This window comes from Anolis carolinensis, chromosome 1 (genome assembly GCF_035594765.1).
Source record: "Anolis carolinensis isolate JA03-04 chromosome 1, rAnoCar3.1.pri, whole genome shotgun sequence".
NCBI lineage: Eukaryota > Metazoa > Chordata > Lepidosauria > Squamata > Dactyloidae > Anolis > Anolis carolinensis.
In genome coordinates this window covers 236,145,174-236,198,541 of record NC_085841.1, presented here as the reverse complement: position 1 = coordinate 236,198,541, position 53,368 = coordinate 236,145,174, and the positions used below count along the sequence as shown (strand labels likewise).

The 53,368-nt window shown below is 40.6% G+C and overlaps 1 protein-coding gene across 2 annotated transcripts; it reads left to right on the top strand.

Annotated features, from left to right (window-relative positions):
* Positions 1-14,241: 14,241 nt before the first annotated feature.
* serping1 (serpin family G member 1) lies at positions 14,242-43,805 on the top strand. 2 transcript variants are annotated; one of them, XM_062967165.1, is made up of 10 exons: positions 14,242-14,372; positions 14,482-14,834; positions 24,464-24,547; positions 28,314-28,497; positions 28,578-28,835; positions 30,596-30,733; positions 33,049-33,252; positions 35,984-36,126; positions 40,919-41,138; positions 42,870-43,805. In XM_062967165.1, exons 2-10 carry the CDS (start codon positions 14,775-14,777, stop codon positions 43,112-43,114), a joined length of 1,536 nt encoding a protein of 511 aa, XP_062823235.1. In that variant the 5' UTR covers positions 14,242-14,372; positions 14,482-14,774; the 3' UTR covers positions 43,115-43,805. The 2 variants fall into 2 exon arrangements, with proteins under 2 accessions (XP_062823235.1, XP_008109235.1); XM_008111028.3 differs by lacking the exon at positions 24,464-24,547 and having other exon boundaries at positions 14,243-14,372.
* Positions 43,806-53,368: the final 9,563 nt, after the last annotated feature.

Below are 53,368 nucleotides of genomic sequence, written 5' to 3'. Positions count from 1 at the left end.
ACTTGAATAAAATTCAAATAAAACTAATACAATTAAGACATAAACACAGATTAAAAGCCCAATTAAAAACACACAAATGAAAGAGAGATGACAGCACCCAGCTGGCTAAAACCTCCTCACATAAGTGTCAAAGACCTGTCTGAATAAAGAGGTGTCTATCTCCCAGTGGAAGCTTTCCTTAGCAAAGAGTTCCGGGCCTTTGTTATTGGGGTTGCCAGACAGAAAACTGGAGAGGGCTCCTGTACTCCATGCAACTAAGTAAAAGCAACACCTGCTAAAATTTCCTTTTCTGATACAGGAGTCCTCTTAAACTTTCACTTTCACATAACTCTATCTGTCCCAATCAACTATGCCACTACTGAACCAAAAGAGACTGGCTAAGAAAAACACCATAATCAGAATCTAGAATACTTCTAGAACATGGCCATACAGCCTGGAAAACATACAACAAGCCTGTGATCCCGGCCATGAAAGTCTTCGACAACACATAATCAGAATCATTTCCTAAAGTACAGTAGAGTCTCATTTATCCAAGCTAAATGGGCCGGCAGAAGCTTGGATAAGCGAATATCTTGGATAATAAGGAAGGGTTAAGGAAAAGCCTATTAAACATCAAATTAGGTTATGATTTTACAAATTAAGCATCAAAACATCATGTTATACAACAAATTTGACAGAAAAAGTAGTTCAATACGCAGTAATGTTATGTTGTAATTACTGTATTTACGAATTTAGCACCAAAATATGATATATTGAAAACATTGACTACAAAAATTGCTTGGATAATCCAGAGGCTTGGATAAGCGAGGCTTGGATAAGTGAGACTCTACTGTAACCGAAACATTTTTTCAGTACATATGCTGCTTTCAAAACACAATACCTATTGCCTAACATTTTTGCTATATATACAGTACTATGTATATTATTTTTATTTTTATATTCCTTCATTTGATGAATGTAAGGGGAAAAACAGGTTTTGATTAAAAAATCAAGAATGGTGCTTAAGAGAAAAGCTGTAAAGAAAAATTTACATTTAGAGGCAGAGGAGTCGACTTTCCTCAATTGTGCAAGAACATTGCCATCAGACAATGCTCACACACAGATCCTTCATTGTCACCTAAGCAGTGGACTTAGAGATATTCCTGGAGTCAATCATCAAACTATTGAGTAATAACACTAATACTTTACACTGTATGGTTTGGCAGAGATGGACAAACTTGAAGGACCGGGCTATGGCGCAGGCTGGAAAGCAAGCCAGCTGCAACAAATCAACAAATCACTCTGACCAAGAGGTCATGAGTTCGAGGCCAGCCCGGTGCCTGCGTCTTGTCTCTGTCTCTGTTCTGTGTCAAGGAATGTTTGCCTTTATGTGTGCAATGTGATCCGCCCTGAGTCCTCTTCGGGGTGAGAAGGGCGGAATATAAATGCTGTAAATAAATAAATAATAAATAAATAAAATGCAACAATAAAATTTAAGCAAGATTGGCAACCTTTTCTTATCTGAGGACTCATCTACATGGAGTCGCAATAATCTGGACTGGCCGCAAGAATATCTGTGCTGCCTGGCTTCATTCTGCAGCAGTGATGAGACAGAGTCCAGACAGTCCAACTAGGCTGAAACTGGTTCAGCCCTGCTGGATGGTCCCCTTGTTGCTGCAGCAGGTGACAGCTAGGATCTCTCAGAATCCCCCTCCTTTTCTCTGTTAATGTGGCACCTTGGCCGATGTCAGAAAAGGTGCTTGATGACAGCCAGGAGTTCTTCATAAGTCTATGAAAGTCTGACACAGTGACAGGGGGCAACATGGGCCCAATCCATTCGCTTTTCCCTGCAACATGTAACACACTGGAAAGGAGGCAGTGGCATTTGGCCATGTGGACAGTGCACCTATTCAAATTAGAGTCAATCCAGTTGTCCACACAAAGCTTGGAGTTTAGGGCTCTTAAGACACCCCCATTGTATAGACTGGATGTCATTGACTCTGTATCTGGTGTATTCAAGACACCAGAACACCTCTAGGCCATGAATTCACAACCAAGATTGAGGAATGAAAACAGAGTGAAACCATCTGAAGCTCTGCGTGGGAAAAAAACCAAATATGATGAACTGGCTTGGGCTGGGGGGCCTGGAGGCTGTACGGGGGAAGTTTTTGGAGTTGAGGGCGTGGAGCTTTTTGGGTTTATTGAACTGAGAACTTGCCCACATTTTCTTCATTTGTAACTTTGCTGTATAGTAGTAACCTAGCATTAAAGACATTTCCAAGATTTCCTTGTGAGTGACTTTAATTGCTAACAAGGTTCTGCAATCACCACACTGGAAGTTCATGGACACCATGTGGACCTCCAGGAGCAACTCCTTGCCCAATGTGGTGTATAGGGCCAGTGTAGACAAGCCCTGAGAAATCAGCAGGGATAGTAATCAGTAATTACTTTTGAAGATGTGTAGATGATATTATAAATAGATGTAAGCTTATGTTATCTAATTATGAAAAATAAATAAAATGATAATAATTTATTGCTGTCATCTGAGGGGTTGGAAGGCATAACCTCCCCCCCCCCCACTCTCTCTTGTGTCTTTTAGTACCTTGTAGTGGCAGTTTTTATAATGGAGTATGTGATATGCTTGTATTGATTGTATCCTTCCAAAAGGGGGAGGGTTATCTATATATATAAAAGGGTAATGAAATTTCGGCCGAGGACAAAACAACAAAACTACACATCCCACAAACACTAAACTTGGCAGCACAACCCTTCATCCATGCCTCTACGTTCATACAACAAAAAGCTCCAGCTACTCCAGAAAACAGCCAGGCTTTGAGACTGCAAGGTTATTCACTGCTATTCCACCTGGCCAACAAAGGATTCCCATAAGCCACAGCAACGCGTGGCCGGACAAAGCTAGTATATTATAAAAATTGTTTATTTTGTGTGTGTTTAATAAAGATACTTCTCTAAAACCCGAACATTGCTACATTGCTTTACTCTGATTCTTTCACTCTTTCCTTTTCCTTTCCTTCCATCACCCACTTGACAAAGGATTTGTGCATCAGGGCTATAAACATACTGACCCATGGGTAATAAATAAACTATGCATATAATGAATGTTTACAATTTCTCGTGTTTTTATCCAGTCTAGCAGATTTGTTTTAAAACACCAGCAGACATGGCATGTCTGTTCTTCCTGCTATAAAGAGTCTGCAGGGGAAAATGTGATAAGGAATTCAAGTATAGTAGAGTCTCACTTATCCAAGCTAAACAAGACGGCAGATAAGCTAATATCTTGGATAATAAGGAGGGATTAAGGAAAAGTCTATTAAACATCAAATTAGGTTATGATTTTACAAATTAAGCACCAAAACATCATGTTATACAACAAATTTGACAGAAAAAGTAGTTCAATATGCAGTAATGTTATGTTGTAATTACTGTATTTACGAATTTAGCACCAAAATATCATGATATATTGAAATCATTGACTACAGAAATGCCCTGGATAATCCAGAACCTTGGATAAGCGAGTCTTGGATAAGTGAGACTCTACCTTACCTTCATCACACTAGAGAAAAAATCCACTTAAAATTCAGTTTCTGCCTCCTGCAGAATTCTGGGGTTTGTAGTTTATTGAGTCTGTTAAAGGCTCCTCCCTAAACTACAAACCCCAAAATTCTGCAGGAGGCAGAAACCAGATTTTAAGTGGATTTTTTTCTCTAGTGTGATGAGGCATTTACATGCATGTGAGGCGTTCCATAGAATTAAAACAAGATTCCTGCCTGGCTGAAATGTGTTTAGTAAAATCAGCTGGGAGTGTTTGACTATACAAATAGCACTTGCTGTGTTTCTTAAGAACTAGTTGGCTTCCAGATGGCTCCTCATAATGCCAGTCAAAAGACATTGAGCAGCTGTTTCATCTTTTCTCCCTGAGCTTTGGTGGCATTGGGGAAATGAAAGATAGCAGAGGCACTGGCAAAACACAGCAGGCTTTCAAGTGGATGATGCTGTCATGTGGATCTCACAGTAAATTTCCACAAATGGGGCAAGAACGTTGAGCAATAAAAGCCTCATATGGAAGAACACTTCCCTGTATTCCCAAAACACAGGTCCTAGTGGCCCAGTAGCAACCATCATACTCAAAGGAGCTGAGCTCTTATTACCTATTTCATATGGATCAGGTCCTAGAATCCTAAAGTCATCCTTCTCCAGATAGATACTCTACAAACATGGGTGTTGTAGCTGAACTGCTAGCAATCTATCACAAATGACCAGTTAACTAAGAAAGGGGATATAAGTGGGAAAGTGTTATACAAGTGTTGTTATGTGTTAGTCACAGACAGGACTGGCAGTTTCCAGAACACTGTGCACCAAATCATCCTGTCCTTAACCCATTTGTTCTGCTGAAGCTGTCTGACTCACTGTCTGACACTTTTAACAACCACAGAATAGGTGGTGAATGATGGGGCAACAACAATTTCCAAGACAAGGATGCTGCCTCCCTTCCAGAATGGAAATAAACTCAGGTATTTTCTTTTGTACATGGAAATCTATTTTACATGTACAGGAAGGTCCAAAATATTTCTTGCTTAATATTGATGCTGAGTTTAAGAAAACAAACAACATGCCCGACAGTAGCTGGCAGTGAACCCAGTTAGACAGGTTTAAGCAGGATAGGTGGTAATTCTGCTCCTGGAACGAAAAACATTGTCAAACTTGTTGATTTTGACGAACTGTACAATCACAGCTGACTTATTTTTTCAATATCTGTGTGTTATTCTCACATTACTTGCAAGAAGTTGCGTATGTCATCTAAGAAGGGAAATAGTTTAACAACCTCTGACACAATCAAATTATCCTCACTTCCATTGCAGCTATCCTAAATTGTTGTTATTTCTGACTTATGGTAAACCCTATCACGGGGTTTTCTTGGCAAGATCTGGTGTTGGCCTTTGCCTCCTTCTGAAACATACTGTGATTTGCCAAGGTTATCCAGCTGGTTATACTAGCTATAGCGGGGTATACTCCTTGAAGACATTGACTTTTCCCTGAAAGTCATGGAACTTGGGTCTTAAACATGTCATCCTCATACATTGAGGTAATAATATATTCCATGAGCATAGCAAAAATATGGTTGGGATTTAATTTTTGGAAAAGCAGAATCTCCATAGCCTTTTGGAGAAAAATGGCATTCACAGCCATTTGAAAATTATAATCTTTTGTAAAAGTATGATCTTCCAGAGAAGAGCCAAAAAAACTTATTTGAGTAAAATCTTCTCTTTAGTGGTATATAACCACATGTACTTATGCATGATATACAATATATTAAGCAAACAGAACAATATACAAAACAAATTACTAGTGGAGGTTTGAGGAAGGTTGCTATTTCCAACAAATTTTTACTAAAAATATAATTCGTTATTTATTGATTTGTCTTTTACAGGCGAGAGATTATTATGTATTCCCTGACAGTATTTCGATAAACCACCCTAAGATCTGGTGGTAATTGGTTTTACATTACTGTGATGGTAGCATAGTTTTCCTTAGAGGACAAAAATAATATGACACATTTTTCTAATTATATGGGCTGACTTTGGTTTTGGCTCTTTGCCCAATGTAGATCTGACTGAAAAAAGTTGATTTTGCCTCACTAGTGATGCCTCTAGGCTTAATTATGCTAATGTATTCTCTGTGGAAAAGACAGCTCAGAAACTTCCAATGGTATGAACAGAAGGTAGCAACAAAGAAGCTGTTGGGAACCAAACAAAAGGGTCATATAACAATTCTGTTCTCATTGAATTGTTTTCACCTTGGCTTCTGGTCAGTGCTGATTCTAACCTTTAAAGACTGCAATGGTCTGGGACTCATTCTCAGTCATGAACTTTGTCATGAGAATTCTCCAGTGTTGATTATATCAGTGTGGCTACCTCTTTGCAAAAAGGCATGGCATGGAAGGTGTCTGTCAGTCCAATTACTGTTTGCCCTGAAGCGGGGTTTCCATAGAAATCAAATAGCTGTAATACCTCATCCATGCTCAAAGTTTCACCCTTGCTGCCCCAGGTAGCAAAACACATACAAATATGTACAAATGTCATGGCAACTCCCAGCAGCCCTAGTTAGCACAGTCAATGGAACTCCAGCTAACCATCGAGAGGACTATACTTTGTCACCTCTGGCTATTCGCGTTTTCAACCCTAGCCCTAGAGTCCTGGGACATTTGTTTGAGTCTTGAGGCATCCAGTAATAAAGAGGGCCTGAAATAAAATTCTTCAGTTTTAATAACACGATTTTCACTACATGGGATCACTTCCTAAGTCCCATGAAACCCACCATAGTTGGAAGACTGGTTTACATGTTCACGTATCCAGCTTAATCATTTGGTTAACTTTCAAGGACAGTTGAAATGTCACAATTGCAAAAGTACCCACGCTAGGACGCTATCTACGGCAAACATGGCCTTATTTCTCTGAAATCAAAAGACAAAGGGTGGGCTGCATTTCTGAGATGCTTGTGCACAGATCAGAAGTTGAGTCAAAAAGACTGTGCTCACAAAAGATTCTGGCTGTCATCTGTTTGTTTTGCTTCTCCACACTCATGTGCACACCCCTAGCTATTGAAGCACAACGAAGCGGAAAGATTTGCCCATTAAATTTCTTCCAGTTATTTGCCTTTCAAAGACACAGTGCATTGCTGGTGAAGTAGTGAAACTACAACTCTCTGTAGTTTAGAATTTCTAAACTACAGTCAGCCCTCTGCACTTGCTGGGGTTGAGGCATGGGCACTGCAAAAATGTGGGAAACACAAAATACTATTTTTTCCTGAGAAGACACTTCTCTGGTTCCTCCAATGCAACCCTAAAGACAACTTCCACCTGAAGTTAACTATAGATTCCTATTGGAAATTTTACCAATATCTAGAGAAGTGGTCTCTCTAGGAATGTCGAGGTCCTCCGGTGCACACTGGAGGACATTCCTAAAAAGAATATATTAAATACATTCACAAATAATCAAATCCACAAAAGTCAATCCCACAAATATAGAAGGCCAACTGCAATCCAGTCCCAATATAACCCAGTTTTCAGTTTATCCAGCCTTTTCCCCATATGCATGTCCAAATGATTCAACTCATTTTTTGTGTGCAGCATACAGTGATAGTGCTTGTATAATCCAAGGTGCCATTCTGGCAAAGGACAGTTTTGCACTATAAAGATCAGTAATTTCAAAAGTAACTTCCCAGTGTGCAGTTTTCAGATGTATAGTCCTGAAACTTTAAGGGTCGTCTTAAATATTATGCCCTGATTTCTCATACTTTGACACCACAAGGGTTAAAGGAGTCTGTAGATTAAAGGCAGAGTAATTTGTTAAAGGGCAATTTATTGAGAATTATTAATGCATATATTACAGATGTCAAACTAAACTTTCCAAACATACACAAGAGAATATGAATAATATATTCAACCACTTTCCTTTTATCCATAGATTTTGGTATGGAGTCCTGGAATCCAATCCCAGCAGGTACCAATGGTCCATTATGCTGCCAATAAGTACCACTGAAACTTGTTTTGACCATCCTCCAGATCATTCAAGTAGTTAGCCTTACACTTCCAGAACATACTGTATTTGAACAACTACATGCTTGAGAAACATGTTTAAGGGAGGAATTACCAGCCTGCTACCCCAAGAACAAAAAAATAGCATGGGCTGTTTTCAGAGCTGCTATGTTGATGTTTTGTAACTGAGTCATCCATTTTTTTTTGTAGCGCACTAGATCCCCAGATATTTAATAGAGAAAAACTGTTCTATGTTATTTCCATCTAAACCCCACTTATCCTAAGGTGAGCATGTGCCAAAAATCTATTACCTTCAGTTAACCAAATTTTATTCTATAATATTCCATTTGACTGAAATAGTTGTTTATTCAGACTTCTCTTCACGTTTTCCTCTCTTCAGCCTATTTTATTCATAGATGTGCTTGTGTATGTGCCATCAGGTCACCTGTTGACTTCTGAAAACTCTATGAATTTCATAGGACTTTCTTAGACTGGCTCCTCACTGCCATATAATCCAGTTTCTGAATCCAGGTTATCTGCTTTGAAGTGGATTATATAAATCTACACTGCCATATAGTCCAGTTGAGAGCAAATAATCCAGATTCAGAAACTGGATTATATGGCAGTATAGATGGGACTCTAGGGAAGAAATATTCAGCTATGTTTTTGGCATTTTCTCCTTCTGAAATATAGCTTCCAGCGGGCATTTTTAACCAGCAGCTGTCCAGCTGTATGGGCCTCTGACTCCCAAAATCCCTGACCATTGAACAAGCTGGCTTGTGCTTCTGGGAATTGGAGATCCAAACAGCTAGAGCAGTGATTCCCAAAGAGGGCACTACCGCCCCCTGGTGGTCACTGCAGCAATCTAGGGGGCGGTGATGGCACCTATTAGGACATAGGGGCGGGGCCAGAGGAGGGGCGGGGCCTCTTCCCAAGTGCCGGAGACCGGGCTGAGCACCTAAGGCGCCTGTTAGGACACACAGGGGGTGGAGCTAGAGGAGTGGATGTGGCTTCTTCCCAAGAGCCGGAGACAGGGCTAAGAATCTATACCTTTCTTGAGGCGCTTGTTGGGACACAGAGGGCAGAGCTAGGGAAGGGGGTGGGGCCTCTTCCCAAGAGCCTGAGACAGGCCTGAGCCTCTGTACTTCTCCTGAGAGGCCTTTTAGGACTAAAGGGCGGGGCTAGGGGTGGGGGCGGGGCCTCTTCCCAAGAGCCCGAGACAGGCCTGAGCCTCTGTACTTCTCCTGAGAGGCCTTTTAGGACTAAAGGGCGGGGCTAGGGGTGGGGGCGGGGCCTCTTCCCAAGAGCCCGAGACAGGCCTGAGCCTCTGTACTTCTCCTGAGAGGCCTTTTAGGACTAAAGGGCAGGGCTAGGGGTGGGGGCGGGGCCTCTTCCCAAGAGCCCGAGACAGGGCTGAGCCTCTGTACTTCTCCTGAGAGGCCTTTTAGGACTAAAGGGCAGGGCTAGGGGTGGGGGCAGGGCCTCTTCCCAAGAGCCCGAGACAGGGCTGAGCCTCTGTATATCTCCCCTGAGGCGCTTGTTAGAACATGGGGGTGGGGTATAGAGGTTCAGCCCCATCAGGCACCTGGGAAGAGGACCCGCCCCCTCCTCTAGCCCCACCCCCTGTGTCCTGGCAGGCACCGCAGGACAGGGATAGAAGCTCAGCCCTGCCTCAGAGCTTGTAACTCCGCCCATCCCAGTCCTGTTCACCCATTTGTGGCCCCACCCACCTCCTCCTTCCCCTTCCAGCCCTGCATCTTGGACTAGGGAGAGGCTCAGCCCCTCCCTCTTGAGCAGGATCCACGGCCACCCCTCTAAGCCACGCCAGGGGGCACTGAGTAATATTTTTTTCTGGAAAGGGGGCGGTAGACCAAAGAAGTTTGGAACCACTGAGCTAGATGGTCACAGCTTGGTGATGTCTGGCATACAGCATCTGGTATTCACTGGCAGCTTCCCCTTCAAATGCTCACGAGGGTTGATTGCTATAAGTAGTAGATATGTATGGAATTAGAAAGGTCAAGAAAATAGGACATACCAAAATGTGTGAAAATTTAATGGAAAACCACTGTCTGTTTATTTCTTCTGACTTTTCAGTGATGTGATTGTGAATTGTAATATGTTACATACATATCCAATTAAAAATAAAAAAGAGGGCTGATGCTGCTTATCTTCCAAGATCACACAATATCTCGAACCCTTGGGGTATTTAGACCTTATTTCTTGATAATAGTACAGTATAATCAGCATACATTAGGTAAGGTTAGAGCTGTGGACCGCAGATAAGAGGATCCGTTCCTGGCAAGCATTATGCTAATAGCCTGAAGTTTCAGTCAGAGAGCATACTCAACAGGTGAGGACAAACAACAGAGGTTTATTCAATCCAGTCAGAAAAGATGTATGTACAGTTGATACCAACACATACAAGCATAAACATGAATACAAGCAGCATGCATTTTAAGTAATTTTACTTAAGATAAGATTTTGTATACCCTGTTTCCCCTAAAATAAGACATCCCCAGAAAATAAGACCTAGTGGAGGTTTTACTGAATTGCTAAATATAAGGCCTCCCCTGAAAGTAAGACCTAGCAAAGTTTTTGTTTGGAAGCATGCCTGCCAAACAGAACACCAGAATATGCAGGATCAGTAAATGTACGTACCATAGAGTGTTGTACATGGAAATAATGGTAGTAACAAGAAATTCGTGATAGGATTCACAGTTTGTCTGGTTATGCTAGTTTGTGATGACAACTACTGTACAGTATATAGTAAATTTTCATTATTATTATTTTGTTCAACAATAAATGTGAATTCTTCTTCATGGAAAAATAAGACATCCCCTGAAAATAAGACCTAATGCATCTTTGGGAGCAAAAATTAATGTAAGACACTGTCTTATTTTCGGGGAAACACGGTAGATAAGCTTAAAAATAAATGAGAAATAGAAAAATAGAAAAGAAAAAAATGATTTTTGAACTTCCACTCTTCTTCGCCAGTTTTCTATTATTTGTGTCCTTTAACACTATCTTTCCTCCTTGTCTCCTTTTGTTTACCATAAGTGCATCCTTTTCATGTTAGTTATATAACCAAAGTCCTTTTTTCTCTCTGCAAGTAAGTTTTAAATAATTGCCAATCTGTCATCTTCTGCAGCATGCATTTTAAAGCAAGTCAGTTTCCATTCATGCTCCCTGCTCCTTCTCCGGATTGGCTTAGAGAAGTGACCAGCCTGGGCCCACTCTCTGAGTGGCTGGGCTCCGCTGATATCACTGGTTCCAGGAGGGGATTCCTTATCAGCTGCCAGGGGGTGGCCATGGTTGGTTTCTGACAGCCTCATCTGCCATAATCTGGGAGGGAACGACCCCAGGAAGTTCCTGTGACCAGTTTTGGGTGATAAAGATGGGATTATGATTATCAAGTGTCTGGAGTCTCTTTTTTTTAGTGTCAGGAGCGATTTAAGAAAGGGTTAAAAAAATATCCAAGGAAGGACAGGAGATGCTGTGAGTTGGCTACCGGCATTCTTCTAGTTCAAAACAGCAATATAGCGGCAAAGGTGAAAAAAATATATAAACATCATATTAATGTCCTCTTGCCCTTGAGGAAACTAGAAATCACAGGGGTGGGGGTGCCAAGTGTGACAACATTAGGATTGCACTTTTACAGTTTGCTATTAAAGGAAAGGGAGCCCAAATGGTGCAGTGGGTTGAACCACTGAGCTGCTGAACTTGCTGACTGAAAAGTTGGCTATTTGAATCTGGGGAGTGGGGTGAGCTCCTCGTTGCTAGCCCTAGCTTCTGCCAACCTAGCAATTCAAAAACATGCAAATGTGAGTAGATCAATAGGTACTGCTGCAGTGCGAAGGTAATGGCGCTCTATGCAGTCATGCTGGCCACATGACCTTGAAGGTGTCTACGGACAACGCCGACTAGACTTAATGCCAGGGGAAAACATTTATCTTTTGTTCATTAGAATATTAGTATGGGTAATTTAACATAGTTTAACATAATTATAATCCTGTCTTATTCCTTCTGTAATACAAATTCACTTACATTTTAATAATAGTACAATAGAGTCTCACTTATCCAAGCCTCGCTTATCCAAGTTTCTGGATTATCCAAGCCATTTTTGTGGTCAATGTTTTCAATATACAGTAGAGTCTCACTTATCCAAGCCTCGCTTATCCAACGTTCTGGATTATCCAATGCATTTTTGTAGTCAATGTTTTCAATACATCGTGATATTTGGTGCTAAATTTGTAAATATAGTAATTACTACATAGCATTACTGTGTATTGAACTACTTTTTCTGTCAAATTTGTTGTATAACATGATGTTTTGGTGCTTAATTTGTAAAATCATAATCTAATTTGATGTTTGATAGGTTTTTCCTTAATCTCTCCTTATTACCCAACATATTCGCTTATCCAAGGTTCTGCCGGCCCATTGACGTTGGATAAGTGAGACTCTAGTCTATCGTGATATTTTGGTGCTAAATTCGTAAATACAGTAATTACAACAAAACATTCCTGTGTATTGAACTACTTTTTCTGTCAAATTTGTTGTATATCATGATGTTTTGGTGCCTAATTTGTAAAATCATAACCTAATTTGATGTTTAATAGGCTTTTCCTTAATCCCTCCTTATTATCCAAGATATTTGCTTATCCAAGGTTCTGCCGGCCCGTTTAGCTTGGGTAAGTGAGACTCTACTGTATTTAAAACATTTAAATAATGTTATATTATTGGTCTTAATGCTATAGGTAAGATGCTAATTAAAAGCTTTATTAATTCATTGTTTATTGCACTGTCTATTTGCATTTGTTTTCTGCAAGTCTATTTTCTTTTTTTTCTTCCTCTGGACAGCACTTTCAGTTTTTATAGAAAATCTTATTTCTGACACGTTATGCTGTACATTGTAGCTGAGCTCATATTATACAGTGCAATCTTTACTTAAGAGCATCCCAACTTAAGAGTGTTTTGAGTTAAGAGCTGTCACTTGACTGGTTTCACTTTGACATAAGAGCCGCATTCTGAGTTAAGAGCTAGCACCAGAGGAAGCGCTAGCGTGAGAGTACAGGGCTTTAGGGCTTCAAGGGAACAGCCTCCGTACCTCATGCCTCCATGCCTCGTGCTCTTGTCCACTTTGGGAGATTGCTGTCCACTTTGAGAAACTTTGGGTTAGTTGATTTTGTGTGGTTTTTATTCCTGGTATGTTTGGCTTCATGAAGAGAGAGAGGGAAGCTGGAATGAATACAGTATGAAGAAAACAATGCTTCTGATCTTCACTTTGTGCTTTCTGCTTCCTTGCCACAGCATTGTGCTTCTACCACCGTGTCACAAAGTGTGCTTCTGCCATTTTAAAGTTGATCTTTCTTTTTTATTGTTCCATGTGAATGCGCATGTATACATTAATTGTTATTTATAAAGTACATTTTCTTATTTAAAAACACATAACAAAAAAATAGGGGGGAGGGAGGTCAGTGGGCCAGAATGGATTAATAGCATTTCAATGGGGGGGGGGGGGTCACATTAAGATAAGAACATTTAAATTAAGAGCTCGGTCATGGAACGAATTAAACTACTAACTCAACATATCACTGTAGTAGATTTGAGCACGTCTTTTGGAAAGATTTGACTTCTTAACTTCTCCTTTCAGCTTCCTTTTCACGAGTCTCATCCATTTAAAAAAATGTTTCCTGTTGTGAAATATTTTTGACAATTCTCTGCCTACAAAGAAATTAAAATTTATAGCACTGTGTTCTGAGCTAAGATAGGAACCCATTCCAGGGTTCTCCAAGAGTTTGAATTACAAAAGGATTGACAAACCTCTAGTGCAGATTTATTTATTTATTTACTTCATTTATACCCTGCCTTTCTCATCCCATGGGGGACTCAAGATGGCTTACAACTCCGGCAAGATTCAATGCCACTTAAAAAATAATTATAAACACATCCCATCAATTAAAATTGATTAACACTATTATACAAATAAAACAAAGAACAATACAGATTAAAACCATATAAAGTGCATAATTCCATTCATCCATAACCCCTTCTCCCCATTGACCTGTAGGCAGTCTCTAAGCACCTTTTTATTCCAGTAAAATTTAGAATTATTTAAAATACTGTCTGTTTTTTGTTGGTTGTAGGTTTTTGTTTCTTTGCTATGGGATTTTGGTATGTTTTAATGTCTTAATTGTTTATGATGTTAATTTTGAAATATTTTTGTGAAATCCTAATATGCTGTTTCACAGACTAAATGTAAACATTGTTGAAAGCATAGCCTGTGTATAAACACAACAAAATATACAAAAACTTTATATCTATGACCCCTATATTCACTGCCATATAATGCAGTTTGAAACTTCATTGAATGGCAGTGTACGTAATGGCATTTGAACTGCATTATATGGGTCTACACTGACCATAGAACAGTTTCAAACTGCATTATATGGCCATGTAGATGGGGCCTCGATCTTATTGCTATTTCAAACAACAAAGTTTATTTTGACATCAAAGATCTGTAACATGTGCAGTGGCTTTTAGGTTTTCATCAGAAAGTGTCGATTAGAGGCTTTATTTACCAATATTGGCTTTCTTACTGGTAACTATTTCACCAGTGCATTTCCGATGCCCATTTCCAGCTCATGATTTACGGGAATTCTCCGCGCATGAGGAATCAATCATATTTAATTTTTAACTGACTGCTGCTTTCAGCCAGCTAAGCCTACTCCTGTTTCCCTCTTGCATGATACATTATTTGAAGGGAGCTCTAGATAAGGCATGTCACAATAGTTTGGTTTTATTGTCTGAAGGACTTCACACAGAGAGAGAAATCGACCAGGTAATGGCTTGGATCTTATATTATTATTTTCTCTGAGATTCCTCCTCTTCTTTTGCCTCATTTGACAGATATTGTTATTTTACCACATCTTCTAATGATTTCCTTTCAGGAAATAAAGAACTGGAGAAATGGAATTCCCCCTGAAGAAAGTGAAACTAATGTTTTCCTTGGGCATGTGATCGGAGATTGCGAAAAATGGGAGAGCTGAGCCTGCAAACAGTCAGAGAAAAAAGGCAAACAGCTGCTTGAGAGGGGTGGGGATTTAGTGGAGTGGATATTCTGCCAAATCCTTCCCAGTGAAGACCCACTTAAGCAACTTGTTGGGAAGGAAGGTGAAAAACGAGCCTTCATCTACTACAGAATTCTACCCATGTGCATTTGTTTGGCAGGCTCTTTGCAACCATGAAGACCTGGATGATCCTCATATTCCTGGCTACCACAGTGGCAGTCAGCTTTTCCGAGGTGAGTGAGCAGTTGTTTACATCCACCAGCTCTCTACCCAAATCCCAGATCCCCTTACCAATGCATCAAGATTTCTGTGTATGGCAATGTCTTTCTTAACTTTGTTGCAAGCCATCATAACTAATTTTGTGGCTATGGGTTCATCCACACTATAAAATGATTGCTGTTCAACATTTTAACTGCCATGGCTCAATGCTATGGAATCTTAAGACTTGTTTTACAAGGTTTGGAATCTCTCTTGCCAAAGAGTGCTGGTGCTTCACCAACCTACAAATTCCAGGATCCCATATCATTGAACCACGGTAGTAAAAACAGTATTAAACTACAATGTGGATGCACACTTGGAAGGACTTTATCCCATGGGCAGGAGGGAATGGGAAGAAAGAGGGGAAAGTGGGGACCTGACCTACCCTGGCAAGGTCCATCTTCTGGGATGGACAGCCATCCCATGATGTTTCCCCATCTTCTTCAGGCTTTCCTCCACTTTCCACCGCTGTCCTCAACCAGGAGTTGGGGAACACCTGACTCCTGAAAATGAAGTCTTCTGACCATCTTCTCATGCTGGCAAGACAAATATCCACACACAGCCACCAGAAGTGGTTGTGCGTCATGAGATGTCTCTGGGATTCCATTTTGCCAGCGTACAAAGATGGTAAGAAAACAGGAGGAAATTAGTATGGGATAAGGTCATATGACACACAGGCAAGGTGCAGATCACATCAGAAGTCCAATGAAGATAGCTAGATTAACCCTGGGTGATCACCAACCCAGAGAACACACAAATAGAGTAACAGGAGAAAATCCTGTACCATGCTAGGCTATTCAAAGGCCTCATATACTGTGTATCATTTAGACATATGTCCCTGTGACTCCTGGAGGTATAGATGGAGTAAGTGGTGGAGGACAAGCAGGGCCGTCCCTAGGTAATTTTCAAGTGTAGGCGAACAGAATTTGCCCCCCCCCCCAAACCAATCACTGAAAAATAAAAGCATTGGATAAGCGAAAATGTTGGATAATAAGGAGGGATTAAGGGAAAGCCTATTAAACATCAAATTACATTATGGTTTTACAAATTAAGCACCAAAACATCATGTTTTACAACAAATCAACAGAAAAAGCAGTTCAATACATGATAATGGTATGTAGGAATTACTATATTTGTAAATTTAGCACCAAACATTGAAAAGGGATATAGGGCAATGTGGATTTAGATAACCCAGTTCAAAGCAGATATCATGGGTTATTCTGCCTTGATATTCTGTGTTATATGGCTGTGTGGAAGAGCCCTAAGGATCCTTCCATACAGCCATATAACCCAGAATATCAAGGCAGATAATTAAAAGGCCACCGAAAGGGAAGCTGGCCCCCGGTATTAAAAAAAAAACCCTCCAAAATCAGGACAATAAATAAAGAACAATACTCTGAAAACAGGGGAAATCCAGAAAGGAAACAATCAGGGCCAGCTAACACCTCCCAACCAAGGATGCCCCCAGGGAGGAAGCAGCCAGGCTTTGAATCTGCAAGGCGATTAAATACTAATCAAGCTGGCCAATTGCAATATTCACACTAGCCTCAAACAGACAAGAGCTCTTTCTCCCACCCTGGACTTTCCACAGATAAATAAACCGCACTTACCTAGCTTCTAAGTTCCAACAGACCTCACAACCTCTGAAGGCCCCGAAGGCGGGCCCGCACAGCGCGAAGGTGGGCCCGCACCAGCCGGAAGGCCCAGCACGGGCTGGAAGGCCCAGCGTGGCCGCCTGAAGGCCCAGGTGAGCGCCGGAAGGCCCAAGTGGGTGCAGGCTGAAGGAAGGCCCGAAGGAGAAGGAGGCGGGGGGTGGCACCATCCTCCCGGGGGCCTCACTGCGCTCCCAGGACGATGGCATGGCAGCGCCGCAGGCAAGGGCCTAAATCACCTCGCGGTTGGACCGCCCCTGGGGACAAGAGTAGAAACACACACACTCGAGCCATGTAATATAACTACAGTAGAGTCTCACTAATCCAAGCCTCGCTTATCCAAGCCTCTGGATAATCCAAGCCATTTTTGTAGTCAATGTTTTCAATATATCGTGATATTTTGGTGCTAAATTCATAAATACAGTAATTACAACATAACATTACTGCGTATTGAACTACTTTTTCTGTCAAATTTGTTGTATAACATGAAGTTTTGGTGCTTAATTTGTAAAATCATAACCTAATTTGATGTTTAATTGGCTTTTCCTTAATCCCTCCTTATTATCCAACATATTCGCTTATCCAAGCTTCTACCGGCCCGTTTAGCTTGGATAAGTGAGACTCTACTGTATGTGGTTTCTTTTGCACATGCTCTCTTCTCTTTATCCTCCTCAGTCCTAAAAATGTTTAACTGAAAGTCACTCCAGCAGTTACAAGCCATTAAAACCATCAGGAAACAAGATGATGGGACATGATGCCATATTTTTAGATACTAGTGAAGCAGAGGATGAAAAATGATAGCCATCAGTCAATCATCTACCTTGAAGCACTTGTACCTTAACACAGGGTAGAGCTTAGGGTTTCCTCTATCTTCTCTTATAGAATAAAGTAGAATAACGAACACGCATATATACTATGACAGGAAGAAGAGAAGGAACATGGAAGAAATCTTTGCTTACTTGATGAGATGGAGAGGCGAAATGACTATCTTGTCAAATTATTATCCCATTGTGCCATCTGACAACTATTCCCCTCTTTACCTTTAATGCATGAGTGACACAACAATTTCTTGGGAATTCTTTCTTTTAGCAGGCTAGATCTATTTTGACTGACCATCCTCACAAAAAGATAGCTATTGAGATTTTTATTTTCTGTTAGGACTGTGGGCAGAAAAGAAATTGATAAATTTAGGATTAATTGAAAAGGAACTGTAATAAATTTGGGATGAACATACGAGGGATATCCAGGAAGTAGATTACGTTTTGGAATTAAAAATGAACAAAGTATAGGAGAAAACATTTACCATGTGCAGTTGAAAGCCAGACCCAAATACCACTTCTCAACATAGTCCCCACTGAAATCTAGGCACTTCTCATAGCGATAAAAGAGTTTGGAAAGTCCTTCCCCACCAAACTTTGCCGCTTGGCTTGTATCCTCAACCAGGCGGGCGTCCCTTCCCGCAGCTGCGCATGTGCATCCGCTCAACTTTCCCCCACGCTCGTCCTGGATTGCTCTTCTAAGGTTTTGCAAGAAGCACACCTTTCCTGTCCCAAAAAACGGTCGCTATAACCTTCCTTGCAAGCATTTGCAAAACAGAAGAGCGATTCAGGACGAGCGTGGGGGAAAGTTGAGCGCATGCACAGCCGCGGGAAGTGGGATCCCACCTTCACTGGGATCCTGTGCTCCCAATCCCAGCTATTGTGGAGGGTTTGCATTTTTGATTAGTGAAAGAAGACCCCTGTTTCACATTAAACATTTAGCAAGTTTATTATATCATGAACTTTGTGTTCTAAAGCCTCGGATGCATTCAGTCCATGAAAGTTCATGCTGTCCCTGAATTTTTGGTTGTTGTTTTTGCTGCGACACAGTAACATGAATTCCCCTTTGAAAATTGTTAGGCAAATCTAGGATGTCCTGTTTAGTGAAATCAATAAATGTGCCTCTTACATAAACAGAAACCTTGTTCTAGTTCTGGAACAAATAAATAATTCATCAGACACTGCTAATAGCTATAATGTAGTGATGTGTTCTGGATTGTGGCACAGAAAGGAACAAATCATCCAGATTATAAATCACATCTTCTTAAAGAAACCCTATTCTGCCTCTGGCTTCATAGCAAGGAGTGTAGTGAAAAGAAGACCTTTGGTATTCATCCATTCATCCAATGCTTTTGGGTTTGGAAAGATCGGCCGCTTACAAGAAACGTTGCCCAGGGGACGCCCGACTGAATTTGCTCAATCTTCAGGGAGGCTCTTTCCGTGTAGAGACCATTATCAAGACCATTGCTAACGATTATGTCTATTGATATAGAAGGTTTGTCACTTGCTAAGGAAGAACTATTAGCCAAAATGTCTGAGGACATTTCGTGTGACATCCTATGTATACAGGAAACACACAGAGACATCACAATGAAAAGACCAAAAATTCTTGGAATGCAACTGGCAGTGGAACGACCTCACAGACAATATGGCAGTGCCATTTTTGTACGATCTGGTGTAGCAATCTCTGCAACTTCCCTCACAGAAGTGAACAACATTGAAATCTTATCTGTGGAACTTGATAGTTGCACCATATCATCACTCTATAAACCACCTGGGGCTGATTTCTATTTTACACCCCCAACCAATTGCCACAATCATAAAGCCCAGTTTGTTGTGGGAGATTTCAATAGTGTCTGGGGCTATGATGAAGATGATAGAAATGGCGAAGCAGTTCTAACGTGGGCCGACAATAGTAGAATGAGCCTCCTTCATGACAGTAAATTACCACCATCATTTAATAGCGGCCGATGGAAGCGTGGTTATAACCCTGATCTGATTTTTGTAAAGGAAAGCATAAGCCACCAATGCACCAAAAGGGTATTAAACCCAATACCTAACACACAACACCGACCAATATGCTGCGTAGCATATGCAGCTGTAAGACCAAAAAGTGTCCCATTCCGCAGAAGATATAACTTCAAAAAAGCTAACTGGACAAAGTTTACAGAGACCTTGGAAGCGGCTATTTCTGATATAGAACCTTCTATAGAAAATTATGACCTGTTTGTAGAAGCTGTGAAAAGATCCTCAAGGCTCTCAATCCCTAGAGGCTGTCGCACAAGCTACCTACAAGGCCTAAACGAAGAATCACTAAATCAGCTACAAGAATATCTCAGATTATTTCAAGAGAATCCATACAGTGATGGGACTATAGCAGCAGGCCAAAAACTATCTACAGCCTTAGCTAATGCTAAGAAAGACCGTTGGATAAAGCTGCTTGAGAACCTGGACATGTCCAAGAGTAGCCAAAAAGCCTGGCAATTGCTGAGACGCCTGGATAGTGACCCTCTGGTCAACCATGGACACGCGAACGTGACACCAGATCAGATAGCTCACCAGCTAATTCAGAATGGGAAAACCAACTGCAGCAGAATAAAGATGAAAATCAACAGGGTGCCAGAACTTGAAACCCACCAGTTGTCTTCTCCTCTAAACCTGAAAGAACTCAGAGAAGCCATCAAGCAATGTAAGACTGGTAAAGCACCTGGCCTAGATGACCTGATGATGGAGCAAATCAAACACTTGGGGCCCAAAGCTGAAAACTGGCTTTTGAAATTCTACAATCAATGCCTGGCACACAAACAGATTCCCAGAGCATGGAGGAAAACTAAGATAATTTCCATCTTAAAACCTGGTAAAGATGCCTCCAATGCCAGGAACTACCGACCAATCTCCCTCTTATGTCATCTGTATAAAGTCTATGAGAGGATGTTATTAAATCGATTAGGACCTGTCATCGAACCCAAGCTTATTGCACAACAAGCAGGTTTCAGACCAGGGAAAAACTGTACAGGTCAAATTCTTCATCTGACTGAGCATATCGAGGAAGGCTATGAGAAAGGCTGCATTACGGGAGCAGTTTTTGTGGACCTTATGGCAGCCTATGACACGGTGCAACATAGAAAAATGCTGCATAAAGTCTACCATATCACCCGGGACTTTGACTTTACAAAAACTGTCCAGACCCTCCTAGAAAACCGCAGCTTCTATGTGGAGTTTCAGGGCCAGAAAAGCAGATGGAGGAGGCAAAAGAATGGTTTACCCCAAGGAAGCGTTCTTGCACCAACCTTATTTAATATCTTCACGAACGATCAGCCACAACCACCACTCACAAAGAGCTTTATATATGCTGATGACCTTGGCCTTACAACACAAGCGAAAGATTTTGAAACAGTTGAAAAGCAACTCATGAATGCCTTGAAAGATCTCTCCAGTTACTACAAAGAGAACCACCTGAAGCCTAACCCTTCCAAGACACAAGTGTGTGCTTTCCACCTACGTAACCGTGAAGCCAACAGAAAACTGAAAGTTACTTGGGAAGGCCAAGAGCTCGAACACTGTTTCCATCCTAAATACCTTGGTGTCACCTTAGACCAAACACTAACATATAGGAAACACTGCATGAACACCAAGCACAAAGTAGCTGCACGCAATAACATCCTGCGGAAACTGACTGGCAGCGCATGGGGTGCAGACCCACAAGTAATAAGAACATCAGTCCTGGCCTTGTCCTTCTCAACTGCAGAGTATGCCTGTCCTGTTTGGCACAAGTCTGCCCATGCAAAGCAGGTGGACATAGCACTGAATGAAACATGCAGAATCATCACAGGATGCCTTAAACCTACACCTGTTGATAAACTCTACAAGTTAGCTGGCATTGCCCCTCCTGATGTGCGACGGGAAGTTGCTGCTAACTGCGAGAGAAAAAAGGTCAAACATTGTGAAAGCCACCCACTGCATGGCTATCACCCTCCTCCCACCAGACTCAAGTCAAGGAAGGGCTTCATGAGAACCACCACTCCTCTTGATGTTCCTCCAGCAGCAGCAAGGGTGTCTCTCTGGGCAGCTAAACCTGGCAATTCTAACTGGATGCCCCCCCCCCCCCCCAGGAGGGTCTTCCTCTCGGGGCAAACCAAGAATGGGCAACTTGGAAGTCCCTAAACAGACTGAGAAGCGGAGTGGGCAGATCAAAAGACAACCTGGCAAGATGGCACTACCTGGAGGAATCCTCCACCTTGTGTGATTGTGGAGCAGAACAAACAACTCCTCATATGTATGCACGCCCACAATGTCCTGCCTCATGCATGGAGGAGGAGTTGTTTAAAGCTACGGACAATGCGGTTGCTGTTGCCCGCTTTTGGTCTAAAACTATTTAGTTGCTTGTGATTTCCTTTTCCCCCCATCATTTTGAAATGTATCTGTTGTGCAATGCTTTTGACACGAAATAAAAAATAAAAGTGAAAAGAAGAACCATTGTAGTTGTGCCAGTTGGTATTTGGTCAGCGTTCTCAGTGGAAAGCCAATGCAGAACAGTTCCCTAGCTGCCATTATATGTGTATGCTAGCTAGTGTTGTCAAATTTACAAAATAGCAATAAGGAAGTTTAAAAAATGATAATATTCAGGGCTGATAGCCAGCAAGTAGCTATTAACAAGCTATTAACAAGACAGGGCGATGCATGCAACAGGTAGGACCCTTGTCATGGCCGCCACATGACGGACCAAAAGATGGTAAGTGCCATCCCATGTCTCCAGACCACCTGAGCCTGACAGACACAGGGTGACAGTGAGAAAAGTTATATTGGCCCAAAGTATATTCCAGTCTCCTGCTGTGGGAATCCCTATTTTTCTTTCAGTTTTTTGCATATAACATTCTCACCCCAATTATCATATGTTGTAATATTTTTGTAATATTGATTTTACTTATTTGTTTTGTAGTCCTAATAAAAATACTTCAGGATCTAATAAAATTGTGACTTGAAAATAAATTGCTGTTCTTTTTGTATCAAGTACCAAAACTGTTTTGCTTTAGTGCAAGTCCACCACATGTGGAAAAAGTTCTCACCCCTTTGCCATACTTCTAGCATGTATTGTTCATATTTTTGTGCATTTTGTCCAATCTCCAAGGGGTCAAGTACTGTAAAGAACTCAGAACGACTGAGGTTCTTTCAGGCAGGGGGAAATCCTTTGAAATCCCACCTCTGACACCGATTGCGGAGATGTGGAGGAGTACCTATTAATGAATTATTATATATTTTATATCCGCTGCCACCAGTTATTAAAGATGTTTTTATTTAAAAGCTGCCACCCCTATAGAAATACGTAGCCACTAGCTACTTAGAGAAGAGACTTTTAAATCTTGGTTTTTCTTTCGTCTTTTTGTTTATTCTTGATGAATATGTGTATATGACAGAGACTGAGATGTTTGAGAGAACAATAATACATATATTGAGGCACAAGCTTAATGGTTACAATTCTTACTTAGAGGCACTTTGATTGACAGTTGCAAAGCTAGAATGAGGTGATTCAAACTTCCTAAAATGTCACTTCCCTCTCCACTGCTTTAACCTGCAGTCACCCTGTGAATTTCAGTCACAGACTATCTGTTCCTTATCTGGAAACAGACTACCTTAAAATAACCCACCAAACTTATTTTAAACTGACTCAAGATCCAACCTTTGAGCCACCCTGATTCTCCAACTGAGAATCAGTCTTAACTGCAATTCCTCCAATTACAGACTACCTTAAAATAAGTCACCAAACTTATTTTATCCCTGATCCCCTAACTTAGGATCAGCCTTCCCTGAACTTCACCAGAGCCCAGACTAAAATCAACCTTCCCTGTGGTTCTTTGACCACACACAGAGTTTCCCTCCAAATTCTACTCTGTCTTCAGCTAAACGCAGTTGGCTCCGCCCCCTTCTCCATGGCAACCACTCATGAGAGCAGAGTAACTGAAATATTGACTCATTTAAAACACAGTTAAACATGACTTTTAAAACGCGGTTAAACATGACATCTGTAAATTAAAAAATTCACACTTCTTTACAAGTACCATTAGAATTGCATCTTGTAAAATATTTCTTTTAGATCTTGACATAAGTTTCCTTTTAGTCCTGGATTCCACATCTTTTCCCAGCTTTTTAATTCAATATTGTGTCTCATATTTGGCGTCCATATTATCATTCGATCTTAAACTAGGTCTGCTTCCAATTTCATTCTTAACAATATTTTATATATTTTTCTTATTAGATGTCCCTCATTGATATTGAGTGGGTTTTTTTTTTCAAATTCTGATGTTACCCTTTCAAAGCTGTTACTTTTATTGGGTTGCTGTGAGTTTTTATTTTATTATCTGTTAGAAACCTCTCTTTTAATTGTCTGTGACTAAACTACTGTAGTTGATAGCCTTCTATTTTCAATTCTTCCTGTATTTTAAATATATTTTAGTCTTTTTTATTAGTAGAGCTATATATGTTAACCATTTTTCTTCCTTCCATTTGTACAATTTGAAAAATGCTTCTTCTGGTGATATTGCAAGTGGAGTTTTTGAATATAGTTTAAATTGATATTTATTCCATATGCTCAAAATTACTTGTCTGGTTAAAGGATTTCTAAATCCTACATGTATTTTTGCCTTTCCATACCATAGATATGCATGCTAACCAAATCTCACGTAATATCCTTCCAATGCTAATGTCAACCAGACTTTCAGCCAGACTGAGGTACATGCTGAGAAATATATTTTCAAGTCTGGTAATGCTAGGCCACTTGGTTGTCGTGTCACTGGCCATTTTTGTCTTACATGAAGCATCAACATTCAGTTCAAGATTGCCAAAGAAGTGAAACTGTAGGTGCGATGTCATTATGACCTGCCTACTGGGCATGCAGATGTGTAATGTGCATCTTGCATATCAAAGTAGATGCACATTTGATTGTTGATTCAGTTACACAACTTCAGAATTCGATAATGAGAAAGTGTTGTGCAACAACTATGTAACTCTGTGTGAGTAAAGCTATTCTTCGCAGAGTAGAATCATGGTCAGTTTCGGAAGCATGTCTTTTGATTTATGATAAACAACAGTGCCTAGTTTACTAACAGAAATTTATTTCTGCATGGCATTTGCATCAAGGATGTGGAGAAAATACCTGAACCAGACGAAAACAGCAAGAACAGTTGGTTTTCCTACATAAAAAATGTATACGCATATGTAAAGGTACAATGCACAATTCAGATTAGAATGGGAATTAATTTACCTTTATTTTCAGCCCCAAATCAAATTGAATTTATCATGTTTCAATTTCAGCTGTGGGCCTAGTGCAAATACTTTAATCATCTTTCAGCAGCAGGAATTTGAAAATGTCAACCCTGGAAACTTATACAATAATTACTGGATTTCAGCTCAGTTTTTAAGTTTCTCATTGATACACATTTGTGGACTCTTGGCTAGCTTTTCCTTAATTTATATAGCTGGTTCAAACAGATGCATGTGCTGCTGTTCCCTCACTTGTTTGATGCGTTTAAAGCAGGTCAGGGAGAGCAAGGCCATGCAGCTGCATAGGAAATCTCTCCCACCCAACTGTTCTTGCATCTCTGGACCATTCCAGGCACCCTGGGATGCCCTTTTCCTAGCCAAAACAGGTGAGTTGCCTTTCCAGGAAACCTTTAGGAATGGCAATCAACCTTTTAAGTAAGCTCCAGCCATCCACTTACACGAGAGCCAGTGTAGTGCGTTGGTTTGAATATTGGACTAGAAGGACAGTAAAAGATCAGAGTCTGAATTCCCACTCAGCCATAGAAACCCACTGAATGGCCTTTGGCAAGTCACATTCTCTCAGCTACAAAAGGAAGCAAAGGCAAACTCCCCTCTGAACAAATCCTACCCAAAAAAAACATGACAAGACCACCTTAGAGCCATCAAGTCAGAAATGATTTACCTACAGTCTTTGGCATTAACCCATTTTTTTTTTCAAATCCAGGAGGGGTCTTCTGGTTACTTATGTTGTGTTTTTAACCATCTTTTTTTTTTGACTGGCTGACTGGCTATGCAGCCCTGTCAATCCTATGGGTAAAAAAATTAGCCTATGCACCTCCTTCTGTTGCCTCCCCCTGTCTTAAAGACTAACACGCTGTTCATGTAAAGGAAGTGGACAAATTCTGTGAAGGTTTGTCTTTTTAAATGTGTTAGTCTTTACAATGCTGCAAGCTTCATTGTTATTTTTGTTGCAACTGGGTAATGTGGCTTGAAGGCATGATAACGGATAAGAATGAGAGAGGTAGCATTTTTATGAATAAAATAGAACAAAGTGGTTTACAAGAGAGAGAAAGTATGAATACCACCCTGCAATCCAATAAAATCAAAGTAGCTGGAGTTCTGTAAAATCATTATAATCAGTGCCTGCATGCATAGGGGCAAAGGATACAGAAAGAGGCACTCTTTTGGAGCTCAGTCCCAGTTTTTAGGGCTTTTAAATCAAGAACACAGTCTTTTGGGATAATGTGCCGGCAGGGTGGTCCAAGGAGTCTACTGACTACTGTGTTCTGTAATCCTACACTTTACAAAAAGTAGTAGATGGTAGCTTCCCTATGAATGGGGCAGTGAATCATAGAATAGTAGAGTTGGAAGAGACCTCATAGGCCATCCAGTCCAACCCCCTGCCAAGAAGCAGGAAATCGCATTCAAAGCACCCCCGAGAGATGGCCATCCAGCCTCTGCTTAAAAGCCTCCAAAAAAGGAGCCTCCACCACAGTCTGGGGGAGAGAGTTCCACTATCGAACAGTCCTCACAGTGAGGAAGTTCTTTCTGATGTTCAGGTGGAATCTCCTTTCCTGTAGTTTGAAGACATTGTTCCGCGTCCTAGTCTGCAGGGCAGCAGAAAACAAGCTTGCTCCCTCCTCCCTACGACTTCCCTTCACGTATTTGTACATGGCTATCATGTCTCTTCTCAGCCTTCTCTTATGCAGGCTAAACATGCCTAGTTCTTCAAGCCGCTCTTCATAGGGCTTGTTCTCCAGACCCTTGATCATTTTAGTCACACTCCTCTGGACACATAATAATAATAATAATAATAATAATAATAATAATAACAACAACAACAACAACAACAACAACAACAACAACAACAACAACAACTTTATTTTTATACCCCGCCTGTATCTCCCCAAAGGGGACTCAGGCGGCTTACATGGGGCCAAGCCCGAATAAAGACAATAGCAATATAAAACACAACAATAAGCAAAAGACAAGCACAATTATAAAAATTTAAACATTAGCCAACATTCCAGCTTGTCAACATCTCCCATCAATTGCAGTGCCCAGAATTGGACACAGTATTCCAGGTGTGGTCTGACCAAGGCAGAATAGAGGGGGAGCATGACTTCCCTGGATCTAGATGCTACACCCCAATTTATGCAGGCCAAAATCCTGTTGGCTTTTTTAGCAGCCGCATCACATTGTTGGCTCATGTTTAACTTGTTGTCCACGAGGACTCCAAGGTCTTTTTCACACGTACTGCTGTCAAGCCAGGTGTCCCCCATTCTGTATCTTTGCATTCCATTTTTTCTGCCGAAGTGAAGTATCTTGCATTTATCCCTGTTGAACTTCATTTTGTTAGTTTCGGCCCATCTCTCTAGTCTGGGATTTAGGTTGAGTTTTGCAGAAGCTATCAAGGTACTTGAACTCCACCACAAAAATAAGTTTGAATACTTCCTTAAATTTTGGATTAAAATTTAGAACAGATTTATAATCCAACAGAGAGGAAAAGCTACCAGCTGCCATTGCTTCTAAAGTATCCCTGGGGAGTATAGAGCAATGGTTCTCAGCCTGGGGTCCCGAGATGTTTTTGGACTTCAACTCCCAGAAATCCCAACAGCTGGTAAACTGACTGGGATTTCTGGGAGTTGTAGGCCAAAAACATCTGGGGACTCCAAGTTGAGAACCACTGCTCTAGTGATTGTGAATGCAAGACTGCTGTGGTTAAGCGCTCATCATCCCCAAAGACAGCAGGTGTCTTTTAGTCAAGGGCTCTCTCACCTAGTGAGGCCATTTGAGTCCCTACTGGTGAGGACGGATTTTAAAAGACATTGCAACACTTCTATCACTACAGGCTCAGGTGCTTTTTTATTCTTTGCTATCAAATTGATTTCCATTTATGAAGACCTGGTGAGAGATCTCTAAGATCCTGGTCATGAAAACTCAGGGCCATGGTTTCCTGACAGAACCAATTATTTTGATTAATTATTGCATTTTTATTGATGAGATTGGGAAAAGGTACTTTGGGACTTTCTGCTCTCAGTGCCAAGATATGATCATTCAATTGGTCTTGATTCCTACCACTATGATCCTTGAGCAAACTATTTACTACTCCACCTCAGACAGCAAAATGTTGGAAACAACAACAAAGTCAACATTGTACAGGGAGAGAGATTTGTATTGACCTTGTTATTGCTTCCAACCTTTTGTTTGCCTTTAGTGTGAGGGTTTTCCCAACTTGTACAAGCAAAGAGATATCAATGCATGCTGTTTCACAGAAGCGGGCACTTTTACTATTGCTAGGGGATAGAAGCCAGAGCTTAATACTTGCATTAGTGACTGGTGACTTCAGTGTCAAGGGGTTTTGAATATGCTTTAAAGCACTTTAAATAGCACTTTAAAGATGCTATTTCTGTGCTGAATTCTTTTCCCAAGATAGGTTCAGTATTCTGGATACTTCTTTTAAAGCAGTGGTTCCCAACCTTTGGTTCTCCAGAAGTTTTGGACTTCATCTCCCACAATTCCTAACAGCTGGTAAGATGGCTGGGATTTCTGGGAGTTGAAGTCCAAAACACCTGGAAGCCCAAAGGTTGGGAATGACAGTTTTAAAGTGTATACTAAAATGCAGAGTGAGGTTATTGCCCTGCTGATACAGAAGTCATCAGCCTCTATTGAATCATGATACATATATGACTGTAATATGTGTTAAGCATTACTATGTACTTGACAGGGGGCTTTTAATAAGGAAAATGCTGGTGAAAAGAGTATTACAACAGATGAAGGAAAAGAAAGGCATCCTGAGGAAGAGGACACAGCTCATGTGAATGCTGCAACTAATGAAAGACAGGAGGAAGAAAAGGGTGAGAAGGAGGAAATAGCTTATGTGAACGATACATCTACTGAGGAAGAAGTAGGTAAGGATATCACAGCCACTTGTAATAAATTCTTGATTTTGGGGACTTTTTCCTAATACAAATATGTTTGAACACTATAGAAAAGCCTGTGATAGCATCAACGCAAGCAGATCCAACCACGATTCTCACAACACCAGCAGCTACCACATGCCCACCGCGTAGTAACCCATGGGCCACATGTACTAATCCCACCCCAGAAGATGACACAAAGTTGGCTGAGGCTCTCACTGAGTTTGCAGTGGAGTTCTACAAAGCTGCCATCCAGAATGAGAAGCGCGCCTCCAATTTTGTCTTCTCACCCTTCAGCATTTCAGTGATGTTGTCCAACCTCATGCTAGGTAAGACTATGCAGTCAGATATGTGCATAATTTCTGCAGATTTACAGCCATCGTATTTGTTATTGTTGTTATTTTTTTCTACACTGGACGCAGTGTTTAGCTCCTGATTAGGGGCCATCCAGACAGGGCTTTAAACATGTTAATTCCCATTTAAAAAAGGGGGGGTGGCTAGACAATGTCAGCGCTAAATGCGCACTGAATCGCTACAAAGGAGGGAAAACACGGGATAAAAGGTCCCCTGTTATACCGTTTCTGGCCCAAAGACGTGCATCTTCGTATGTGTGTGTGAGCCTGCATTCCAAAAAATTTTCCTTCCCTCCCCCCTGTGAAGACTTCTCCAGCTGATGTCCCTTTTTAAAAGCCTGAAACAGCTGATAAGCTGATTGGGCTGTCAAACGGACGCACAGCTGATTTAAAGGAAGCACAAACAGAGTCATTAGAACTCTCTGAAACTCTTTATTTCACACGGTATAATATTAAACAGAACTTTAATAAATAATTAGGAAAGGGAGAAATCCGGTGGAAGCTTTTTAATTCACTCTATTATGTGCTGAACCTCATATGCGCACATGCGAATATACTTGTATTTATGATATGCGCATGTGGGCATATATGGACCAGCGCGCATACACACTTCTGCCGGATGTCCCCTGTCCACCTCTATTTTATCCCAAAACACAGAAGGGAGGCCAGTGAAAACAGTGTGGGGAGAAAGCTTGGGTCTCTGTGGGGACCTGCTCTGAGGTTCTGGGGTTTTTTGCCCCTCTTTTTAATCCTGTGTTTTGGCACTGTCTGGAAGCTCCCTTAGATTATTGTAATGTGTTCTAAATGTGACTACTTTTGAGAAAGTGTTTAGAAGGTGTAGCTAATGTGAAATGCAGCAACTAGTCTGGTGTCCAGTGTGCATTTTAAAAATCATATAACATCTATCTTGCAAGAACTGTCCAATTTGTTTCTGAGGAATGTTCAAGTCACTGGTGTTGACTTACAAATTCTAAACAACTTGGATCCAGAATGTGAAAGTTAGGATGTGAAAGACTACACCTTTCCATATGAAGCTGTCAGAAATTGGAGATCTTTGGAGAAGGTCCTAATGTATGGTCAGGTTGGTGGGTTCACTTGACAGGGCTTTGTTTGTAGCAGTGCTTTGACTGTGAAACTCCCTCCACAAGGATGTTCGGCTGCTCCCATCTCATTTGAGCCCGAACAGTGCTGTTCCACAGTGTTACAGACAGTGTTTGAAATGGCTGCTTCAACTGTTTAAAATCTGGATTCAAGGACTGTTTCTGGTCTGCCTTTAGGAATTTTGAAAGAGTAATTTAATGCACTTTGAAATGTTTTATTTGTATTGTTTTTATTTATTCATCACCCTGGGAGCCATTCTGGGCTAGGAGACGACAACAGAAATACATTTAATTGATTGATTGATTGATTGATTATTTCTGGACAGAATATATATCAGCCTCATAAGCCTTCCTCAACCTGCTGCTCTTCGATATGACAGCCATAATTCTCTTGCCAGTTGTATAGAACTCCTAGAAATTGCAGGAACTGTAGCCCAATACATCTGAAGGACATGAACTTGAGGAAGGATCAAATGACAAGGTTTCCATTTGAGGATGCTTGGAAAATATGCACAGTGAGGATTATTGTTCCAAAATGTGAATTCTCTTGATTTTTACAAGCAAAGGTGGCCCTTCCCTCCTGAATCCTTTGGCCTGCTCAGTTATGCTCAGTGAACCCATGTCTTTGCTATACAGGAACCTGTGGTGAAACCACAGACCGTCTTGAGAAGCTGCTCTTCTATCCTAAAGGCTTTGCGTGTGTCCACAAAGCACTGAAAGCACTCAGCAAATCGGAAGCCTTGACCTCAGCCAATGCAATTTTTTACCAACCAGGTGAGTAAATTGCCAATCTCAAGATTCCCCACAAACATTTTTTTCAGGTAAGATCTGATTTCTAGATATGTGTATTTCATAACAGACATCATCATCCAGTTATAAAGTAGAGTTGAATTTTGGCTTGTAGCTGTGGATGGTACCTAAGACATTCTCTGCACCCTTCATCTGTATATATGAAATCCTCAAACCAGTTTCTCCATGTCCACCTCATAATTCTGAAATATAATGTCAAGCTCAAGGGATGTAATAATACCACATTAGGGTACAAGGGGCCTAGGAGGAACTCTCTGATGATAAGAGCTGTTTGATAATGGAACACACTACTTCAGAGTGCAGTGAAGTCTCCTTCTTTGAACGTCTTTAAATAGAGACTGGGTGGCCATTTGTCATATTTCAGTCAAGGCAGAGTGGGTCTGGATGGTCCTTGGGATCTTTTCCAACTCTAGAATTCTGTTAATCAAAAAAAGTATAAGGTACTTTGTCAGATGTTAAGTCGCATGTTGTCATTACCAGACCAAATATCTCTGTATTAAAGTCAAAGAAATTCCATTCTTGTCTGCCCTGAGGAACATCTCAAGCTCCTTCTACACTACCATATAACATCCAGATTATTATCTCTGAACTGGATTAAAAGGCAGTATAGACTCATATATCAGTTCAAAGTAGATAATGTGGATTATTTGCTTTCAAAAATCTGAATTATATAACAGTGTTGAAGGGGTCTGAGGACCCTTCAACACTGCCATATAAAATCCAGATTATCTGCTTTGAACTGGATTATATGGCAAGGTAGAAAGGGCCTCAGGGGCCTTCTACACAGCTTTATAAAATCCAAATTATCCACTTTGAACTGGATTATCAGGCAGTGTAGACTCAGATAATCCAGTTCAAAGCAGATAATGTGGATTATTTGCCTGGATATTCTGGATTATATGGCAGTGTAGAAAGGCCCTCAGACTTTCAGGATGAGAACTCACCTTATTAGGTCACTTTTAAGATCAGTTCACTTGTTGAACACAAGACATTCCTAATAGTGGTTTCCTTCCAGGTGGAATCCCCCCCCCCCCCCCCGACAACAGATGTTTTGGTTAGTGCCTTCTGGTGCAACATTTTAAAGGTCCTTGAAAACATAGCTAACAGATTTTAAAGCCCTTTCCGCACAGCTGCATAAAATCCACATTGAATTGGATTATATGACAGTGTAGACTCAGATAATCCAGTAAAAAGCAGATGTTGTGGATAATCTGCCTTGATATTCTGGGATATATGGCTGTGTGGAAGGGCCCTAACTGATGGCTTTTACTGGTGATTATCCTGTTGTATTGACATATTTTTGCTATAGTACTGTATATTCTTTTTTATGTTGACTGAATTAACTTTTATTGCACTGTGTTTTTCTTTTTTTATTATAAAACTTTAAGATATCATTATGGTGTTTTATATTTTTCCCCTTGTGTTTGTTTCCTAGTTTGCTGGGTTTGGTCAACTAAAACCTCCTTATACTTATTTTTAAATATAAATTCTAACTGGAAATAAATAAATGTGAAGGAGAGGGGTAGGGTATGAATGCAGAATTTTTCACAAGGAATATTAATTAAAATAGTAATTTTTTTTCATTTGCTGTCTCTTGACTTATTCAGATATAAAATTTTGTGGGTTAAGAGTTTTGATTTTTATAATCACCAATATATGAAAATGGTTTGTGAGAGCTGAAACTTTGACATATGTGGATACATGAAGATCATCCTAATTAGTATCTCTTGTCAGTGGATAACAGTTTCCTGAAGAACAGTTACATATAGACCTCCATGAGATCCTTGAATTTGTGAGTACAACATTTAGATTGGACTCAAACTTCATCAAGCTTAGATAAGACCTACTAAAATCCAAAGGCACAAAGAAACTATGCCTAATTTAAATCTAAATGAGTTGACTAGTTTTATTCTAAACACATTCTGAATTCAACTTTTCTTATTTGAATAAATTTGGTTATTAATAGTTTTATATTTTAAGTCTAAGAATGGTTAAAAATGGATAGGAAAGGCTTTCCTGTGCAGGAATAGCTTCCTCTTTGTTTACGTTAGCCACATCTGTGCAGTGGTTGTCAACCTGGGGTCCACAGATAATTTTGGCCTTCACTTCCCAGAAATCCTAACAGCTGGTAAACTGGCTGGGATTTCTGGGAGTTGTAGGCCCAAAACATCTGGGGAACTCTGGTTGAGAACCACTGTGTTAAGGTAACCCTTGAAAGCTGGGCAAATAGCTTGAGTGAGTTTTTCAGCTTCTTCTGTCCTTTAATTTCTGAAATACAGAATTTAACTTGGACAGTGAATTCCGCAATCTCACATGGGAATTCTATCAAACCAAGATGTCTCTTCTAAGCAACAACAGTAATCAGGCTGTGCTTGACATCAATGCCTGGGTGAGCAAGCATACTGGCAACAAGATCAAGAAGCTCTTGGAGGACTTGGAACCAGATGCCCAAATGGTACTTCTCAATGCCATCTACTTTCAAGGTAAGTAAGAAGTTTTTTGTGGCTCCTCCATCCAGCATGGACATATCAACACTGACATTATAATGCAGCTTTCAACCAGGTAAACAATTAGATTGACAGGTCTGGAACTAATTAGAGGCCAGGTGGGTGATTACATTAAACATGGAACTTTGCCTCAAACTACTCTATGGTTTTTCTCAATTTCTGAAGAGATGCGCATCAGTGCTCCAGAATCAGGCAAAGTGAAAAATGGGGAGAGCAACTAGTAGGAGTGGAGGTAATCAATTACCCCTATAATGCGCTTCAGCAGGGGCATGTGCTTATAATGCGTTCCACATTTTGCATTGTCAATTTCACACAACACTGGGATACATTGGCAATTTGGCATCTATACGGTTCATCATTTGGCTGAACTCTGACTTGTCTTCAACTTTTAAAAATGCACTGTATGCCCTTAAATGCAGACTGCAGCACACATTGGCAGTGTGCTTTTGTGGCCACCATAGTTTTCAGTCTCAAAGCCACATTATTGTGTCAGTGTAGATGGGGCCCATGTGACTTTGGAGAGATTGCTCTCCCATCTGGAGAGAAACCTCACCCAGAGACTGAGTAAGCACCTGAACCCATCCTCTCACCTATGGCTTTCATATCTTTGGACACTCAAGTAATAAAACATGTGCTTCCCAAAAGTGGTGTCACTCATGGTATCACACCCATGGATCTGAACCTGTACCAGACCATACGATAATATTTGACAAAATGGGGTACTATAAAAAAACTAGTGGGAATTAAAACAACAGTACGTACATGTAGTACATGCAGGTGAAATCATGTGATTCAGTGTTCTATTTTAATTGGGCAATAATGACATCTCTGCACATGGACATTAAAAGGCGTTAGAAGTATATTAATATACAGTGGATTCATACAGTAAATGTATGATGAGCTTACAAAATATGTTTTTATGGTTTTATATATATATCTGCAGGGATATTTTTATTTAAAATACAGGCAGTCCCCAATTTACGAACAAGATAGGTTCAGTAGGTTTGTTCTTAAGTTGAATTTGTGTTTAAGTCAGAACAGGTACATTTTTAAAGTGTAACTCCAACCAAAATGTATATTTTTAAAGCTTTGGATAACATAGGGAAGGGCTAACACCGCTGTGACATTTGTTTTGCTGTCTGTGCTCCTATTCAGAAGATTTCACCACACTTTCTGTCCATGTAATTATTGGATTTTGAAAAATTTAGCTTGTTGTAGAAACAAGGATTGGTGAGAAAACTTCAGTGGAGAAACCTTTTCCCCATGGCAACTCTTCCAGGAGTGAATTTCCCTTCTTAGGGATAGATTGCTCCTACTTCCTATTGTCTCACCTCTGTTCTTAACTATAAGTCAGATATTTGTAACTCGGGGACTGCCTTTAAGACATTTCTGTTGAAATTCTGTCCAAAAATTTTATAGATATTTTGTTGTCACCCCTTCTGAGAGTATTACCCAGTGTGGTTCAAATTCCCTGAACCTCGGTGGTGATGCTGCTGTTCCCAGATAATTTCCAGATACCCCTCTTTTCTTCAGCTTGGCAACTCTCAAGACTCATAGCTTCTTTTCTAGTTCATGACTGCTTCTCGGAGCTCCCTGTCCTCTCTGAAATTCTCAAGTTATATCAAATATGTCATTGGAGTAGCATCCCATTATAAACACTATAGCTGAATAGATTATCAAAGAACAGAGGAATCTGGTTTGCACCAGGAACATACCCGTTGAAGTAGATTATTGGATAACGAATCAGGCCTCCAAATTTCCTTTCAGTGCTCTGGACAGCTGTCAAGAGTGCAGATTTAGAAATGACTCCAAGAATCACATTGTGTGCTGCCCTTTGTCCAAAGTCATGGTCTCAAATAAATATTGGGAGAACAGCATTTGTTGCCATCGAAGATGAAGGAAGATAACCAAGGCCACTCATCAAGCTACCGCACCTCCAAGGGTGTGCCTCTTTCCCAACAAGTGAAGGATAATGTCAACTCATAAGTGACACTGCGAGTGGCATTCTGAAATATTTGAGCAAAATAAATTATTCCTTTTATTAATGCCAAAAATGTTAGGAACTGAAAGACAAATTCCCTCTGAAACTATGGTGGGCTACTTCACTCTGCTGCAGCTACCATTTTGGACAACCAGAACTGGTATTTTTTCACTTCTAAAAGTAAGCTGAAGTTCCAAATGCCAGTTCTGCTTGTACAATATGCTTACTTACAGGGATGTGAGAAAAATTGTTTTCTCTGAAAAATGTTCCCCAAATATACTTGTTACGCCCCTTATACACTCCATATAATCCATATTATCAAAGCAGATAATCCCCATTATCTTCTTTGAACTGGATTATATAATAATAATAATAATAATAATAATAATAATAATAATAATAATAATAATATAAAACTTTATTTATATACCGCTCTATCTCCCCAAAGGGACTCAGGGCGGTTTCTAGCATAAATACAAAACAACATACAATACAATAGAGCAAATAATACATTATAGCCAAAATACAGCAATTTCAGTTAAAATAACAGTGACGGTCAAGGCCATCGATCTATAAAGCGATCTATAAAGATCATATGAGTCTACACTGCCATATAATCCAGTTCAAAGCAGATCATCTGAATCATCAATGTAGAAAGGACTCTATGTGTCAGGAGCACCCCTGATTCAAATAAATAACCTTGATCCAAATTTTTCTCTTTTCCAGCCAAATGGAAGACTTTATTTAAACTGAAAAATACTAAGGAGGAAGAATTCTACCGGCCAGGTCTTCCTCCCATCAAAGTTCCCATGTTGACAAGCAAGAAATATCCAGTGGCTTCTTTCTTTGACCCGTATCTGCAGGCGAAGGTAATACCTGTAGTGGGGAGAGGGCTCTCTTTTCCACCCATTATCACTGTTCCATACATTTCAGAAGGCAGGAAATTGGTAGAAGTGGATTGCAATAGCAAAGAAAACTGTGACTTAAATTCTGTTGTTTAGAATAGGGCTTCTTAAAATTTTTCCATTTGTGACCCTTTTCTGCCCAATACATTTTTACATGATCCTTGGTATATAGCTAAATAAAGTAGGTATGAAAACTAAAGGTTTACTGATAATCAGCATTTGCAAGTCTTGCTAAACTGGCTGATTTTCCTTTTTATGAAGTACAGTACAGCTGAGTCCACTGTAAGAACTGCATCTTGTTGCTAACAGATTTGTGTAAATGGGTGGCATTCAGAAATCCTTTACTGTTGCCAATTTTTTCAGGACCTCAACATTTAGTTAAGAGGACCAATAAAGTTGTAATGGAAAAGTTAAAAAACTGATAAGAAATATGTTTAAAGATGTTCTTGTTGTTTTATTTTACTGTGGGATTGTATACAACATGATACATTTAAGATATTGTAAAATGAGGAAAATGTAAACTTATACATTTTGATTGATAAATTAATAAAAAATAATTTTTAAAAAGATGACCAATTTTGGGGTTGGGATGCACAGTTTCAGAAGCAGTGGTTTAGAATAGGGCCATTGAATCCATAATTACCTACCATTCAACAACTGCTTTCATGAATCTACTTTAATTGGGATCATCCTACAGGATTCCAGCCAGTTTGTGTTTGTGTATGTGTGTGTGTGTGTGTGTGTGTGTGTGTCAGGAACGAGTTGAGAAACTGCAGGTCGCTTCTGGTATGAGAGAATTGGCTGTCTGCAAGGAGGTTGCTCAGGGAACTCCCAGATGTTTTGATGTTTTACCTTTCTTGTGGGAGGCTTCTCTCATGTCCCAGCATGGAGCTGGAGCTGATAGAGGGAGCTCATCCGTGCTCTCTCCGGATTTGAACCAGCAACCTTCAGGTCAGCAACCCAACCTTCAGGTCAGCAGTCCTGCTAGCACAAGGGTTTAACCCATTGCGCCATCGGGGGCTCCATTCCAGCCAGTGTAAGAAGAACATAAAAGCATGACTCACTTGCATCAATGGTGGGACTTTCATCCAGCCCTGGGAATTATAATTTTGTATGAAAGGCATAAAAATCAAGTTGGCACCCTTATGAAGCTAAAGTGTCAGAGACAGAACGCCAGTGAGTAAAGCAAAACTCAGTTTATTGAGATTACAGAACTAAAAATGCCCGTAGGAGACAAAAAACAGGGCAAACACTTGACTTCAGTGTGATAGGTAACAAAAAACAACTCAGATTGAGCTTAAACAACTCAAAGGGAAAAACCGGGTTAAACAGAAGTATAATCCGGATTAAATCAAAAGTGCTTACTTCAGCCTGGCAAACAATGCAAACAAAGGAGGATCAACAGGAGTCAGAATGTAAACAACAGACTGGTAGCAGATTCCTCTCTGCTACTCAGAAACAGCAGGAGACTAAACCAGGCTTGTTTATTCCTCCCTGCAGCGAAGGAAAATGTGGTCGTAGTCAGGATTCAATTCAAGGTTCAACAGCCAACGATATCCAGTTCGAGGCTCAGCAGTCAGGGAAACGGCAGTCAGCAGGGTCCCAATCCGGTCCAGAGGTCAATAGCCAAACGTAGCCGTCTAGGAATCCAAAGGTCTCACCGATAAGCAGCAGAAGGGATAATCCAGAATCGAAGTCAGTCAGTCCAGCGTCAATCCAGTGTGAGTAGGTATTGCCCGTCAAAAAGACGACAGAGGTCCAAGCTATTGAGATTAAACACAAGTTGCACAGAGAAAAACCCCGCACAGTTCCTCCCGCCGTCGATGCCCAGTGTCCTTGGTAAACTTACGTATCCAGCAACGAATCACACCCGTCTTCAGGAAGTTCCCCAACAAAAGCCCAAGCGTCCATCCAGATTACCTTGCCCAACGCAATTAGACATTGATCCCAAACCCCAATTTATCCCAGTTTAAGCTCATCATCGCTGTCAGCTGCCATCCCAATTCCAGGCGCCCCAAACTCATCATCCTCATCAGAGCTAAAGCACCTTTGACTACGCCCCACAGCATCCCCAGCTGTGGATCCCGCTCCATCCCTCCAGCCAGTCCATGGGTCTGATCCTGCAACCCGCCACTCACCTCCCATGCTTTCATTGCCTGTTTCCCCAACACCCAAATCCTCCCTCACACGAGTCCATTCCATGTCATCCTCCTCCGAGCTGGCCATCTCTTCCTCCAAACCCTCAGAAAAACCCTCAAATGAGTCCTCATCTGTCGGGTCTGTAAACAAATCCCAGAGCCGTTTTCGTTCACGCTCCTCGAAAGAGTCTGACTCTCGAGAAGTCTTATACCCCCTTCTTCTATTATCAGAGCCCGAAGGCTCAACCATAACACTATCCCCCCTCACAAAGGCCCCACCCTCCAAAGGTGGAGACACCGCAGAGACCTCCGCGGCTACAGTAGCCCGTTGCCCAGAAGTATCCAACTTTAACAAAGAGCGATGGAATACAGGATGGACCTTAAGAGAGGACGGCAACTGTAATCTAAACGCCACAGAAGAGATCTTTTTAACAATAGGGAAGGGCCCTAAATACCGTGGTCCAAACTTTCCCCCAGAATGTTTTATATACTTAGAGGATAACCAAACCAGATCCCCCTCTTCTAACTCCTCTCCTGCTTGCCTATGTCGATCTGCTTGAGTTTTCTGAGCTGCCTTGGCTTCCAACAACAACTTACGAGCGATATCATGCAAGGCAGCCATTTCAGATGAGCGATATACAGGATCAGAAGAAACCACATTGGTTGACGGTGCCACTCCCCCCGCGGATGAAAACCATAAGTCAACTCAAATGGTGTGTGTCGACTGGACGTATGCGTAGCGTTATTATAAGCGAACTCGGCTACCGACAACCACTTCACCCAATCACCAGGTTGTTCCAGACAAAAGCAGCGCAAATACTGCTCCAACAGTCCATTAACTCTCTCAGATTGTCCATCCGTTTGCGGATGGAAAGCAGAGGACACATTCAACTTGGTTCCCAAACACTCGTGGAAATGCTTCCAAAAACGAGATACGAACTGAGGAGCCCGATCAGACACAATAATCTCAGGAGCCCCATGCAAACGGAAAACATGCTTAGTAAAAAGTAAAGCCAATGTAGGAGCCGCCGGAATCGTTGAACAAGGTATAAAATGAGCCATTTTAGAAAACAAATCTACCACCACCCAGATACACGTGTAACCCCCAGACCTAGGTAAATCAGAAATGAAATCCATAGAAATAATTTGCCAGGGTCTTTCAGGAACGGGCAGTGAAGACAATAATCCCCTAGGGCGCCCGACAGGCGTCTTACTCTGTTGACATACTGCACAACTATCACATAAAGTTTCCAGCTTTCTTTACATTGAATTAAAAGTTCAGGATGGGTATGCTCTTAACTGCTGATAGTTTAAGATATCCCTTTTTTTTAACATTCTCTCCATTATTCTCTCCATTATAACTATGCTATACTTTGATGGTTTAGTGGCACAGATCAGGTCCCTACTAATGAAAGGTGTAATGCCTGTAGAGGTTGTTCTCAACCTTTGGTTAACCAGATAGCCAGTGGTAAAGAACAAAGTGAAGAACGTGTTGTCGAAGACTTTCATGGCCGGAATCACTGAGTTGCTGTGAGTTTTCTGGGCTGTATGGCCATGTTCCAGAAGCATTCTCTCCTGACATTTCACCCACATCTATGGCAAGCATCCTCAGAGGTTGCCTGCCATAGGTGTGGATGAAACATCAGGAGAGAATGCATCTGGAACATGATCATACAGCCCAGAAAACTCATAACAACCCAAAGTCAAGAACATTTAGACGTCTCAAGTTTAAGAAGCCCTAGATAATTTTGCTTTCTTTCATCAAAATATATTCTATGGTTTCCTAGTGCATCTTGTCAAGCTAATACAGTCAGCCCTCCACATTTGCAGGGTTAGGGGCACAAGAAACCTTCAAAAGTGGGGAAACCAGAAATATCTTTGAGGACAGGGTAGGACTTCTTTGCAAAGCTGTCCAGGGGACATGCTGTTCCTCCACTTTTTCCAAGCCCCGTTGCAAACCAACTCTAGCTTAGATATCATCTGGCTGCCAGAGACAGTTGGCAAAGGGTCTCATTGCTGCATTGCCTCCACTTGCTGCTTTGGAAGAAGGAGAGGAACAGCAAATGCTTTGAACAATCATTCTCTCTCATACATCTTTCTCCTTCCCTTTATTGAACCTGTGTTTGGGGCCAAGACACATCCCACTAAATTCTGCAGGTGGGTGCTTGCAAAAAAACAAAGCTGGCCTCAGGAGCCTGGAGGGGGGTGACAAACCTGCAAATAATCAAATCCACGAATCCCAAACCGGAGAATGTGGAAAGCCAACTGTAACTCTATTTTGCTCTTACTCCCTGTGCCATTTTAATAATAATAATATTGTAATAATAATAATAATAATAATAATAATAATAATAATAATAATAATAATAATAATAATGCGATTGCTGTTGCCTGCTTTTGGTCCAAAACTATTTAGCTGTTTGTGATTTATTTATTTTATCACTTTTAAACTTATTTATTGTGCAATGCTTTTGACACGAAATAAATAAATAAATAAATAAATAATGATGATGCAATGGACATCCATTGAAAAGGGATGAAGCAATGCTCATCTGAAGCAAGGTCCATGGGAACATGGAAGAGGGACTATCAGTTGATGTGTTGTTTTGCTTTTTCAGGTGGGCCGATTTCAGATGTTCCACAACATGAGTCTGGTGATCATTGTGCCTCGATCCCTGTCTCAGAGCCTCTCAGAAGTGGAGGAGCGTCTCAGTGCAGACGTCTTCAAGTCAGTGATGGCCAAGCTGGAGAGCATCCATTTCAAGCCCACTATTGTGTCTCTCCCCAAGTTCAAGGTGGACTCTTCCCAGGACCTCACAGAAATAATTGGGAGAATGGGTAAGAAGAATAAACGTGGTAGATGCAATGGAAACAATTTTCCTGCTTTGTTTTAAAGAACAAATGTCAATTAGTGATGAAGATATAGATATTATATTCTATTTAGTTGAGTACCCCAACCAGTAGGCCCAGTAGAAAAGTTACATTTTGGACTATAATTTCTAGAATCCACCAGAATTTTAAGAGTTGCAGTTTTAAAAAGGCAACTTTTTAGAATTCAGTTGCTATCCAGTGTTCATGGGAAACTGGCTATTGAGGTGTGGTATTCTTATACCAGTTTGAAGGCTAGACAACTTCTCTTCCTTTTGAACTGCTGTGTGTTTGGGAAATAGAGCAGTGTCTTTATAATAAAAATAAATGAGAAGTAATAATGGGAAAATAATTCATCTACAGGGAGCTCTAGCGTGGGCTTGTCTATGAGATCATGAAGAGTCGGAAGCGACTGAACAAATAAACAACAAACATTTTAGAATTAATGCAGTGTGACTCCACTTTAGCTGCCATGACTCAATGCTAGGGAATACTGAGATCTGGAGATCGGTGAGGCACCAACACTCTTTGGCAAAGAAAGCTAAAGATGTGATAAAACTACAATTCTCATGAATACATAGCATTGAGCCATGGCTAGTATCAAACTGCATTCATTTTACATGTAGGTGTATTATTTCTCCCATTATTACTTCTCTTTTATTCTTATTATAAAGATACTGCTCTATTTCTCATCCTAAGTCTACAAAAGCATACACTACGATTTCTTTTTCTCAATTAGTTTTAAAAGTGTTGATATGTTTCCTTTGCATACTGATCATTCAGACTAACACAGGCCCCTTCTACACTGCCATATAGAATCCACATATCTGCCTTGAACTGGACTGTATGGCAGTGTAGACTCAGGTCCCTTCTACACTGCCATATAATCCAGTTCACAGCAAATAATCTGGATTTTATATGGCAGTATAGAAGGGGCCTCAGGGGTCTTCCACACAGCCATATAACCCAGAATATCAAGGCAGAAAATCCCACAATATCTGCTTTGAACTGGGTTATCTGAGTCGACATTGCCATATATTCCACTTCAAAGCAAATAATGTGGGATTTTATTCAACTGTGTGGAAGGGGCCTGAGTCCATACTGCCATATAATCCAATTAAATGTGAATTTAATACAATTGTGTGGAAGGGGCCCCAATCATACTATATGGGAAGCAATTAACACAAAGAGGGAGTTCTTAATTAGTGGTGCTAAGAACCGTTGTAAAATAGGCTTTATTTGAATATAAACTGTACAGAGGCTCTCTGACATGAGAAAGGTATTGAGAGTTACTAGGATACTATTGTCAATGCTTTGTCAGATTTCCTTGTTAATCCCACTGTCAACCACTCAAGCCAAATCAGTGCTTTATTGGGGCCCCTTTTATAATGGCATATCATTCAGATTATCAAAGCAAAGAATCCAAATTATCTGATTTGAACTGGATTATATGAGTCAACACTGCCATATAATCCACTTCGAAGGAGATAATCTGGGTTTGATATGACACTATACAGCTCTAGTGTTGAAGCAGCCTGGGCACACATTTGCAGGCTGATACTACAAAGTAGTTTCACAGAGTTCTGGTTTCTCCCTTACCCTTGCTGCCATTTTTGATAATTTGAAAAAGAAGAGCTCAAAGGAGAGTTCAAATTGCAACCAAGCTAACCTTTGTGCATTCAACTCAACCTTCTCTTTCAGATTATGGATTCTTCTTTGATGCCAATCTGTGTGGGATCTCTCCAGACAAAGACTTGGCCATCTCCAGCGCCCAACACAAGGCTGTGGTGCAAATCAGTGAAGAAGGGGTGGAGGCTGCTGCTGCCACAAGCGTCTCCTTGGCACGTTCTGCCAATTTCTTTGAAGTCCAGCAGCCCTTCTTGTTCGCTGTATCAAGGGATGGAAAAGCTCCACTCTTCCTAGGACGCATTACTGATCCACAGTAATGTTTTCATTCTTGCTGTATCCTGCCTTCCAGCAGTGGGGTTTAGAAACCCTCCATACTCAGACTATATTTTGTATGCATTGAGCTTTATGCAGTGGTCAATTCAGACAATGGACCCTTCAGTTCTTCCTTCCTCTTTATCTCTTTACACAAGGTGGCGCCTTGTGCTGGCTGAACTGCTGACTTAAAGGTTGGGTTGCTGACCTGAAGGTTGGGGTGAGCTCCCATCAATCAGCTCTAGCTTGCGGGGACATGAGAGAAGCCTCCCAGCAACACATCCGGGCGTCCCCTGGGCAACGTCTCTGTAGACAGCCAATTCTCTCACACCAGAAGTAACATGCAGTCTGTTCTCAAGTTGCTTCTGGCATGATAAAAAAAATCTCTTTACACTATTCTTTTACCCACTTTCTCTCCCTCTCTCTTTTTTATCCTTTCATTGTTTCTTACTCTAAGTTGGGTTCATTACTCTTTGCCACATTTTTGCAATTTATTTGACCTTTGCAGCTGCCATCCTAGAAGAGACCCACATTTTCTCATTGATGCCATGTAAGAAATAGGTAATTTTTTAAAAAGGAGACCATGTCTCTCAAGTACTGCTTGTCCTTTTCCTATGTTACTGCTATAACAACCTGTATAAGTTCAGCCTTTTCAGAGTCCTCTGCCTTTGGGAAGAATAAAGTATGTCTATATTGGCTCTTTGAGTAATCATTGTATTGTGTGAGGTTTGCTTGAGGTGAGAAAAAAGAAAGTTTTGACCCTCCTCACAAAAAAGCCCCTATGACCTACTACTACTAATCAAAGACAGCCTAGGTTTCCCAAGCAATGGGTGAAATGAAGCGGAAAAACTATCTGTGGGTATAAATTCTCTCCACTATCAGAAACCCCTGCAAATACTAGTTTGCAGCAAAGGGATATTGCCGTTGTCTTCATATCTTGCTTATGAGCTTCATGTAGGCATTGGGTTGTGAACAGAATATACAAGTCTTTGGTTTGATTGCATAGAGATCTTTTGCTTCTTAAAATCTGTGTCAAACTTTGGTTTACCAGGTCCAGCCTCAGAGCTTGGACTCTCTTCTTCAGTCTTCAGGGTAAGGAGGAAGAATCTCATAGTGAGAAGACCACCTTGAGAACTCTGTTTTGCCAATTTGTTAGATTTGACCTTTTCTATTTAAATGGCATATTCTTTGTAACTGAGGGCACTTCCACACAGCCCTATAACCCAGCACATCAAGGCAGAAAAGCTCACAATATCTGCTTTGAACTGGGTTATCTGAGTCCACACTCCCATATATTCCAGTTCAAAGCAGATAATGTGGGATTTTATTCAACTATGTGGAAGGGGACTGTGGTTGATGCTTAATGTGTCGTACCTATGACATTAGTAGAGGATGCTCTCTATGACATCATATTTGGAACATCATAAAGGCCTTCCCCCTGTGATATCACAAAAGATCATTGCAGAAGATTGCATTCAGCTGCCACCAAAATATAGAAGATTTGACATGTGTTAGACATATCACCACTGTCACCAATAAATGGAGTATTCGAATTCGTCACCACTACTAACACTGCCAACAAAGTTATATTCAGGAGCCTACTGTGTTAGGATATTTAGAGAGTCACACGAGACACTTTATGTGAGGAAAAACAAGAAGTTGTTGTTTATTTGTTCTTAAACAGTAAAGATGCGTAATGGTTTCAGGAACAATAACAGAATGGTTGCTTAAACACAGAGATAGGTATCTTGACTTAAGTTCATTAAAGGATGAGACAGAGTTTTCCTTGTAGAACACACCACAGCCCTCCCTTCACAGAGACACTGTTCTCAGCACTCTATTTCTCTAGAGGCTATTCTAGTATTCATCCCTTCCTACACAATGGATAAATTACTTTACTAACTCTCTTCCTCAAAGGGGCTTCACAAGAACACAGTTCCCAGCTTTAGCTGATACTAACACTCACTGACTCTGAAAACCTAACTGACACTATCTCCCAATACTGACTGGCTACCTAACTCCTCACTAACAGACCAACTAACTCTCTCCCTAACTCCCTGAAGAAAATTATCTAGCTGAATAGCTCCAACTGTCACTTTGGCTCCGCCCATCTCCAGTTGTTCGGCAACTCCCTCCGTTTTCCAACAACCAATCAGGCTTACTCTTCCCAAGATGGAGCTGCCTGTAGCTCCTCCCCCTTGCTTTACCAGGCTCATCAGCAAGGCCTGAAAATAGTCGCATATCAGCCCTGCAAGACAGACCAACCCTGTAAGGTAGGCAAGATCTGTTACAATCATCCTTAAGTAGCAGGCTTTGTTCCTTGAAATCTTGGGACATGGGATAGTCCAGAAATGGCAGACTTAAATGTACTGCTTTATTTTGGAAATCAAGGAGGGGGCTTTGCCTTCTTCAATGTTTGAGCAGTTGTAGACCTCATTTTGCAGATCATGAAGGCAAAGTTTCAAATTATTAGTTAAATGGGTGCAATTTTATAAGCAATAGAACATTTGATATTCAAGCACAGGTTGTGGCTCTTTAAGCTTGTTGTGGAAATTCATGGTGAAATCAGTACTGGCAACGTAATTGGTATGATTTGTAGGCAACTAGTTAGGCGAGAGATGGGCATATTATCGACATGAATACACAGACCAGCCTTGAAAAATCTCAATACTTTTTAGAAATATATTACAACCAGAGATGTAGAAAAGAGTCTGCTTTTATTTAAAATATTTTCACTCTCCAAAGGGGAGTAGTTGTGATCACAGTGAATGAATAAACAACACAGATATTATTAATAACAATAATATTAACATTAATATATAAATAGGTTGACCAGATAATATAAATCAAATGGCTTTTATCCTTTTAAGTGCTGGACACTGTCTTAAAGGTACATTTCTTGTGAATGCATTGCACTGAAACATTGGCTTCATTCTGTATCAGGCCACTCATACCTACATATGTATGCATACACGCACACACACACTTCTTCTAGGAGTGCATATATGTGCCTTGTGCATTTGTCACATAGAGAGATGCACTCTTAAACCATAGATTCTATTGAGAGGATCCACTGAATCAAATGTAGAATTTTGAGCAAAGACTTGGGTAAATCCCATTGATTCAAGGGATCATCCCTTGTTGGCACTGCCAGTAGGATCCATGTTCTACGGCTCAACCCTTTGTCCATTTATTTAGAAGCGCTTCTGAGTAAACACATATAGGATTGCACTGTGAGAAGCCAACTTTTGCAGACTGAGGTATTTGGGCTGAGAGCATCTCCTAGACACAGACATACTGTCCCTACACTGCAACAATCCTTTCCCATCTTTCATTTGAAAGAAATACCAACCATACATACGGTGAAAACTTTATATAAATACTCAGAAGCAACAATCTCCTCTACAGGTCTGTATTTATGCATCTACACGCCTTTTAGTTTCCTCTACTGCATGGAACTGGAAGCCCCTCCAGATAGGTCAGCAACTCCTGGGTTAGACGGGGTCCTTTGGTGATTTCCTCCCAGTTTGAAGCGTTGGACCAGGAGATTCTACAGTGAGTCATACATAAGGCTGGAGGCTGTTTCTAGAAAAGAAAACAAAGATAAGAAGAGAAGGTAAATACAATCCCACATATTCAAGATTTCAGTGGGTAATGTCTCAAATAAATAAAGTAGAAAATAAATTTATTTATATTCCTTCACATGCCAATTATGTTCTTTTCATGCTTTGACTGGGATTCTGGAAAACTAGGGATCAGATGATTGCTTGGCCATAGAAACCCATTGGTTAACCTTACACAAGTCATACTCTCTCAACCTGTGATGAAGGCAACATCAAATGCCCACTGAAAACATTTGTTACAAAAACCTTAGGATAGGGCCTCAATGAGTCAAGATTTTACTGCATAAAGGTGGAAAACCAGCATTAAAGCTATGCTCAATCCATTGCAAGTCTTCCACTTCCCCACAACAAACCCATTCTGTGCTAATGACAGAAAAATACATTGGTAGCCTGATTGCGGTGGGTTTGATCTACTTCTATACCAGGATGGGATGTCATTCAGCCAGTTTGCACTGATTTGCCTAAATTGTTTTGTGGACAGAATATGAAAAGTTTCACAGTGCACACCGACTGGAACACAACCTGATTCATTCCCATTTATGCCTTCCAGCAGCAAGCCAAAATATCTCCTGGCAAGCCCTAGTTTTGCCACAGTTCTGTCTCGGGTTTTTCAGGAGGGGGTGAGGAGGAAAATTGGCCAGGTGAGTAATTTTTTATTTTTAGCCCTTTTCTGGGGCGTTTTGTTTGGTGTCTAGACACCCTCTCCCCGAGGAAAGCACAGGTTTTGGGGGGTGGTGTGGGAACTTGAACCCAGTTGGGCGCGAGTTAAAGGCCTGTGTGGAAGCAGCCTGGGTTATATGGCTGTGTGGAAGGGCCCTTAGCTGCAAAAAAGCTACAGGTAAAAAATTATATGAATGTGTAGTTCCTTTACCTTCATTTTCTTAGTGGCGTTTATCAGCTGGTTGAGGTACTTCTGGCAAAAGTCAAAGCTAGTTTGGGATATGTCAGGATTCTCCTTGACTGTTTGTGCCAGATTTTGAAAGCACTTGGCATATTGACACAGTCTTGTTTCAGTGGTGTCCTGTGTAACACAAACAAGAGAAGGACAAAATAAATGCATGTGTCAGAAGTAGAAGTGCTTTACTTAAACCCTTACAAGTAAAATATGTCACAGTGCAACACACTAACAATGCAATCCTGACTCCAGGTTTTAGGAGAGTTGCTATTCATTCATTTCTCAATTGTTTTTTAGTCTTTGCATTCAAAGTGATCTACAAAAATTAAAATACACAGAGGCAAAAGTTCACATTAGGAGAAGCATGGGTTTATAAACTTAATAACATCCCCATGATAGACCATGTACCTACAACCATTTCCTCATCTGTTGCTCTTTATTTTGCCCTTTTAGTTTGTTATAGTCACAGGGTCCACCCCACCCCAAGTTGCTCTCCCATTAACGGTAGCATTTAATCAACTACCTCGTGTTACAATATTCACCCGTTGCACTTTGCCCAGTTCGTTTTACCCCCTCTACTTGGGTGCCAAATCCATGTTTTTACTATGATTATCATTTTATGCTTTTACTATGTTCGGAGTGTTACATTTTAATGCCTGCATTTGTATTTTTTGATGTTATTTTATTTTGCTTTGCTGTTTTATCCGGGCTTGGCCCCATGTAAGCCGTCCTGAGTCCCTTCAGGGAGATGGAGGCGGGGTATAAAAATAAATTATTATTATGATTATTATTATTAATAAGTTGTAATAATAATAATACAACTTCAGCTGCCCTAGTGTCATTAGAGCTGGACCCCATCAGATCTCACCATGTTTACACTCAACTCAAAATACCCCTTTGGAAATTAATTGCCATTTTGTTTATTGTTTAAGGATGTGTTTACAGTGTAGAATTAATGCAAAATTAATTTACAGTGCAGAATGAACATTATCATCACTTTAACTGAATAACTTAATAACTCAATGCAGAGTCCTGCCCAGTAGTAAAGCTTGCATTTCTAGAAGTTGTCCCATTGCCACTTTCTATTTGGTTTTGCCATATCCAAACACAGCATCATAATCCAGCAGCCCACGAATACATAAACAAGCATACAACTAATAAAGGAGTGGCTCTGTTGTCGCTCTTGGTTTGTGCCTTCAAGCTGTTTCCAATGTATGGCAACCCTGTCACAAGACTTTCTTGACAACATTTGTTCAGAGAGCATTTAACCTTTGCCTTCCTCTGAGGCTGAGAGAGATGCCTTCCCTAAGGTCACCCAGTGTGTGGTTGAGTGGGAATTCAAACCCTGGTCTCCAGAGCCATAGTTCAACACTCAAGCCATTACATTGTGCTGGCTCTCCATTTTAAAGAGCTCATTGTTAACTCTCTTCTTTGAGGTGCATTCCAATAGAGAACACCTAGCACTGCCAATAGAGAGGCATTGTCCAGCAACTTCATTTTCCTCTTATATGAAGGTACCCTTGTTATACATTCTAAAAGTCTTCACACATGTCCCTCCTGGGACAGTGAACTGAAGTGGCTGGGTTGTGGCGCAGCTGGTTAGTAGCCTGCTGCAATAAGTTACGACTGTCCGAATCCGGGTCAGATTGAGCTCCTGACTGCAAATAGCCTAGCTCTCTGCCAACCTAACCAGCTCAAAAAACAGTTGCATCTGTTAAGCATAAAAGTCTAGGTACTGCTTTATGTGGGGAGGCTAATTTAACTAATTTACGGCTCCATAAAAACTGCCAGCAGCGTACGGAAAGGAATGAGGAAGTACTACCATCAAGGACTCAGTGTAACAAGTGGATGATGAAGCGGCAGCTCCCCTATGGTCAGAATCGAGCGTGCCCTCATGAAGCCGGAAGCTGGAAAATGTTAAATTGCCTCTGTGTCTGTCTATATGTTGCATGTCTATGGCATTGAATGTTTGCCATATATATGTGCATTGTAATCCGCCCTGAGTTCCCTTTGGGGTGAAAAGGGTGGAATATAAATACTGTAAATAAATAAATAATAAGTAAGAACTTAAGAACTTAATGTTCATTTATATTAAAGGTGTGGAGAACATTTGGATATTTTAGATAGCCTAAAGCAGAAAGTGGTTCCCTGAAAATCAAGCCAGAATACACAATGACGAGGGATGCTAGGAGTCATTAACTTCCTCAGCTGACGTAATCCATCCAACGATGGCTGCCCTTCTGTAAAGAGATGTCTCACATCTCACCAAATGCCTCCTTACCAGATCCATAGATTGATCCCTGGTGCCAGAAATGCTCGGTATACACACAGGTCCTCTCAGTTCTCTGCCTCCATAACCCCCATCCTGTAAAATACAGAGAAAACCAAATGCTCAGAAAGCCAATGCGCCATAGGTTTTGAATTAGAGAAGGAAAGTATTAAATACTTTGTGTGGTCCCATGAAAGTAATTGCCATTTAGTTCCCACCAGCCCTGGCCAACATGGTCACTGATGAAGGATATTGGGAATTGCAGTTCCACAACACTTGAGGAATCATGCAGTTCCCAACCTACAAATCATAACCACTCAGTTCTCCAAACCCCACTTCTTAGGCCCCTTCTACACTGCCACATAATCCAATTATCAAATAAGATAATCCACTTTATCTGCTTTGAATTGAATTATATGAGTCTACTCTGCCAGATAATCCAGTTCAAAGCAGATAATGTGGATTTTATATGGCAGTGTAGAAGGGGCCTTACGGAGCCTTAAAGGCACTTCTCGGCAGTGCCTAGAAGGACGATGTCAAAAGGGAGATGTCAAAAGGCCAGTGGTAAAATACTCCCGCCCCCCACATATGTGATACACAAATGAAAAGGAAGCGTAATACAGTAGAGTCTCGCGTATCCAACATAAACAGGTTGGCAGAACATTGGATAAGCAAAAATGTTGGATAATAAGGAAGGATTAAGGAAAAGTCTTATTAAACATCAAATTACATTATAATTTTACAAATTAAGCACCAAAACATCATGTTTTACACATCAACAGAAAAAGCTGTTCAATACACGGTAACGTTATGTAGTAATTACTGTATTTACAAATTTAGCACCAAAACATTGCAATGTATTGAAAACACTGACTACAAAAACACCGACTACTAAAAGGCGGACTGCGTTGGATAATACAGAACCTTGGATAAGTGAAGGTTGAATAAGCGAGATTCTACTGTATTGGGAAATGAATCAGACATTGATGCAATATTTTTACAGAACAAAAACTCAGCTCAATACAGAATTGTTTTTTATCGGGAACTCTAATGAACAAATTAAATACAGTAGAGTCTCACTTATCAAACATGAACGGGCCGGCAGAACGTTGGATAAGTGAATATGTTTGATAATAATGCGGGATTAAGGAAAAGCCTATTAAACATCAAACTAGGTTATGATTTTAGAAATTATGCACCAAAACATCATGTTATACAACAAATTTGACAGAAAACATAGTTCAGTATGCAGTAATTTTATGTAGTAATTACTGTATTTACGAATCTAGCACCAAGATATCACAATGTATTGAAAACATTGACTACAAAAACACTGACTACTAAAAGTCGGACTGCGTCGGATAATACAGAACAGGGTTGTTGTGTGTTTTCCGGGCAGTATGGCCATGTTCGAAAAATATTCTCTCCTGACGTTTCGCCCACATCTATGGCAGGCATCCTCAGAGGTTATGAGGTATATGGAGAAATTAAGCAAGGAAGGTTAATATGTCTGTGGGAGATCCTGGGTGGGGAAAAGAACTCGAAAAACACACAACAACCCTGTGATCCCGGCCATGAAAGCCTTCGACCATACATAATACAAAACATTGGATAAGTGAAGGTTGGATAAGTGAGACTCTACTGTATTGGGAAATGATCCAGACATTGATGCAATATTTTTACAGAATAAAAACTCAGCTCAATCCAGAATTGTTTTTTATCGGGAACTCCAATGAACAAATTAAATAGCTGAAATACAAGGCAATACACGATATGATTTAAGCAGCAATGCTGTCTTATATTTAAAAGGAGGAAAATATTGATTCCCTGAATAAAGAAAAATGGGGGAAGGGGGCTTACCAAATGACTGTTACCTGAAAAGCATCTTTTCCTGGAAGAGGAAAAAGAGAGAAAGACAGAAGGGGATCCCCCATTCTCCTACATACCACAAAGGACTTATACAAATCCTCCAGGCTCTTCTTCAACCGATTGATGATGGCAACCGTGTTGGGCAACTCCTCATCACATGTGGGTCCAGGTTCATTAGGGCACCCATGGCCTAAGGTCCAGAGCGCAGTCATCATGGACATTAGGGACAGGAATCTGTGCTGTCCTGAAAGAAAAAGAGATTATTCCAATTAAGGCAAAATACCACTAAGGCAGGGAGCCGCGGTGGCACAATGGGTTAAACCCTTGTGCCAGCTGAACTGCTGTTTTGAAGGTTGGTTTGCTGACCTAAAGGTTGCCGGTTCAAATCCGCAAAATGGGGTGAGCTCCCTTCTTTCAGCTCTAGCTTGCGAGGACACGAGAGAAGCCTCCCAATAACACATTCAGCCATCCACTGGGCAACGTCTCTGTAGACGACCAATTCTCTCACACCAGAAGCGACTTGCAGTATGTTCTCAAGTCATTTCTGATACGATTTTAAAAACCACTAAGGCCCCTTCTACACAACTGTATAAAATCCCACATTATCTGCTTTGAACTGGGTTATATTGCAGTGTAGACTCAGATAACCCAGTTCAAAGCAGATATTGTGGATTATCTGCCTTGATTTTCTGGATTATGTGGCTGTGTTGAGGGGCCCTAAAGCTAACCAAGCAAGACAAGGCTGGATATATTTCCCTGGGGGAAAAGCTCCATTGGATTCAATCAGAATTATTCTTCATGAAGATGCTCAGCTGCGGGTTTAGATCAGGCATGAGCAAACTTCAGCCCTCCAGGTGTTTTGGAATTGTGGGAGTTAAAGTCCAAAACACCTGGAGGGCCAAAGTTTGGCTATGCCTGGTTTAGGTGATTTCATTTTGAACAGATCAGTACAACTATCTTTGTATTTGCTTTTTCCCCCAATAAAATTTGAGGTTAAAAATGCTGGTTTTGAATATTCTGTAGATGATTAAGGTTGTGATTGTTTTTTGCATCATCCACTCTATTGCAAAACACTTCTTGTGAAAGCTGCACTCGGAAGAATACAAAGCCCAAAACTTCTGAGTAGTAATCAGTACTCAGAAAGAACAGTAACGGCAGCAACTTTATAAGAAAATAGACCTGGTCAATTTAAAGAGAGATCATGAGCTCAAATTGAAACCCTCTCTACACAATGGGTGGCATCCAGTCCTGCTGAAAGTGCACCCATTGAAATCAACAGGAAAAGGTTGTTGTGATCAACATACATTTTAATTTTATCAGTACAGCAATACAATCAATCAATCAATTTATTAATGCTCCGACCAATGGTCATATAGCAATACAATAAAATCAAGAAATTACAATAATAAAAATAGCAATAACGTATTTTTTCTTTCATTAGTTAATTAGTAAGCACAGTGTTTATTTTTTTAATTAAAAAGCAGCTATAAACGGAATGCACACCAGAAAATATAACGAAAGCCAATGAAATACATTAAACAATTTACTAAAAACCAATAGTGTTTATTTATTTAGGAATATTTTAAATCTGCTTTTCATTTTC

What these genes read in the sequence shown, in the direction of transcription:
- serping1 (XM_062967165.1), top strand. Translation starts at nt 14,775, where the DNA reads ATGAAGACCTGGATGATCCTCATATTCCTGGCTACCACAGTGGCAGTC. An exon ending in ATCTACTGAGGAAGAAGTAG is followed by an intron (nt 28,498 to 28,577) that starts GTAAGGATATCA and finishes TGAACACTATAG; the next exon opens with AAAAGCCTGTGATAGCATCA. An exon ending in TGCAATTTTTTACCAACCAG is followed by an intron (nt 30,734 to 33,048) that starts GTGAGTAAATTG and finishes TCTGAAATACAG; the next exon opens with AATTTAACTTGGACAGTGAA.